The sequence below is a fragment of the Haemaphysalis longicornis genome, unplaced genomic scaffold, assembly GCF_048455015.1.
Source record: "Haemaphysalis longicornis isolate Haplotype H1 unplaced genomic scaffold, Haemaphysalis longicornis Haplotype H1 scaffold_5, whole genome shotgun sequence".
NCBI classification, from domain to species: Eukaryota; Metazoa; Arthropoda; class Arachnida; order Ixodida; family Ixodidae; genus Haemaphysalis; species Haemaphysalis longicornis.
This window is the reverse complement of record NW_027526385.1, coordinates 71414065-71482954: the sequence shown is the minus strand read 5'-3', so window position 1 is coordinate 71482954 and position 68890 is coordinate 71414065. Positions and strand designations below refer to the sequence as shown.

At 54.7% G+C, this 68890-nt stretch overlaps 7 protein-coding genes, 1 long non-coding RNA gene and 1 pseudogene across 9 annotated transcripts; all 9 read left to right on the top strand.

Moving 5' to 3' along the window:
* The first annotated feature begins 17884 nt into the window (after positions 1-17884).
* LOC144139285 (uncharacterized) lies at positions 17885-26120 on the top strand. Of its 2 annotated transcripts, none has more exons than XR_013316131.1 (3): positions 17885-18268; positions 18990-19092; positions 25994-26120. It is a non-coding gene; the product is annotated as an uncharacterized LOC144139285 (long non-coding RNA). The 2 variants fall into 2 exon arrangements; XR_013316130.1 differs by having other exon boundaries at positions 17889-18234.
* Positions 26121-29145: 3025 nt separating this feature from the next.
* Positions 29146-30798, top strand: LOC144139759 (uncharacterized). Its single transcript, XM_077672021.1, has 2 exons — positions 29146-30744; positions 30788-30798. Exons 1-2 carry the CDS (start codon positions 29523-29525, stop codon positions 30796-30798), a joined length of 1233 nt encoding a protein of 410 aa, XP_077528147.1. The 5' UTR covers positions 29146-29522.
* Positions 30799-30842: 44 nt separating this feature from the next.
* On the top strand, positions 30843-35701 carry LOC144139758 (uncharacterized). Its single transcript, XM_077672020.1, has 2 exons — positions 30843-35146; positions 35632-35701. Exons 1-2 carry the CDS (start codon positions 30843-30845, stop codon positions 35699-35701), a joined length of 4374 nt encoding a protein of 1457 aa, XP_077528146.1.
* Positions 35702-37527: 1826 nt separating this feature from the next.
* On the top strand, positions 37528-38806 carry LOC144139756 (uncharacterized; the record flags this gene model as incomplete). The annotated part of the gene is made up of 4 exons (XM_077672019.1): positions 37528-37546; positions 37626-37891; positions 37991-38266; positions 38366-38806. Coding segments are annotated over exons 1-4 (1002 nt in total), but the record flags the coding sequence as incomplete, so codon positions are not given.
* A 2-nt stretch (positions 38807-38808) lies between these two features.
* On the top strand, positions 38809-44182 carry LOC144139755 (uncharacterized). Its single transcript, XM_077672018.1, has 2 exons — positions 38809-43629; positions 44113-44182. Exons 1-2 carry the CDS (start codon positions 38954-38956, stop codon positions 44180-44182), a joined length of 4746 nt encoding a protein of 1581 aa, XP_077528144.1. The 5' UTR covers positions 38809-38953.
* A 1725-nt stretch (positions 44183-45907) lies between these two features.
* Positions 45908-48335, top strand: LOC144139754 (uncharacterized). Its single transcript, XM_077672017.1, has 3 exons — positions 45908-46361; positions 46461-46736; positions 46836-48335. Exons 1-3 carry the CDS (start codon positions 46002-46004, stop codon positions 48333-48335), a joined length of 2136 nt encoding a protein of 711 aa, XP_077528143.1. The 5' UTR covers positions 45908-46001.
* A 9655-nt stretch (positions 48336-57990) lies between these two features.
* Positions 57991-59757, top strand: LOC144139753 (uncharacterized; annotated as a pseudogene).
* Positions 59758-59801: 44 nt separating this feature from the next.
* On the top strand, positions 59802-60887 carry LOC144139752 (uncharacterized). The gene has a single exon (XM_077672016.1). The coding sequence runs from the start codon at positions 59802-59804 to the stop codon at positions 60885-60887; it is 1086 nt and encodes a 361-aa protein (XP_077528142.1).
* A 5496-nt stretch (positions 60888-66383) lies between these two features.
* Positions 66384-68811, top strand: LOC144139751 (uncharacterized). Its single transcript, XM_077672015.1, has 3 exons — positions 66384-66837; positions 66937-67212; positions 67312-68811. The coding sequence occupies exons 1-3, from the start codon at positions 66478-66480 to the stop codon at positions 68809-68811; spliced, it is 2136 nt and encodes a 711-aa protein (XP_077528141.1). The 5' UTR covers positions 66384-66477.
* Positions 68812-68890: the final 79 nt, after the last annotated feature.

Below are 68890 nucleotides of genomic sequence, written 5' to 3'. Positions count from 1 at the left end.
GCTAAATGCACTCGTCACTTCTCTTGAGAACACTTTTACCCACTGCTTCAGTGTAAGAGAAGTCAAAAGTGACAGCATCGTGGATTTGGTTTCATTCCTGCAGTTAACAAAGCTCACCCTTGTTGGCTGCCCTGACCACAGCATGTCCCTGACAAACAAGATTATCAAGTTTTATGTGCTGACTAGGCTCCACTTTCATGTCAAGTCCCAGAACTGCAAGCGAAGTGCGAAGAAAGAAAAAATGAAGATGTTGAAACTTCGACGGCTGCTCTAAGCTGCATATTGCACTGTGAGTTTGAGGTGGAACATTTTAGATTTTTTATTTAGTTCAAAGTTATACAATTACTTAGTGCAAGGCAACTCACTGTGGGTGCGAAATGTTTTTTAATGTGCATTTACTGTCGGTGTGCAATGTTTTGATACTATTTTTAATTTGACAGAAGCATGTGTGAACTTGATATATTTCTACTTTACTGAATTACCATGATATTTGTGCAATAAATATTTCCTGTACTTTCCTGTGCTTGTTCAGAATCCGAGTCGCATTTTTTTAGGAGTGGGTGTACACCCCGTACTCCCGGAACTGCACGCATCCATGAATAAAGGATTTTATTAACGCTGAGATTGTACGCAGCAGAAGTATTGGACCAGCAAAAAATAACTTGGCTGTTAAAATTGTTTCTGTCAATCATCGTCACGCTCAATTATAATTCATTGATTTAACGCGCTTACGTGAGCTGCACATTCGGACAAGGACGAACAGTGGAAAACAACCAAACTTGATGGTGCGCAACATCGTTTTTCACTGTCTCTGTGCTCGTTCAAATGTGCGGCGCACGTTAATATTGAATTCTAGGCTATGTCAACTAGCCCCTAAAGCTTATTCACGTTATGTCAACTAGCCCATAAAGCTTATTCACGTTACTTGCAAAAAATTACTCGGACGCCCGCGCGCATCGCGCACGGCTAATCGAAAGCCCGCTGCGCGCAGCGAGCATCGCATTACGGTCAGCAGCGCCACCTACGCCCGGCTTGAAATGGAGGAGCGGCCTCCGCCTCTCGTTGGCGTCACCTCCCCCTTCTAGCCACCATAGTTTGGTGGCTGGCTTCACCAATTCAAGGAACAACGTGAAGTGTCATACAGAACCAACGTTACTAGATTGGTTCAGTTGTAAAACTCTCCCCATGCGCCGTGCATCGCCGGTGTCTCCGTTTCTCGGCGTGCCGCGAGAGGGCGGGACCGCCGCATTTTGCTCTACCCGGCCGCCGCTCGTCGCGTGCAACGGCGCCTCTCCCAATGCCTCTTCGGCCTTTTCATGACGTTAGCGCGCGATACTACCCGCTACCCGCCAAGTTATCTGCGTCCAGACTACATCTAGGCCAGAGTACTTTCCAGTAGCTGCTCAGGATCGCTTAATGTGGGGCGTAAAAGCCGTTAGTTATGGCTTTTACGAAAGCAGCAAAGCAATTGCTTTGCTTTCTTCAACAGGTCAGCCGAAGCGCATCGTAGTTTGCGCGCGCTTGCGTCGGCTGCTCGCTGGCAGTCAACCACGAGCGTGAACGGTCTGCAGCGAGCTGGTAGCGCAGAATAAGCCTCCGTTCAAGCTTATTTTGATTGACTCTTCCGAATTCTATAAAAAAATCATGAAACCGCTCATTTTATTTCCAGCCAATTAGAAGCAAGGTCACCATCAATTGGAGCTACGTCACTTTGTGGCTCTAGTAATTAGGCAGCGTCTTCTGCCACGCGCGTGGCACCAGCCACGCCCCCCTGGCAACGGCTGCTGCCACGCGTGACGTCATAACATTAATAATTGTCATTATTTTGTGTAGTGTAGTCCGAAATACACAGTTTTTTATTTGCAGTACAAAATAACGCACCATTGAACTGCTAAAACTTTCCTAAACAAACAATTTTTTTTTCTTGCGGGAGCAGCCGGCGATGCTGCTGCTGCTGCCAGCTGCCGTATCGCGTACATGGAGTCGCGTATCCGAAAGCGTGACGAAGCTCCGATTTTCTCGGGCCGACAACGTAGGTAAACCGGAGTTCATATTGTTCGAAGCACTATCTGAAAACGTGAGAAAGTTGCTTGTGATTATGTATTGCGTGGGGACCCAGCCAGCCTTTCCAGACCGCAGCAAAATAGCCGCTCTCGAGTAATGTTGACCTGTGACCGCTTGGTTATGCTTGGTGCACGCCGATGGTACCTGCGTACAGTTTCAGCGTACGTGAGACGACATCGCACAGCCGACTGGCCCCGTTCGAGCAAGCTACGTTCCACACAAGAAAAGACACCGTCCGAGCGTAATTCTGTGAACCTTCCGACGCATGTCGGCGCGGCGGTATCTGCTATCAACAGTTTGCACCACGGCAAGTCCAGAATGCTTAAATGGGCGACCTGAAATCGCGGTGTGTGTTCTCGAAATGAAGACAACTTGGCAGCGCCAAAAGATAATCAGAATGTACAGTGCCGAGGACGAAGGGTAGTGGCGGCAACCGTTTTTTACTAGGCACATGTGCGCATTACAATTACACACAATTGCGCCAAGAATAGGAAAGGTAATCTTTGATGTCCCCACACATGTACCACGTACGTACCACTACAGTAGATCTCCTCTTCTGAAATATTAGCAAGGAAAACTTCCGAAAATCGGGAAGTTCTTATTTTCTAGTGGGCGAAATTGTAGCTTAAAATTTGTTTTACACCCACGATACGTTTTATGAGCAGAAAAATCTTGTGAGCATGCGCCACAAGGATCATAATTGCGTGATATTCAGCGCTTAAAAAAATTTCCTAGTGGAAACCAAAGATTTCGTAGTAGAATACATGATTCTACGACAGTTTAGGACCTGCGACCTTCAAAAGGTAGACTAGCTAGACGCTTCATCTCATAGCCACTGCACTGGTATAACTTTCACGTCTCACTGTACCGTGGTGTACGTTATGTTGGCCAGACTTGACTGAATCCCTCATGCAAAGGAAGTTAATTCAGGACACACACCCAGATGATAGGGTCAAAGAAGAGGCTGTACAGACGGTAATAGGAAGGGTGTACGCTTGGCCGGCCATCATGTCTAATATACCTACATGCACTCCAGCATATGAAAACCTATGGGTTCTGCACAGGCTCAATAAGCAACGTCAAAGAGAATCTTAAGATGTGCCTGGAACGTGAAAGCATCTACGGATTGTTTGTGTAAACAGGTATCAGCAGCGAGCATGCTGCAAATGTAATTGATACGCAAACGTCAAGGCTTTCATGGGGCGAATTTAACAAAAAGAAATGGTGAAAAAGATCCCAATTTCAAACTACATTGATGTTATATGGGCATGCACTATAAACACAGTCATCAGTATGTTAACTGTACGTAAACACTCAAGTGATATGATCAAGCAGAACTAAAGGCCCCACTACAATCGCCCAGTTATGTTTCTTTGCAGTGGAATAGGTCGGTATCTGTTAGTCGCACAAACAAGATTCTCTGATGGCATGGAGAAATAGCTGGAAAGTGGCTATGGAGCTCCAGCTGCTTTACACATTTTCTGTAATACCAGTTATTTGTTTGAAGTTTGCAATAAAATTGATGTCATTTGTTAGTCTTTTTAATTAATGAACGAAACTTTTCGTGGCCACAAAACAGTGCTCACTTTCTTTGGTGGCTTGTAACGATTCACTAGAATTTCACATGGCCAACCCAAGGAATTCATGGCTCGTACACTGCAGGGTAGTGCTAGTCTCCAAAAACATTTGACAGGACGACTGGAAACTAGCGCAGCCCACACGCTCCATAGGTGGAAACGAGTAGCCCACCCACAGTGCCATAAAACAGCTAATGAATGGAGTGAGTCTCTGCTAAATATAAAGCAGGTTCAAAGGGTAGGTTCGCATTGATAGATTTTATGCCATCGTTCACTGTGTGTAGATTAAATATTTAACGGGCACAATAGTCATTTTTGTTATTTCGGACAGTTCTTGAATGGTTGCCTAAATGTTCTTTAACAAAACAAAAAGTGAAAGCTCTCAGTTAGGGATTTTAAAAACATTGTTTAGCCTCTCCAGCAATTGTTCCTGCCTGAAGGAACTCGGCTGATAGTTGGTGCCGACTGTCGTCCTCGCTTGCTAGCTCCCTGACCAAGTACATGAATGCAGTGACTAAGAAAGATGGTGACCAAAGTGAGAAGAGAAGGTGGATCCCGTACAACAGCCCTTGATCATCTAAACACCAGAAAAAACCGCCGATGACTCACAGGCCACGACTAGGGCGTTAAAATACCTTTTGACATACATTTACAGGGCATTTACAACCTTTTATAAAAAAAAATCTTATGATTACACACAGTCCCTCCATAGAAGGGGTTTGTTTCAGACAAGGTCATTTAAATTTGTTATTTAACAACATAAACTCATCATTGGTCCCTTTCATTCAGCACACTTACGGGCTTCGTTTTAAAAACCCTGCTGTTTCTATTTCACGTATAAATGAACTGCTTATGCAATATTCCCTTATTTACCTGTGTTCGAAGTAAACTGTGTTATACCGTAAAATGTGATGTGCCGAGTGCATGCAGGTGTAACATTCTTCAATGGGACATGCAGAACATGAAGCTCAGTGCTGATAAACTTAAATCAGGGAAAATAAAGCTTCCCATGTTGCTTCTTTATTTTTGTAACTATTCTCTCTACCAAATACCTTGGTGGTAACTCAACTAAGCTCACCTTTACCCTAGGCCTTTATCATTATTTTGCTCTGCAATTATACATTCTCAGCTGGAGCATGCCTGCTGAATTCAGGCCCCAACCACGCTTTGCTATTTCACATTTGCAGCTGTATGAAATGTTGCTCTTTAGGTTTTGCCAATGATTTCCAACAGGCCACTTAACTAGTGTCAAAACCATTTTATAACTTTAATTGCTATTTATAGCAAACAGTATTATATAATTTTTCATAACACCTTTTGTTGTAACCTCATTCAATGATTTTGTTACACCGCCAGCCTGGTTCATAAATCTTTGCGTGAACATGCTTGTCTTGCAGCTAATCTGCAGTAACAGACACCACACATTTTGGCTTTCCAGCGTAGCTTTGGTGTCCGCAAAAAGGAATCTTTTTCTTGGCTCGTCTGCAGCGCTTTGTAGAAAAAGATCACTTGCTGGTTTGGCTTTCCCACAGGACTCTAGTGTAGTGCAAGAAAGTATCGCTTGCTTTTTCCTTTTTTGTTGAGGTTTTAATGCTGTGCATCTTCCAGGAGAACCCTGGCATTTTGTTTATAAACGGAGCTTCACACCACAAATAGCGCACAGAAAGTAGAGCTACTCACTTTCTGCATAGACACGGATGTTTGGCAGATCACTTGTCATTGACAAGCAAGTGTTTGATTTCTGGCTTAAGGTGCAACGCTGGGATAGTTTACTAGTTGGGGGGAAAAAACGCAGTGCTGATAAACGGTACTGAAGTACTAGGAAAGGTGCCATGATCAACATGGTTTCCATGTGTTGGCAGCTTTTTGGTCCAGTGTTTTTCATGAATATTTGCCAGGGGGCCTTAACATGGCCTGCTTTTGTGTAACAAAAATGTCAACAGTGAAGCACTTATCAATGCTCACTTGCTGCTCATTGATACCAGAGCAAAAGTACGTTCAGCAGTCATTTTATTGTTAAAGCCACCCATGATCCATACACCTTCCACCAGCTGTACTGCAACTTTCACAACCACCGACAGACATTCACATCCACGCACGTGGCCTTGGCTCCAGTTCTTGCACAAGGTATTAAGTACTCTCGGTAGTGGGCAATGTCACGCTCGACACCAACCATTACGCCGAAGTTGTACTTGAACTATTTTTTAAGCCTGTTGGCTTAAAGTATTGTTTAAGTGCCCGTTTTGTGGAAGAAAAAGAAACAGCTAATGGGCACACAACACACAACCCGTGAATGTGTTTTCTAGCAGCTGGCTTCTGACGAGACTTGCATCATTGTGAACGAAATGTGGGACATTTTATAATGCCCCTTACCACTAAGTAAATTCACTTGAGCAATTTTCCAAAACAGTTTACACAGTGCGGAGTTAAAAAGCAATAGAATGTGAAACGTCCCCTCACAATTGGAAACTCTTCCTGTTCACTACCCCAAAGGCTTTGACAGTAGACGCTTAAGCACGCTTCACCAGTTGCGAATACAAGCATTAGTGTCAAGTTGAACTCCGCAGAGTGCGTGGGATGGGCATATAGATGTCAAAGCCACTTCGAATTTGTGCATAGACTGCAAGCCTCCGAGATAAGCTCTCATCATCATTAGCCCATCCTGCTGAGAGTCAATGAAAGTATTGTGGCTGGTTATGTTCAATTCCAACCAAGCCAAACACAAGAGTAAAGACGGAACGAGCCTATCAAAATACATACTCAAAGCAGATGCAGGAGGAAGTTCTGTTGCCTAACCAGGTTAGAGGAGGCGAAAGGTACTGGAGCGAAGGAAAGGGAAATAAAAGCCAAGCAGTAATTTTAAGCATTGCCTATCATTTCATTAAGACTTCCTAAGTTGAAAGCACAATGGTACTCTAAGCAACAAATCTGAGCATAGATGAACAATAACTGAATTGTCACTTGTTAATCTTATGCACACCAGACTTTTAAAGGACTATTAGCAGAAGTTCCAAACTTGGCTCACACGGCGATCTTATCGGCTGCACTTCTCCCATGCTTGCACAGTTGGAGCTTGAGCCTCCTTGTACAAGAAGCCAGCCAGTCAGCGAATGGTTTCAGTGGTATCTTGAATAGATATATCTTTGGACGGGCAGTTGGGCTCCACCCACGGAAGTGAAACTGCGCTCCCTGCACGGATTCTGCAGCGCCACGTGCACAGATCGTTTCTGCGGAATAGTCAGGATACATTTCTCGGCGACAGTACTACTGGGGCCCGGGGGAAAAATTGCCGAAGCTTACATGCGAGGTCGGATTGCATTCGATGATGCCGTGCGCTACCTGACGACACTCGATTCGTGCACACGCTGACACTACGTCTCTCGCCACGGCGCGACGCGATGGAAAATACTGATCCCCACGTTTTATAATTGAGCCACCACTCCAGAATCAGAACACAAGGCTTGGCATGGAAGAAGCCAGGCACCAGTAGACAACAAATGCAGGCGCGTAAAGCCGATAGCACGCGAACTGCATAACAGCGTGAAGCTTACAAAATATTAAACGACAACAGTACAGTTCTAGGAGCATGTAAAAAGCGGGGCGAAGCAGCGTGCAGAAAACAATGCGTTAGGCTTACCAAGACGTGCAACAGCAAGTTCACAAAAAATACCCAATCTAAATAATTACAAGCACACCTCCCAACAAGAAAAAAGCGCCGCGATGCATAATACCCAATCTAAATAATTACAAGCACACCTCCCAACAAGAAAAAAGCGCCGCGATGCAGCCGCTGTACAGGGAGATAAGGACGTAACGATGCGTCAGGCCTGCCATTCGAACCACGGGCGGAGAACATCGGGACACAAGACGGGAACACCCGGCTGCCGTCGTCGTTAACAAAAAACTGGCATGATCAAATGACGTAAATATGACGTTTGTTTTGTGACGTCACAGGAAGTCACGTAATTACTTTAGCTTGACGTCACTTCTGCGTGGCAGCAGCTGTTGCCAGGGGGGCGCAGCTCGTGCCACGCGCGTGGCAGGAGACTCAACCTAGTAATTAAGGCCACTCGAAGACGAAACTTCCTAATTTCCTCGACGTCCTTTTTAGAATAGTATCTTTTCCATGTTTTGCCCTGACAACAGTTAGCTTTACCAAACGTACGTCACTAAGAAGCGACGTTTCTGCAAATGCGAAATATCTCTAATTGAAAGAATTATTGAGTCATTTAACTGACGAAGTTAAACCAGCTTACATGTCAATATGCATAAAGTTCTCTGCAGCAATTTATTGGTTTTTACAGTACACACTTTACGGCAGACACAAAGTAGAAAAATATATGCAACGTTTTTTTTTAGGCTGCGTCTGCTGCAACCCGGGGCTTCCGAGCCGATTCCCCCCGAACTGGCTGCTGCGCCCCACGGAAGTGACGTACGTCAACAAAAAAAATTGCATAATTGCATTACATTGCAATTACTTCAATAGTATTGCGTATATTTTTGGCAGTGACACACTAATATTACAGTATCAAGATTTATTTTTAGCCTGAGTTTATTGTCTTTTAATATGACGTCACCTAGTCACCGTGACGTCATGGACATGCTTTGTAGATGTTTGCATTATATTTCTCTCTGCGAAACTCGAGTTTGTTACTGTGTTTGACACTCGCGTAGAAGAAGTTGTGTAAACAAATCACTTTTTATAGATTTACCACGGGTTTTACGGATGACCTACGGACGAGCGGCATGGAGAAGAGGCCGAATTCCATCGAAGAGCGAATTTTGGCCCCGTATTGGCATACGTACGGGTAGAGTTCACTCTAGTACGGGCTTGTCTGTTCCGAGTTTGTTCCGTTGGCCTATTTCAAATATTCCGGCTTCGCGCGGTGCCGAGGCAAGCAAGAATGTTACGAGCGTCGGCGTTGTGTGGAGTCGCTCACGAGTGGTGCGGTACTGCGCTGTGTTTTCGTTTCATGTGAGGTGTTCAGCTCCAAGCCTATGTCACCGCGCTTGTATCTTCTGCAGTAATTCACAGTCTTCAAAGTCCGATGACTATTCGTGGCAGCAACGCGAAGTGCTGGTCAGCGCTTGCGGAATGTTTTCATATCAAATACGTACGTATCAAAACCAAATGTTGCCCCAAAATGTGCAGTAAAGTACGAAGCACCGTGTTGCCTTCAAAACGTGACCGATGTGTGTGGTGCGTCATAGTTTTCCAGAGGTTTGTTTGTGTGAAGCTGCTGGCGCCGCAGTCATCGATGCTATCATCACACTCATTGTTATACACGGTGTTGTGTCGGTATCACAACGCGAGGCAAATACTTTGATACTGCTCCGTACTCGACTTGCAAGTGTCCAGATTCGTATCGCTGCAGGAGTGTATACGTGAATAATCTAGAGCCCCATCAGCTAGCAATGGTGCGTCGCAGTGACAGCGAGTTCTCGTTCGTGCGCTTCAACTTGCCGTGATCTCTGTCGTTACAAGCGTGGCCAAAAAATGCGCCGGATATCTGTCGTGAGTTACTGTGGCATTTTCCGTGTGTGCTGTGTTCGTGTGCCCCAAAATTTACGATGTCGCCAAACGTACGTGATCGTGCCCATTTATGACAGGCTAGGTGATGCGTCAGTGGCTTCAGCAATAACAGATGCTACGTGCTGTGTTGAACTGTTATATCTACATTCTAAGCATACCATCTAGGTGACTCTGCGCAGTTGTTTCTATTTGCTCTAACCTCAGACGCCTTGTTCATCTTTTTTGCAGGGTATTTTTATTTACGTGTGCACGCAGCATATTAGCACTAAATCAACCTTACACACTTACCTGTACATGCCATAGCCCTCTTCGTAATCACGTGTGCATGTGCTACTGTTACCCTGCAGTATTTCGTCAGCTACTGTGCATGCTAGCAAAGATTGTTTGCATGTCGTTCTGAACCATTGCTAATAGCCTGAATTTCCTTTAGTATTACTAGCATACCTTTTTCTTTCTCACCTGCTGGCTTCGTGTTGCTTTTAAAAGGAATTGACGATTTAACGCTTATGTCGGACAAACTTGTAAAAAACAATACACGGGATATACCTGCTAAATTTCTCAATGGCACAAAGCACGTACACTGATCACACAGGCTAAAAGTATGTCTGACGTGCTCCACACTCTTCGTCTGCCCCTCAACGCAGTCATGCTTGATTTTTACCCAACCGGCAAAACCACTTTGCAGAGCCAGGGTCACTGTCACGCCCACTTCACAACATATAGTGAAAGCAGTCTGTTCTGATTTTTACCCAACAAACCAAACCACTTCCACTCACTGACTAGCCATGTAGAGTCACTGTTAATAATTAATCGTTACTAATAATTCAAAAAATCCAGATGTAACTGTAGCGATGGTGAAGGCGGTAGTGAAAGTCCGGGGTGGGCGACTTTGACGGCGCTTGTGGGTTTCAGTGCATTTGGACTAAGAACGGCTCTCACGGGGTGGAAGCCCTAACATCCTTCTGCTCGCAAATCCATAAAATATTTCTCTGTCTCGTTGTTTAATGCAATGCAAAGTTGAGGCCATTGAAAAGCACCATCAGAGAAACATGAGAAAGCGTTGCTTTTGCCTCCACGGACTGAACCAAGGTGGACCCACTAGGTATATCTGCATCTAAGCATACATTGGGTGCTACTGCGCAGCCGACTGGTACCCGTTGGCAAACCTGCTTCCCACACAACAACACAAACACATGCCTGTTGCATGCGGCCTGTGCGCATTTTGTTTGTCTGCGTGGAATGGAATGGCTGTGCCAGCAGGAAATAATTCATGAAGCACTGCAGGGCAGTGCAACAGTCGCCAGAAAAAATTTCCATCGGCAGACTCGCATACTCGAATGGCAACTGGCAGGCTCCATGGTTCAACACAGTGGTAATTCCAGTGTGCCACCAATGCAACAAGTCTCTCCATAGTATCAGGAGATTCGAATATAGGTTAACAAGGGCGGTGTGACAACTGTCGCCGTTCTGAAAAATGCCACAACAGGGCTGTATTGTGCACAGATTTTTGTTGCCACTCCCATCCCACCTAGTTGTGCCAGCTTCCAAGTTTACCCCGTATCATTTCAAATTAACTGACGTTTGCTGGTGTTTGATTGATAGATGCAAGCACCAGTAAAGTGTGTCTGTCATCTTTAGCACTAAAATCATGTTCTCAAGGGGAAACCGAGTTTAACGAGGTTGCGGACATGAAAGCTGGCAGTGCTCATGGGGGTCGTAGCAGAAAAGTTGCAGCATGGCGTCGTGCTGTTTTTGCTATGTTGATGTTATAAAGCGCATGGTATTTATATGGGTCATACGTTTCAAACAAGGCACTAGCTGGAAGTCGTTGCTGTCCCTTCCCTTTGTTACACTTTGTAGTCGTGCTCTTTGTTTGAAAAAATTATTAGAAACTAGCTAGTGTTATTACAATGATAGAACTTATTTTCTGTGAAGGAAATGCTGCCTTGTGCCGGCTAAAGGATACACACTGTTTTGGCTACACACATCATAAGACAAGATAGCAATGCAATACTCCACAGAGCCCGTGCACAAGCTGCTGCCTTGCATTGGTCTGACCCACAGAATTGACAGGAACAGCTCCCCAGGACTGATCCCGAGCAAAGGTTCTGGCTCGCTCATGCCCCTCAACTTCACAGAAGTCAATGAAACCTTGTTACACAGGCTGCGGCTTAAAGTAGCATTGACCTGAAAGTATCTGCACACAATCGGACGCGAGGACAGCCCAGACTGCCTTCTGTGTAAGGCTGTACAGAGACAATTGATCATTTGCATAGTTTTTGACCAAGGTATACTAGTGGGTGAAAAGACCTTGAAGCAGCCTTACTACGCTTGAATGCTTACCCTCTGTCTGAACGAAAGATTTTTGGCACGTGGGCTGACACGAAGAAGCAAGATCGAGCTGTCAAATCGCTGCTTGTCCTGTCAGGACTCTTGGGTCTATGTGGTGAAATTTCAGAAACTGCGGAACTTTTTTTTATGGTCGGTAAATAAGTTATGCGAATTATGCAGTGATTAGTCTGTTTCTGCGCCCCATACATGCTTTAAGTGTACAAAGTTCATTGGTTGATTTCACTGTCATTTCTCATACTCTCAGTATTCAGTACCTTCCTTGCCCCAGTGGGATTTAAGTAGCAGGCCCAAGTTCAGTTTCTCAGGCTGGCCTCTTCTCCTTTAAAAAATCTTTTACTATCTCTACCTCTCTCTTGCCAGCATGCCAGGTGCTTGTAACGGTTTACTAGGATTCGCAACGGTCACCATACGATAAAAATTTCTTATGACTACTTTCATTGCTGAAGTTCACTGCACTCAGTGTACTAGGGTGTTTGGCACACAATAGTAATTATGACTGCAGACAGCCTACAGTTCTTAAAGCCCACATCGAAATCTTGCCACGGACTCGTTCTTGCCTTCACTTCGATAAGGCTGTCACAAATGGGTTGATCAGCCGAACATGCTGGAAGGGATGTTTTTCTACACTCTGAATTAATGTTTGATCATTGTGCATACATTAAATACATTAAAGCATTTTTGCTGGTTATTCCTTTTTATCTCTTGACACCCAGTGCAACCAATGGGCTGGTAAAAGCTGTGGCTTGTCATATGTGTTTCCAGTTCATAATGGTGCATTCTGCTTGTTGCCAAAGCCAACTGCAGAAAAGTTCTTCAGCCATAATGCAGTGCTGGCGATGGTCTTTTGTGGGCTATAAAAGCAAAATGTACTGGTTGTTGGTCAAATAAAGTGAGCCAATTTTAAATGTTTCTTCCCAATGCCGGATGTGTTTTCTTGGAGGTTGTGTGTTTGCTTAGTCCTTTTGGGAACAGTTGAACATGTATGGCTCATGTGTTGGCCATGAGACTAATCATCATTTGAAGGTTCATGGGGCAGGTACAACTTGTACAGCTGGTGAGCGAAGGGATATAACTATTACATTTCCGATTTTCTTGCAACATGTCACTAGCATACAGCAATTAGGATTTATAATTTAGCTGCAGTTCTTTTTTACGACAATACTGGTATTGTGGCCATTATAAAATGAATAATAATTACGACCAGCCGCCATACGTTGCTGGCCGTAATGTATGCGGCGTCATCAGAAAACATCATGTCATAGTTACTCCCACCGTTTACCGCGCACGTGTGCACGCGTTTTGCGATGAGCGTGCGGCATCAACCTGGCTTGCCCGTGGAGCTCGGAAAAATACCAGGAAAACAGTCACGTACGTCTGCGCCACAAGGATGAGCACAAGACACCTCGCAGACGCCCAGCTCGCGAAGCCTGTTCTACCGCGTGCCGACGCATTTCACTTTAGGAGGAATGGGAAAGCCTGCGGACAAAGCAATCCGGGTCAGCCAGTCATGCATGCGGAAGATGGATATGACGATAATTTTAGGGACCTTATATGACGATGACTACTACTGCCACAGTGAGAAGCGACGACGGAACACGTAAATAAACAAATTTCGCAATACGTGGTGGTGTGTCATTCGGTGCTTCAGGAGGATCTAAAAAGAAAGCCTCCAGCTCGCCTTGCGTCACTTAGTGTAAGTTTCGCCAGTTTTAAAGACGAAGGTGTAACATCAAACGCGAAAACTGACCGTACGTATACGTGGCGTCGGCGGGGCCACCGCTGTATGGACTGGTGTACTTGAACTCATTTCGCCAGAGCAGCAGCCAAATCCTCTCACCACGGCGCTAAACCGGCACCTTGGCAGAATGGAACCTTGCTGCCACGTGCTGCCAGCTGCAGGTGCACGTGGCAGCACGTATACGCGTAAACGGATGCGCACACACATCTCTGACTGCTGGGGAACTTCAGCGTGATGAGTATCCAGTCTGCTTGTCAGAAAACGAAGGCCTGTATGCTTCTTTCTTTTTGGACAACAAACGTCACATCCGGTTCTTCATCACTTGCAGTGGTAGGCTGTTGGACAGCTGCAGCTATGACCAGAAGCAACATGCGCTCTACTTACATGACGTTTGTATACAAATTATGTGCAACAACGCTTTTATCAATTTGATGTTCACAGTAGCTGTGGGCACAGTTTATGTGGGAGACTATATTGGCGCTACATTTGCTGCCCTTACCAGCGTGTGATACAGCGCTGTGCTCTCGCTGTTTATTAGTTACCAGCACAATTTTTACAACGGTGTGTGAAGTTGGTGAAATGAAGTACAGTGTATCTCCTGGATTGGTCGGTGCTTCCTGCTTCGGCGTGATTCTTTCCAGGCCATCACTAACAAGGGTGGCGAAGTTGTGCTTGTGCCAGAAGCCAAATTTTTTGACGCTTTAATTGTGATCAGTACTTGTAGCACTGCAGTGTACCTTGTAACTTTGGAAGCTCGGAAAAGTTGGTACAACATGACCAAATATACAGAGTTGTAGGCACGACGAAAAGAGGCATATTAACACGCGTTTACTCCAAAGATCTTTTTGTCACATCTAATATAATTCAGGCCTCTTTTGTCCCAGCTGTGCTGATTTCACTCCCCAAAATAAGGCACCTGCTGGTCTTTTTATGCACAGAAAGTATGGTGAGGTTTCAAAACATTTCAGGCTGCTGCGCCAAAACTATACGGACAAAAACGCTGGTGTTCAGCGGCGCGTACTACAGTGCACCAGAGTGGAAGATCAAGTGCACTGGGCACCAATAATCTAGACCCAAGAGAACTCTTGTCAAATGAGGGCCTTCAAAGGTATTCCTTCGGCCTATTCTTCTCCCCACAAAAGCCACAGATTCTATGATCTAAATGGGAGCGCAAGCAGCCTTCGTGCAACACTATTTAGACCTTTGCCAGCAGAGTCTTCAGCCAGTGCCCACGTTTGAGGACAGCAGATCAAACCTGATGGCGTGATATGGGGCGCACACACACCTTCCAAAATAAAAAGAAAGAAAGAAGTGCGGTTACAAAAGCCGGCGAATTTAAACGTGCAACACAATCCTCTGAATCCTCCACTCGGAGTGGTTTTGCCTTGCCCGCAGTTGCGCCGTAGATAATACAACACCGAACGACAGGCGATGTACCAAGGAGGAGAGTTATCAGCCTGCGCTTACGGCGCGTACAAAAAGTGCGTGCTTTTCATCGTAAACAATGAAAAGCACAGCCGACCTAAACGCGAGTGCCGGCACGACCGCTTTGCACGGCTCTGGTACTAGTTTCGGCGATCAACAACGACGACCAAATCCAAGAAATAATAACAAAAAACAGGTGACGTCACTTCCGTGGGGCGCTCCAGCCAGCCCCGATCGGGCGAGGCTGGAGCACCCCGGGGGAAAGGATCCCCGGGGTGCAGCAGCCTTTGCCTTTTTTTTATTTACAATCAACTGCACATCGTTTTTGCTTAAGGTGATTATGGCTCGTTAAGAGAAACAAAGTAATTAATAGAAACATGCAAGCATTTTTATTTAGAAATCAACTCATATTTTTTGCTTACGGTGAATATGGCTACAAAATACCAAAGCATGTTGCCAGAAAAAAAGTAATAAACAGATACATGTATTTGCCAGGTTTTTTTTTTTCATTTAAATCGAACTCTACAACTTTAATTGCCAGCGTGCTTGCAGTAGCTTAGCGCGTTGTGCGCCGACTTAACCTGCACACTCAAGGCACATTCTCGCTGAAGGAATCTGGAATAGAAATGCACGTCACCAAATACGATTTGATGACGCGCGCAGAGAATTCCTCAGAGAGAACGTCATTGCATGTACGAACCATTTGTCGATGTCCTGTTCGTGAAAATGGCAGTCGCACACTTTGGACTTTGTCGAAAGCTTCTTATCCGCTACAAAAGAATTTGAACAGCGCACATTTTAACGAAGGACGGACAGAGTTACACACCACAATGCTTCTTCGTTAAAATGTGCGCTGTTCCTTCCTTTGTATCTGACCACCAACTAGCCCAACATGGTATCCTTTTCCTTACCCGCACGCGGGATGGCCTTAATCCATAGCGAGCGAAGCGTCGCATCTTTGGAAGCCGAGAAGAAGTGTCTGTCCATGTTGCTCTTAATTGTTGCTGCTGTAGCCACTGGTACACCCGGGAATAAAGCAGGTCGGCATTGTCTGCATCAGCCTCACATGCAGAGGCCCACATCAATGGAATACAGTCGCTGGCAAATCACTAAACGTGCCACTCGAACGGCATCGCGCATTCAACACTACTGAGAAAGACCGCGCGAACAAGAACCGCCGGAGACCGCGGCACTGAATGCGCCGGCTACTGCGAGTACTGCTCTTCGGCAAAAAAAGGACCCCGAAGAACCACACAAGGGGCGAAAAAAATGTCAATGTGTCTGCTGTTCATTGTAGCTATTTGCTTCCGAGAATGTAATAATTACCAGATGTGTGCGCCCACCCAAGCGCCCGCGCACGCACAAGAAACGTACGCGCCGAGCGCTGAACTAGGAACGCGAAGGGAGAGCGAAACTAGAGTTCCTGTATATGCTCCCTACGGGAGCAGAGTTGCGCATAGGTCCGCCATCTTGACCGCCGAGCATCCAAAGCAGCGTGGGAAAGCCAACCGTCGGGCTTGAAGGAGTCGTGCGCACCGCGCGAGGCAGTATATTATCTCTATGGCGCGAGGGGAGCGTGAGCGCGCCCCGACGTCGCTGCTTTTTTTTTTTTTTTTGTAACGCGCGCTTTGTTTTATTATTAGGGGTGTTTTCCTATAACGCATATCCTAATATCGGGAAGATATGGCTGTGCAAAATGTTCCGAAATGATATGTGTTACTATAAATTTAACGAAGACGTGACTCGTTTTGCTCAATAAACCTCCATACTGGTTAGATGCCTGGTATAGAATCAGCACGCGCGTATATACACACTGGGTTATTTGGAACTCAACCTACAGTTTTTGCAGTCTATAGTGCATGTCGGCAAACTTTCATGCCTTGACAACGTAAAGTGATGTGACCAGGCATCTAACCAGTATGGAGGTTTATTGAGCAAAACGAGTCACGTCTTCGTTAAATTTATAGTAACACATATATGTTTGTTAAGACCTGGAGGGATATTTCGGAACATTTTGCATAGCCATCCGATATTCGGATATGCGTTATAGGAAAACTGCACTCAAGAGGAGGAGGAGGAGTAAGGGGAGGAAGGGAAAACTTTGTTTAACAATTAAATCGATCTGGTTAGCCTGGGGAGGGGCGAACCATGCAGTGTATAAGGGTATTCAAAAATTGCAGGTCTCTCTCTTGCCACACGGCGTGTTTCAACCCTTCCAGGCGCGAAGAACAAATCCTATTCTACTCGGGATGGCGTTCTATGATTTTAAGAAAATTACTTTTACTCTCTTGTCCTGGACTGAGGACCCGGCCCACTAACCAGATCGATTTAATTGTTAAACAAAGTTTTCCCCTCCTCCCCTTACTCCTCCTCCTCCTCTTGAGTGCAGTTTTCTTATAACGCATATCCGAATATGGCTGTGCAAAATAGAGCTAGGCGTCAGCTTCTCATATAAGCATTCGAACAAAAGGAACAGTCAGCTGCTAATAACCGACAACAGCGAAAATGGAAGACCAAAACAAATTCTAGGCCTTCAGGTCTGTCGGCTTGACCGCGTACTGAAGTTGTGCAAAAAAGATACTCTTCATGTACTAGCGTGTTGCGGCTTGTCGCTCTCGCGCTACGAACTACGAATGCGGCATGGCAGCTGCGCAAAATGTACGAAAGACGCCGACAGCAGAGGGCAGCAGCGGCGTTGCAGCCGCATCGCCGGCTTCTCTGCGGTGCGTGGATGCTTTATGTGCACGTGACGGCGATCAGCGAATAGGGTCGTGAGCGGCGAATGGAAATCAAAGGCGCAACTCTGCTCCCGTAGGGAGCATATACAGGAACTCTAAGCGAAACCGCCTGCGAGCGCCCCGGCTGCCGAGCCGGTTGCGACTGCAGCGCCACAGAGAGAAGGATCGGTGGCGGTTCCGGGCAGCGCCGCCCAGTTTTACAACTGAAAATAATCTAGTAACGTTGTACAGAACAGCATCCGTGCAAGTGAAAAATACCAGCAGCTTTTTTTTTTATTTTTACATTTCCGGAGAATTTTCTCCCAGACTTCGAAAAGAAAGTGCAGCACAAATTTACCAGCTACTCCACTGTTGCTCAATAAAATTGAGTTGCTGACGGAGAATGCAGATTTTTCTCCTTTTTTTTTAACAAACTCTTTGGATAATACGATTTTCACATAATGCTTTTTATTTCCCGGTTCCCCTGAAAAACGTATCAACGAGATTTCACTGTACATCATACATAGACAAGATGTGGCTGGCAACTTGTGAAGGGAGGTAACTTCGTGCAATCAAAGCCTGATTAGTCATGCTAATTCCTCCTATATTTCAATATGGTCTAACACCAGCTACCCCACTTTGGCAGAGCCAGTGGGGAACATTTCAACACTACTGTCACTGTGTACTGCAGAACGAACATCCATCGCGCATTTAAAAACCCTGCATACGAAGCTGCATCCCGAAAAGTTGTTCTATGGCCACTGAATGTCCTCGCTGAATGTCAAGGAAGCGTCCTCACCGACGCGCTTTGGCGTCGTCTATCAGCGGGTTCGTATGTATACAAGCGTTTACAGCAAGAACGGTAAATATATTACTACGCCCTTCAAGCACATGTCGGCAAAATGCGATTACTTCGCCGCGTTCGCAGGATTGAGCCGCACAGTAGAGAACACAGTCGTAGCATACTAGCAGGAATGAACGCATCGTACGGCTTCTTCCACGTTTCGTCACCCCGTGACTGCAGTGCGCCCACGCGCGGCAGCAGTGTTCTTGTCGCAGAACCGGCGCAGCCATGCAGGTCATGTGTTGTTGACATGGGGTTTGAGCTAGTATACCGGAGCATAAATGTAAGGTTTCTAAAAATGGTCAAGGTTCAATTTCGTGGTCGTATTATCCAATTTCTGGCAAAAATGTGATCTTATAAAATGCACGAAAATGCATTATTTCTAAGGGATTTTGGCTTGGAATGAAAAGAAAAACGTATTATGCAGAATTGTATCAATGAAATCCCACTGTATAATGCCTTCCTTCATAATAGTTAAGTTTGCATAATCCATCTAGAAGCGCTACGTCCCATCTTTTTCTCTGACCAACACGACTGGAGACACCCACAGACTGGAAGATGGTTTGACTGTATCCTTACTGAGCATTTTTTTTTTAACTTTTGGATGACGAGTCGTTCAGCAAGTGATACGCAATAGGGCCACCTGTACACTAGTGAAGCATCGTTGGTGTTGATATGATGGGTGACTGCAGAAGTTTGGGTTGGTGGATGGTTGACTAAGTCGAAGATGTCCTTGCAGGAATCCAGAAGACGAAGGAGATTGGCGGTATGATCCGGTGGGAGGTCTGAAGCAGCCACTGCCTTGATTGATGGTGCTTGATAGGACGCCTGCACTGCAGGAGGTAAATCTGCAGGGGTGCTAGCATTCATGGCAGAAAGGGCACAGCATTGCAAGCGAAATTCCCTTGGGAAGGACTTGACGTGTGAAACTGAAGTTGAAAAACTGAAAGGGAAGGCAGGTTTGGTTCTCTATAATGATGATGTGTGGCAGAGTGACGTTTCACAGAAGCAGCGCATCTGTTATAGGGAAGACCATATAATAACTTGCAAAAGAAAAGCGAACACTGACCAACAATAAAAATATATTGACGTTTCAGAACCACGTACGGGTTCCTTGTTCACTACGTAAGACAAGCCATCGTCGTCAATTATATAGGCAGCACATGACGTAGAGAGCATGCGTAGACGGGAGGCAAAGTCCCATCCGTCCGGTTCATTGTGGCTGGCGTTGATGGGATAAAAAGTGACTCTAGCAGACGCCGAGATGATGTGTTGTTTTCCTTAGCTAAAATTGCGGTGTTCTCCCAGTCAATCTTGTGGGAATGTTTGTGCGCGTGCTCCGCAATGGCATTCGTCATGTGATTATGATTTCTTACATCACGTTGGTGCTCTTTCAGTCGTCGCGGAGCTCGCTGGTCGGTACATGGGCAATGCGCATGTCGTATTTTGAAAAGACGCGCGACAATGCTTCGCTTATTCCAGGGATGTAGGGGATGGCTGCACGTGCTCGTAATGTCCTGTTGTTGACCATTCTTGGCTGTAGTATCTTATTCTTGGTTTGGCAAATAAGTCGCTTAGGGTAGCCATTGGCGATTAGTTCGCGGCGAATCGTTCCTAATTCACGCTTCAGTGCACTGTCATCTCGGCAGATGCGTACGGCGCGCTTTATCAAGGACGACACAACGGATGTCTTGTGGCCGAGAGGGTGGCAAGATTCAAAACTGGAGTAACGACCCGTGTGTGTGCGCTTCCTGTACACTGAGAAGGAGTGAGCGCCCGCATCGCGGCGAACAAGAACATCCAAAAAAGGGAAGCATGTTGCCTTGCTCGAACTCCACGGTGAACTGTATATGCACATTCTGGGCGTTGAGGCTGCCCAGAAGACATGGGACATCTTGCTTGTTTAAAATACAAAAACAATCGTCGACATAGCGGCAAAAAAACCTCGGTGCCGGTGTGAAGGTTGCCACTACCTTCCCCTCTAAAGCCTCCATAACTAGATTGGCCGTAGTAACTGATATTGATGCACCCATTGCCGTGCCATGGGTCTGCTGATAGGGGCTTCCCCCGTAAGAAAAATAGGTGTTGCTCAGACAAAACATAAGCAACTCACAGAGCTCGGGGACGTGAAAGGGAGTGCGATCGGGAAGACTAATGTCCGCGTTTAGTGCTTCTTCGCACGTGGCTACTGCCAGATCCACTGGGACACTAGTGAAAAGAGACTTGACGTCGAACGAAACCATGACGTTGTCTTCAGTTAGAGTTACGTCCTTCAGCTTCGAAACAAAAGAGGACGAGTTTCCGACGTGCGTGGGCGTCTTACCGGCTAGAGGGCTCAACACTTGGTGAAGGTAGCCTGATAGTCGGTAGAGCGGTGACCTCAATAAGTCGACGATAGGCCGAAGAGGAACGCCAGGATTGTGATTTTAGGCAGACCGTAGATTGCCGGGGCTGAACCGTTCATGCACAGTAACCTGTAGTAGGGGCCCTTGTGGTGCGGAGGGACTAGCTTGAAAAGCCTGGTTAGCAGTTCTTGAAGCTTGGACTGTAACCTGCTAGTTGGGTCACGGGCTAGAGGAGCGTATGTCTGCTGGTCTTCGAGTAGGGCCAACATCTTCGTGTGGTAGTCACTGCTATCTAGCAAGACCGTGGCATTGCCTTTGTCAGCAGGAAGGATTGCGATACTGCTGTTATTCCGCAGGCTCCTGATGGCTTGCCTCTCCGCTACCGATAAATGCAGTCTTGCACAATGTCTTCGCAAACCAGAGAGCACACCAATAGCACGGGTGCGCGCTTCTTGCCGTACTTCAGAGGGAAGCTGGCCGACCGCGCGTTCGACTGCACAAATCACCTTTCCTGGCTCTGGGGGTGCTTCCGTGTTAAAATTCACACCACGGGACAAAACCTTAGCCTCTTTTCGTCCGGTGTGTACGGAGATAGGTTGATGACCTCTTGGGTGCATTGTGGCACGTCCGGCCAGAGTGCTTGCAGTTTCCTCTCTTGCGACGTTCTATGAAGGCCTTCTCCCATGCTAGCGGTGAAGTTTGCGTGCAGCTGCACATCTGGGAAGTCCTCAGGAATAAGATACTCAAGTTGCCGGCGTGCAAAGAAGGTTTGCTTCTCCAAAGCTCGTAGCTTCTGGCGGCACTCAAGGATACGTGCTTGTAGTAGCTTCCGCTCGGCTTGTCGAACAATCTGGTGAGAAATAACTGTGAGAAACGGGTGGGCTTGATCACAGGGGCATGTATGTTACAGCATTTGACAGCAAATGGACATAATCTGTAGAACGAGAACGGTGCTTTTGAGCATTTTTGGCAGAAGGAAATTCAAAAGAGAGAAGTCCCGCAGAACAGTCAATGAGAGCGGTTCGAGAAAAAATCGACGCCGAGGCTAATGTCATGGGGGCATTTTTCAAGGATGGTGAAGAGAGCAACACCATCGTGGTCGGCAATCCATATTCAGGCGGTACGCATTCCGGCAATTGAAGGTGTGCTCTCATTGGCAACTCGAACAAATGTTTGCATGGGTGGCGTCAGAACTTTGCGGAGATGCCAGCGGAGGGTTAAGCTGATTACAGAGATGAGCATTTGTGTCAGTGAGAGCCTGGGCTGCAACACCATCAACAGTAACGTCTAGTAAATTGGGCTTAGACTCCTTGGTTAATAGAAGATCTGTCGTCCAGGTCACAGATGCAGTATTACCTCCTTGAGCTGCATTGATTAGTCTTGTGGTGAGGTGAAGGCTTAGCGTGGCAATGTCGAAAGCTGTAGCGGGCCACATGCCCACCATGACAGCAGTGGAAGCATATTGGCTTGTTTTCAGGAGTACTACACTCTTCGAAATTTTGTGTCTGAAAATGGCGTGGGGCATATTGGTGGGGACCAGTTAAGACACGAGGAACAGTGAAAGCGTTTTTTGGGTGAGCTACAGAGCAAATGCGTGGAATGGTGTGGCTTGCGAGCTCTTGCTGTATATCAAGTGACGTTCATTCACGTGTCGGGGCTAGTAGGGCAGCCGTAGCCGTAGCCTGCAGCTCACGGCGTACTATTTTCATTACGTCGTCGAACAAAGAAGTGCACATTCCAGTAAAGTGGTATACTCGTAATAGGATGTGGGAGCCGTGTTAGGCAGTCGAGTGAACTGTGGGGCAATACAGTGAGCTTTCACTTGTTTCTTTCTTTCTTTATTTGGTACCCACAGCGCCTTTTGGCATTACAGTGGGGGGGAATGACAAAAGGAAATGCATCAACTAGTTACGTTGATAACCAAAGAAACATTTTCCAGAGGCTGCGAGGCCCTTTTCAAAATGTTTAAATGGTCTGCACTCTGTAATGATGCCGTCTGTGCTGGTGCAGTCCTTATAAACAAGCAGGTTGAAAGCGCCATCAGCAATTCCTTTCTGCACATGGCCTACTTTACCAGTTTCTGATGTGTCGGCATCTATCTTGTGACACAGAGCAACACCATCCTGAATATAGGTGACGGATGACTCCATCGAGGTTTTGGCATGTGAAGAAAGTTCCTTCGCGGCTAGTTGGTGGCCAACAAGCTTTCCGAACAGCTCACGTAATGTCAATTTGCAGGTTTCCCAGCTTGTCAGGTCTGCTTCGTGTGTCTCAAACCAACAATAGTCTGGCTGGGCCCTTGAGGTAAAATATTACGTTGGCCAGCACCAAGGTTGTGTCCCATCTGTTATGAGCGCTCGCACTCTCGTAGATGCTTATCCAGTCATCAATGTCAGTGCCGCAGAAGGTGCTGCGGTCGCAGGGATGGGAGACGACCATAAGCGGCATGGTCGGCCAGAGGGCTCCATCGAGTGCCAAAATTTCTGTGCCGACCTGGTGTCCACTGTGCAGCTCCGTGTTTGAGATAGCAGATGTTGCAATGCAAGAGGACCAGGATAGGGCACGCTGCGCAAGCTGCTTCATCTTCACAGCACACAAATGAGGTTACTGTGCGCGCAGTAATCCAGGCTGGGGCTCTGCTTTCAGCATTGACGCTGGAAACCTTTTCTACTCCCTTCCGCATGAACAAGTTTTGGTCTCTGTGAAAGAGTGTATCACCGTCTACAACGGCGAGGTTAAGTTTTTGCAAAGTTGCGGGATTTCCTTGGAATCCTTTTTGGAGCTTCTGCGTTTCTACTTAGCATCAAGTATTGTAGGATGGTGTGGCAGTGTCTTTGTGCAGAGATCTGGAATCTGTAGACGTTCTAAAGTTCCTCACCTTGTTAGTGACATTTTCTTGGCTCATGTTGACCGTGTATTGGAACGTGACTTGGAGGGTTTGGCAATTAAAATTTTCATGTATGTTGACGATTACCTAGTACTTTGTGGAAACTATGACCCTACAAGAAAAGTGGTAGACATTTTAAAAGCATTCAAACGTCACGCATTTAGGCTGACCTTTATGTCCAAGGCGCTGAACGAAAGAACAATCTAGTTTTTGGACCTGTTAAAATTCCAGCAGAATCATGTATGTTGGCTCTATAGCCCGCTATTGAAGAAGCCTTTACTGAACTCTTCATCAGCACGTTCTAGGATTGCAAAATTTGGGATTGTTGTCAACTGCCTCAGGTCAGCCATCTTGTTTTGTTTTCAGTCTTGTTTTCACCTAATTGAGTCTAGCTTTGGTGAACAGTTAGTTGGACCCAAAAATGCTGGCTACGGTGACGGAGTCATTGGGTTGGCCTGTCTTCAGTGGTTGGATTTGGTGAAGAAAACTTGTCTCCTGCTTGTGATGTTGTGAAGGAAAAGATAGTTGTAATCTTGTACCTGCACGATGTATCTCACCGCTTGAAAGAAATGGGGAGCAGATATAACATCAATGTGGTGTTTTCAGCCAAAATTAAGTTAAACTGCAGCTGTCCCGCCATCGAAAAGAATATTAGTAATAAGGGCCGAGCAAACAGGTGTGGTGTGAAACATGAGAAACAGGTTGTTCCTTATAGATTAAACGTGTTTTATTGCATTCCTTTCAAGTGTGGTCGCTTTGATGTTGGCCAGTTCACTGAGTGCCTTCTGGCCCTCTTCCCACCTATTGCAAAGATTGTGGTTGTACGCTTTTCCTTCATGATACAACGGTACTGTTCTCGCACGATGAACAAAAGGTGAGGGAAGTATAGTGAAAGCACATAAAATTCGAAAAATGTCTGACTCGTGTGTTAGCGCTCGTCTTTAGCACTTTTAGATGCAGAATTGGCGTATCTTGAAGAGAGCAGTACTTGAGAGCGTTTGTCTGTACAGTTGCTTATAGTGGGTTCATGTGTCATGTTTTTATCTTTGTATTATACCTTCGATGGCTTTATATTTGTCTCTTCAATAAAAATTCGGTTTTGGTTCAGTGGTTGTCCAGTGTTATCCTCCTTTTTGTCCCGTTATTTGTGCGCTGCGAAGATGAATCTACACCAACTAGCCCGGTTTTCTACGCTACTTCAGTCCGCAACCACTATCAATGATGTTACGTGGCGCGGAGAAATTACAGGTTGTTTACAAAAAAGTCCACAGCATTGGCTCAATGGTAAAGCGGTGCCAGAGTAGCGAACTGATCAACTTTGGTAACGTCATTTTTCGCTCGTGAGTCATTTAATTTGCATTCGTTCTCGTCGTCCAATGAGGATTACTGCACGGCAACACCTACATGGCACGTTCAAAGCATCAAACAGATGGGTATTTCAGATACATGGCTCCTAACTTATGGTAATACTAAGTCGAAGCAGCAAGTACAAGGCGTGCAAGGCAGCAGCCTGACTTCCTCTGGCCATCGTTGTTGGTCTAAAGGAGCAACTAAGTATACTTGTGCATGAAGGATATGCTATCCAGGCATTGACGATTTACAAAGTGACACTGTTTATTCAAAGAGGTCGTTCTTTAGCGAGTGTTGTTATAAGGTCTTTCCCACTTCTCTTGTTTTTAATAAAGTGCTGTTTTGCCGCTTTGCGCTGAAAAGTTTTCAACTCTTGAGGATTTGTGCCTAGTCAAGTAATGGCTCCAACTTGTGCCTGAGCAGCAGCCACAGTTCCTAAAGCATTGTGCAGCTGAGCCCAAGGACTTTTCTCTTTTTTTAGTGAAGGCAAAAAGAAAAAAATCGAAAACGCCCGTGTGTAGAGATTTCAGTGCGTGGTAAGATACCCAAAGGATTAACATGTATCGAACCTAGCACTGTGTCACGCTTCATAGCCCAAGAGTGGCCTCGGCAACTACAACCGCCGAAATAGAATCTTTTTCAACTTTGTTTTTGCAGCAGTGGTGCGATGAGCGGGGCTCAGCCTAGTGCCCCCTCATATAATTCCTGACTGATAAACCGACCCAGTTGTCCTGTATGGCCATTGCGTGACAGCTGTTCTGTCAGATACACTGTAAGCACCTGCTTAGCTATTGGGAAAGGTTGTTAACGAGATCAGAGATCAAAGCAGTCTAGCTCAGAACTTTAATCCTACTAGTGTAAGCCATTATTTGGCCTTGTACAAATTCTCAAAAAAGTCAAAAATACCGTTTGGTGTGAAGGGACTAAAGCAGGTTTTAGACACAAGACTGCATCAGCAAAGGATCTCTGGTGTCACGTAGAAAAAAAATTCAGAATAAGCAGTTAGAATAGTTCAAAAGCAGGCTAAACTAACTTTTGTGTACATATTAATGTAGCCATATAAAGGGACAAAATACACCATCAATTGTGAATTTAGATTCACTTGACGTTTGCGGTGTGGTTGTAAAAGGAAGTGTTTATTTGTTTCTTTTGGTGTTGCAGGTGCTGACTGAGAAATTGTGGAAAGTTTTGAGCCAAGATGTTCCTGGCCTAAACCGTGATGGGCACGTAAAATGTTGTATGTATATTTGAGGTTATAAAGCATTTAATAAAAAATTTTCGAGCTTTGGGACTTCGTTTCTGCTGTTATGCCCATACATTGCAACATGTAATCTATATTCAAATCTGTAGTTTTATTAAAAAATTGTTTTCAGCAGACAGATGTACTATTCACTACGTCACTTTTTCATGATCAGGTGTGGACAAAGTAATCAGTGGAGGCTTCATAGTCCAACTCGCAAATAAATGTGGGTGGTAGCACCATTGGGGCTTGCAAGCAAAAAAGAAAAAGACCCGTGAACACACGATCGCGAAGAGGAGCCGGTGCAAAGGTAGTCCTGCGTGTCAGAGGCGAAGATCAGAGCAGGAGTATTTGACAGTTCTAATTCTGCCTGGGCAAAACTTTAGTGCCAACTGCCGTTTCGTCTGGGCGGAGCGCTAGATACGATAAAGAAAAAAACAAAACAAGCAACCCGGTTGTTTGTGCGATCGCATAAGAAGCAGCAGGGCACAAAGTGCAACCATCGTGACAAGGTTGAAAGCAATCGTCAGAAAATCTGAGTACCAACATGTTCAAGGTGGGCTACAAGTGATTCTACTTATCGCGTATTCCCAGCGTGACTTAGGCCCAACTTTATGAGGCATTAGGCTAAATTTCTATTTGTCAAACTCCAGGAATTCATTCATAATAAAGGTTGACTTTCACAGCGGCGGCCGATCACAGGGTGAACTGTGGATGCACGCTTGCGTAGCAACCGTTCACGCGACGATTTGCGAATGCTACACTGCGATTGCAAAACAGCACGGATTACAAAGTATTTATTACCTAGAACACTGTTGCAGCGTAAAACTTAATCAAACGACCCGGTTGAAGCACTTCGAAATGCACAGCGGCGGTCATCACAAGGGGACGCGAAATCCAACACAGGCGCAGTTGAAGCACTTTTAACTTCGTTAAAATATCCAGACCTAGGAGTGTGGTTGAATCAGCGCAGCCGTCCCGGAAGGCGAAATCCAACGCGCAACTGAAACACTTGCCGGTTGGCGCAAGCGAAAAGGGTGCACGCTTCGGTATTCACTGCCGGCCGGGCGCCGGGCCAAGAGCGGGGAGTGTGTGCGCCGGCAGCACAGCCCCGCAACCTTCGCCTTTCCCTCTCGCACTCCTCCTTTTCTCCCTTTCGTGGGTGATGCATCGCCGAAACCGGAGAGAGAGAGAACAAGACTTTATTATCACTATCCGGCGTGTGAGGGAGTGGGTCATGCCGCGCAGGGCTTCGCCACCCCTTTGTCTCGCTAGACCTCTATGTCGCCTGACTCATCATTGGCTACTAGGAGGAGTCTCCGTTCGCCTCTGCCGGGCCAGCGCAGCATCGAGCCGCTGGATAGCTTGGAGTTGCATCGCCTGATGGGGCGACGTGACGCACTGTTCAATGTCCGGTGGAAACGAGTCCCAGGTATTCCCCTGCACGGGAACACCACACCCCCACATCAAGTGGGCTAAGGTAGCCGGTCCGTCCCCGCACGCACTGCACATTACACTCGCAAACAATCCGGGGTTCACATGTCGAGCGAGTGCCGGTGTGAGGACAGTCCTGGTTTGTAGTTGTCGTAGAAGGACACCTTCTCTTCTGCTTAAACCTGGATGAGGCGTGGGTAGTTGTCGGCGGGTCTCCCGGTACCAGCCGAGTATCTCTCCGAATTCCATGAGTGGTTCGAAGTTAGCTGTGGTCGTTTCTTCCGCTTCCGAGGGGCGGGGGGGCGTCGTGCGGCACGCGAGCTCACGCGCGACGGCGTCCGCTTCCTCGTTACGGTTGGCGAAGCGTCCAGAGACGGTCCCCGTGTGGGCTGGAAACCATCTTAGGTGTGTGGTGGTGGTTTTGACATTGGGTAGTATCTTGGCAGCCGGGGCTCCAGTGTACCCTCTGCTGTAGTGGGTGATGGCTGAGCGAGAATCGCTGAGTATCGTGGTTACTTCCGGTCGGCATCTGAGAGCCAAGGCGATGGCGGCTTCCTCCGCCTGCTCCGCCGACGTGGCACGTATGCTGCACGCGTTGATCGTCTGGCCGTCCGTTGCCCGGATAATTGCCAGTACAAATATATCCGGTTTGCAGTGGTGTTTGGCTGCGTCGACATAGACTGCTTGCGAGTCGTCTGCGTGAGTTTCGATCAGGACCTTGGCTCTGGCCCGTCTGCGTTCCTCGTTGCGTTCTGGGTGTACGTTGCGTGGTAGCGGTAGTATGACCAGCTTACGTACTACCTCTTTGTTGATTCGTTCGTGCGCGGGAGTTTCTAGTCCGTAGGATTCGGCTTGTGGCGGTCGTAGACCGATCTTTCGGAGGATCTCCCTGCCAGCATTTGTAGGAATACGCCCGCGGCGGCGGGGAGCGAGGGGCCAGGGAAGAGGAGGAGCGCACCGCACCGCAGCGCACCGCAGCTGCGAAGCGCCGACCGGAGTGAAGGGAGAGAAGGCGCAGTCACGTGAGAGAATGCAGAACTAGCGGGTTTGTAGTATCACGAGTACACCACGCAGTTATCAAGCCGCTATAACGCCGCTGAGTCGCCAACGCACGCCGCTGACGACGTAGTTTGAATGCGTTAAAGATATAAGGCGCGTCAGCGTCGCGTACGTGGCTTAGTCGGTAGAGCGTCGCGCTGCGGCCGCAAAGTGCTCGGATCGAAACCTGGCGCCGGATGCTGTTTTTTTTTTATATATAGTGTAGTGGCCTGGCTGCCGCGCCGAGCTAGGCTGCGGACGGAGGACGGCGGTGGAAGAAGGAGTAGGCCCGACTAAGAAGTGCTTCGCACTTAAATTATTAAGTGCGAATGCACTTCTTAGTCGACCTTTGTCAGACTTGCGGCGCGCCGTCCGCGATCCGCTCCGGCAGCGGGTGTTATCGCTCCGCGCTCTCCTCCTCTCCCCTAGCAACGGAGCGCGCCTAGCAACGCTCTCCCGGTTCGTTTTCGCTCGCGCGCTCGCTAAATAAAGGCATTTCAGCTCGCGCCTCGCTCCCGACCGGTCGCTGGTCGGGGTGTTCTCGAGACGATGGCAGAAGTCGGTGAAGGCGATTGTCCGACGGCAGCGGTACCTACAACAAGTGTAATACGATCCAACACGAGCATTACACCTGTCGCTGGAGGTGACGTCACCGCGGTAGCTTCAACTTCGGCGTCGTTGGCCGCGGAAGACAAGGCTGCGAAGCGAAGAGCGCGTGACGCCGAACGCAAGCGAGCAAAGCGAGCTGCCGACGCCGAACTCCGAGCTCGAGAAGCCGCTGCGAGACGTCAACGGCGAGCTGCCGACGCCGAACTCCGCGCTCGAGAAGACGATGCGAAACGCCAACGTCGATCCGAGAGAGAAGCCGAAGTTCGCGCTCGACAAGCTGCTGCGAAACGCCAACGTCGAGTCGAGAACGGCGACGAAGTTCGCGGTAAAGAAGCGGCTCAGAAGCGTAGACGCCGAGCGGCCGAGCCTATGGTGAAGCGGCGCGAGGCCGAGGCCAAGAGGCAACGGCGAGCGGCCGATCCCGATGCCGTCCGCGCTCGCGAGCGCGCCGCGCAAGCGAGGGCGCGCGCTCGTCAGTTTGCTCAGCCGGACGCCCGATTCAAGCGAGATTTCGAGGACCGCAGCTTCGGGCACAGCTGCGACGTCTGCGACAGGCTGTGGTTCGACAACAACCTGACCGTGGTCGGCAAAGTTCGCAACAAATCCACTCGGTTGAACGCGCTTCGGGTTCTTTGGAACGAGTTCGGAAGGAAGAAGGGCGAGAGCAAGTGCGTGGCGGGCGAAGTCGACGCCTCCGATCCTCGTCTTGCTCCGTTCGGTGCGTACAAGGCGTGTGCCTCGTGTCGCGACTCTCTGGTCTGCGGGCGCGTCCCGGCCATGAGCAAGAGCCACGGATACGTCTACCCGCCTCGACCTGCGCACCTTCCCGACCTCAACCCGGTGGAGGAGCGGCTGATCTCGCCTCGACTCCCGTTCATGAGCATCAGACGTCTGACTCGAGGCAACGGGCAGTTCGGGATCAAGGGACAGGTCGTGAACGTTCCGATCGACGTTCCCAGCGTGGTGGAGTGTCTTCCCCGCACGGTACCCGAGGACGTGGCGATCGACGTCCACGTCAAGCGGAGGCTGGTGAGTCCGGCGACGTACAAGCGCGGGCTGGTCAAGCGCGGCAACGTCCTGGCGTGGCTCAAGCACCTGCAACACACGCCTCTGTATCGGGCCGTCGGAGTTCGCATTGACTGGAGCCGGCTGGAAGCCTTCGACGACGACGAAGAAAAGGAGAAGAAGAAGAGTGGGGGAGAAGAAGAAGAAGACGGACGTAAAGAAGACGACGGCGACATCGAGACCGTCCCGACCGACTTCGACTTGAACGACCCCCTGCAGCTGGCGATCGCCCTCAACGCCGTGTCCAAGACCATGTTCTTCAACGATGAGGGCGACTGCGGGCCGAGGCGAGTCGAGCTGGGAGACGAGGAAGGAGAAGGATCGAAGCGACCGCGCACGCTCCTCGTGAGCGACGACGGACGGGAGCGGAGAAGCGACTTGGACGAGGCGGACGCCGCGCTCAAGCTGGTCGACCAGTCTCACAGCCTGCACGTGGCTCCGGGCGAGAATCGCGTTCCCATCGCGCTCTTCATGGACGAGTACGCCGAGGAGCTCGCCTTCCCCACCATATACCTGGGCGTGCCTCGCACGATCACCGGACCGCGTCCCACGCCGTTCGTCAAGGCCAGCAGCGAGATAAGGCGTACCGACCGGCGAGGGGCAACTCCGGAGCACGTACTGTACATGGCCGCGAAGGTGATGCGGTTCAACGTCGCCAAGAGCAACATGATGTTCCGGACCAACGAGGCCACGGGCGCCATCACGCGCGAGCAGCTCGAGAAGGGCGGCAAGAAGTTCCTCGACGACGTGCTGGACCGCGACCTGGGTTTCATGCGGGGCGTGCCCAACACGGTCCAGTACTGGCAGGAGCGGCGCAAGGACCTCTTCGCCATGATCCGGCAGCTGGGCAAGCCGCACGCGTTCCTCACCATGTCCGCCTCCGAGGTGCACTGGGAGCGCCTGCTCAAGACTCTGGAGCGCCTGCGGGTCGGACCCGGCGGCGTTCCGCGCGCGGTGGCCGAGATGATGTCGTGGGAGCGGGTGGAACTCGTCAACGACGACCCAGTGACGTGCGCCATCTACACCAACCGCATCTTCGAGGTGATCATGAACGTGCTCGGGGACCCACGCTGCTCTCCGTTCCGGCCGTACGTGGTCAAGGACTACTTCAAGAGGGTCGAGTTTCAGCAGCGTGGCAGCGCGCACGTTCACGTCATCCTGTGGCTGGAAGACGCGCCCGAGGACGAGGAGCTCAGCGGAGTCGAGGGCGCCATGCCCAAGACGCTCAAGATGGTGGACGCGCTGCTGACGCTGGACACGACGCTGATCAGGCGGCCGCACATGCAGACCCACCAGCACACGCACACGTGCTACAAGCGGGGCCGCACAAAGTGCCGCTTCGGCGCGCCCTTCATGCCCAGCGACTCGACCAAGATCGTGGTGCCGTTTCCGCCGGTCTCGGACGCGGAAGACGCCGAGACCGCGCGGGAGCGCGAGCGCAGAAAAGCCCTCAAGGCAAAGTACGACGAGATGCACGAGGCGCTGGAGCGGGGAGACTTCGAAGACCTGGCCTCGTTCCTGAGCACCTTCGGCGTGCGCTCGGAGGCCGAGTACCTGGACGTTCTGCGCGCGGGAGTCTCGCGTCCGTGCGTCCTCCACCGCAGGACTCCGGCCGAGAAGTTCGTCAACGCCTTCAACCCCTGGATAGGCCGGGTCCTCGACTCCAACATGGACCTGCAGATCATACTGGACCACTACGCGTGTGCCTCGTACGTGGTGGACCACGTCAACAAGGCCGACCACGGAATGTCCAACCTCAAGCGGACCGTCGCCGAGATCCTCAAGGAGAACCCCAACGACGACTACGAGGCCGTGATCCGCAGGCTCCGCGTGGACATGCTCAAGGGAGTCGAGATGTCCGCGCAGGAGGCGGCCTGGTTCCTGCTCAGGCAGGACATGTCTCGCAAGAGCAGGGACGTCGTGTACATCCCCACCTGCTTTCCCGAAGAGAGGGTGCGCGTGCGCAAGACGCGCGAGGAACTCGACGGGCTCCCCGCCGGCTCGACCGACGTGTGGAAGCTCAACGTCGTGCAAAAGTACGAGGCCAGGCCGCCCGACCTCGAGGACGTGTGTCTCGCCGACTTTGCCAGCAAGTACAGGCCGGTGCAGGGCGGCGGTCAGTACGCGCTCCGAGACAGGCAGGTAGTCATACGCTACCGCAACTACAGCCCCGGCAACGACGTGGAGTCGTACATGCGAGAGCAGGTGCTGCTGTACGTGCCGTTTCGGACCGAGGCGGTCGAGGTGCTGGACGGCGACAAGTACGTCAAGCTCTACGAAGACCACAGGGACGCGATCGAGCGCAAGCGCGGCGAGTACGTCGTGGTCCAGGAACTGGTGGAGCAACACTACGCCGAAATGCTGCGCATGCGGCGGGAGCGAGAAGAAGAGGCCGAAGAAGAACGGCGACGGAGAGAAGAGGCGGAGGCGGACGACGACAAACCGCGGGTGACTGCCGTTTCCTCCGCCTCCTCCGCCGAGCAGACGGGGGCGGGGACCGACTCCGACGTACTTCCGAACGACCGCCTACTCCGCTTGATAAGGGAGACGGCCACGCCGTGCGCCGCAGTTCGCAAGCGACGCGGAGTCATGGACCGAGAAGAGTACCTCTCGATGATGCGCGGCACCAACCCCGAGCAGTACGAGTTGCTGCGCGAGATCCTGCATCGCCAGACCACTCCCGGCCAGCCTCCGCTGCGAGTCTTCTTCACGGGCCCCGCCGGCTGCGGCAAGACGTTCGTGCTCAAGCTCGCCATGGACGTGTACAACCGGTGCACGGGCGGCGGCGCCTGCGGCGGCACCGGGGCCGGCTGCGAGACCGACGACTCCTCGACCTCGGCCTACAACGCCTACGTGATCTGCGCAAGCACGGGCAAGGCCGCCGTCGCGGTCGGCGGAACCACCGTCCACGCCGCCTTCAAGCTCGTGCGCGCGGCCAACGTCGCCGGCAGGCAGGACGCCCGCATCGGCGTCATGGGAGACGGCGGCCTCCGGCCCAGCGACCTCAACACGTTCCGAGTCGCCTTCCGCCGAGTCAAGTGCGTCATCGTAGACGAGGTCAGCATGATGTCCGCCGACCAACTCAGGGCCGTCGACTGCCGCCTGCGCCAGATCACGCAGCGCCTCAACGACCCCTTCGGCGGCTTGGACGTCATTCTCTGCGGAGACCTGCGGCAGCTGCCGCCCGTGCGCGCCAGCGAGATCTTCAAGCGGTGCCGCAGCGCGGACGGACTCATCGGACTCACCGTCGTGAATTGGCACCACCTCGATTACTTTCGCCTCGTCAGGGTCGTGCGCCAGTCCGACGTCGCATTCTCCAACGTCCTCACCAAGATCGGGGACGGCCGCGCGCTCGAACCCGAAGAGGTGCGGATGCTCGAGTCGAGGTTCGTCACCGCGCGGGAGGCCATGGAACTCGCGCCCTCGGCCGTGCGCATCTTCTATTCGAACGCCGACGTGACTCGCTTCAACGAGACCGTGGCCCAGGCGCAGGGAGAGGGCGGCTTCCTGGCGCTGCGCGCGCGCGACGAGTTTCTCGGGTGCAAGACGCCGCACCTGCTCGAGAACGTCAAACGCAAGGTGGAGAAGATGCTCACCAGCGAGTTTGCCAACCTCCCGAGGGAAGTGCTGGTCGTGATCGGCAAGCCCTACATGATCACCTCCAACATCGACGTGGTCGACGGCCTGGTCAACGGCGCCATCGGAGTCTTGCGCATGTGCGAGTTCTCCCCGCTGGTGGAAGGAGACGAAGAGAGGCGCGCGAAGCGACTGTGGCTGGAGTTCGACGTGCCAGGCACCGGCAAGCTGACTCGCGCGCGCGCCGCTCGGGCCGTCCACGAGGCGCGGAGCAGCGGACACGACGTGCCGAGCGGCGCCTGGGTGCCCGTCGAGATGCAGTCCGTCACGCTCACCGTAGACCGCAAGGCCGGCATCGCCTGCAAGCGAACGCAGTTTCCCCTCGTCCAGGCCAGCGCCATCACCGTGCACAAGTCCCAGGGGGGAACCTACGCCTCGGTCGTCTACGACTACGCAAAGACGCACCCGCAGAAACTCGTGTACGTCGCGCTCTCCCGGTGCACCAGTCTCAACGGGCTGTACATCACGAACGCAGAAGGGGACCACACCTTCTACCACCGAGAAGATAACCCCGACAAAGCCATGGCCGACGAGCTTAGAAGGCTCGAAAATCACAGACTCTGCACCGTCACGCAGCGGTACCTCTCGGCCCTCAAGGAGCAGGAGATCCACCGGGTGCGCGAAGGCGGCAGCAGGGAGTTTACGCTCGCGCTACTCAACGTCCGCTCTCTCGCGGCACACGCCCTGGACGTTGCCAAGGACCCAGTGCTCGCCAAAGTCGACGTCCTCTGTCTCACCGAAACGTGGAACAACGACGCCCGCGAAGAAGTCGCCCTGCGCGGTTACGACTTCGCGGCCAGGGCCAAGGCCGTCGCCGAGAGGAGAGCCGGCGGCGTGGACGTCTTCCTCAAGCGCTACCTCCCCTTCAGCGAAGAGCTCAGGCAGCAGCGACGCTCCCCGCTCCTCGTCCTCGAGCGGCGTGGACGTCTTCCTCGAGCGCTACCTCCCCTTCAGCGAAGAGCTCAGGCAGCAGCGACGCTCCTCGTCCTCGAGCGCGCCGTCATGCCAGCCGTGCCGCCAGGCGGCCGCCCCGAGGCCGCCGGAGAGGCGCTCCGCCGCGACGACGCCGTCGACGAATACTGCTTCGCCCGGAGCGGAAGCCAAGGGGAGTACTGCGGCGTCTACCTCGTGGGCAACGTCTACGCCGACCTCGTCTCACACGCCGTTGCCACCTCGCCCGTCAGGGACGAGTCGCCCTACACCATGGTCTACACCAACGCCTACTCCGGCGACGGAATCTTCGTGCTAGCCGCCTACCTCGCCCCCAACCTCTCGCGCGAAGCGGTCCTCGAGTACGTGGACGCGGCCATGGAGAGCGTGAGTGCGCGCGCGAGAGACTCGGAACCGGTCGTCTTGGTCGGCGACTTCAACGTCGACGTCCGCAAGGGTGGAGAGTGGCTGACGGAACACATGCTCGCCAAGCACTCCATGTCGTGCGTACCCCTCGACTCGCCCACCACCGTCAACGGCGGATTCATCGACCTGGCATTTCACAGAAACTGTAGAGTCCGCACCGTCTTGAGAGACCCTCTGACTGTCCATTTCACGGACCACAAAGCGCTCATACTAGCTATCAATTACAACGACAATACAAACAGGTGTCTGTGAATAAATGTATCTTTCTTTCCGTATACTTTGCGTGTGTGTGATCTCTCTCTCTCTCGACTAATCATTTACATTACCGCCCCGCGCAATCAACTCGTGCATTCGCACTTTCACATGCTCCCCCTCGGGGAAATGCGGGGGAATTTTTTGGTCTCTGGAGGGTGAGTGGCAGGGGAAACTTGAACGCACTTGCGCGCATCGCCGCCTACGCCAGCAGTGCCCAGCACACGCGTTACCGCTGAGCGCTCGAGGAGGGCTCGTCGCTGCTTTGTTGGAAGCGCTCAACCACACTAAAAATGTCTTTATGCGGACCTGCCGGAGAGCTCCCAGCGGTCGCCTCATTTTATTGTCGCTGTACGCGCTGCAATTATTGTGTAACACGCCCTGAGAACCCCAGAAAATGGGGTTGCTTAGTGAAACCCTGCGCTCGAACCTCTTTTCTAAGATTTGTATTAATACACACTAAGGGTATCGAAACAGATAGTCTGGATTTTCGGCACCACCGACATTGCTGCAGAGGCGCACTGCGCTATGTTTCGGCAGACACTGATATTATGGAAACGGCGCGACGCACAAGAAAACGTACGAGGGCACTCCTTTAGCAGTTGGGGGAGGGCTTAAGAGAAAACTGCCCGTTCGTGTAAAGCATACAAACGTGTAAACTTGGTGCAAGCACGCTTATATGTGGTGCGAGCGGCTCTCGGACACGAGTGAATACATATTCACTTGTTCGATAAACCTAGCTGTTGCGAGCTACATAGACAAATCGAACGGACGTCGCACACTGGCGGTAAACGACTGTTATGTCTGTCGGGAGGGTAAATATGCATGTCACCCTACAGGTTCAATAAATGCTCACATGATAAAAAAAACGAAAGAAATGTTGACCGAAAGAATTCTCAAGGTCCCTCCTGTTTCTGATGGCGTTGCGCTTGGGAAGGAAACAAAAAAATTACTGAATTTCCGCAACATCAAAATGCATTGTCCTCAGGGAGAGTTTCTGCTCCTGATCGTAATGCTGCAGCGCTCTATTCTTCGCCTCCCGGAGCAGTAGGCGCTCAAAGTGTGGAACTGTGGGCTCCTTGGACGCTTCTGATAAAAAGGAGCAAGAGAATTCATTGGTAGGGCGCCCACCCGAAAAGCCGTTAACCCTAAGTTAGAAGAAAGCGAGAATATGTTTCGTTGCTTGGGCGCCACTTAGAACTGTACATGGTGTCAGCTCGTATCCGCATTTCTGCTACGCCTGACTTATTCTCGACGTGGAGCACACAAATCAACCTGTCTTTGGATACGAACCCCAAACTTCTAGTATTTCACAAAATATGAAATAAAATTTAAATTTAATTTAATTGTTTCGCCTCAATCGTCGGCTTTGTTCCCATACATATATTTATTACAAGCCTTCTTTTAGCCAAGCTCGGCCAGCGCAGCTTACTCTAATATTTTTACTGCCTGTTTTCTCCTTCCGCAAGCTTGAGGAAATGACAAGCTCGTTGCTTTTCTTTTTGATTTTATTGAGCGTATTCCTGCAAAAACACAAAGGCGGGATTCCGCGGTCACCGCATATGCCTCAGTGTGCACCTCGTCCCTAGCAGAGATGGGTAAATAATACTTGTCAGAAGCGCTGCCAGGGTAAAGACTCGTCAGCTTTAGAATCTCTCGGCTCATCTCTCGGCATGCAAAGTAAACCAGCAGCAGCGTAGTTGTCAACGGCGCAGCCTAAACATCACATCAAAAACTTTGTACTTGATCTCCATCCTGTTCCTGTGGCGTAATCGGCTCAGCGTCCGTCTCCTGACGCTGAGGGCCGGAGCTCGAATCCCACAGGAAACGTTGTTTTAAGTGCGAATGCACTTCTTAGTCGACCTTTGTCAGACTTGCGGCGCGCCGTCCGCGATCCGCTCCGGCAGCAGGTGTTATCGCTCCGCGCTCTCCTCCTCTCCCCTAGCAACGGGGCGCGCCTAGCAACGCTCTCCCGGTTCGTTTTCGCAAGCGCGCTCGCTAAATAAAGGCATTTCAGCTCGCGCCTCGCTCTCGACCGGTCGCTGGTCGGGGTGTTCTCGAGACGATGGCAGAAGTCGGTGAAGGCGAGTGTCCGACGGCAGCGGTACCTACAACAAGTGTAATACGATCCAACACGAGCATTACACGTACCTGTCGCTGGAGGTGACGTCACCGCGGTAGCTTCAACTTCGGCGTCGTTGGCCGCGGAAGACAAGGCTGCGAAGCTTAGAGCGCGTGACGCCGAACGCAAGCGAGCAAAGCGAGCTGCCGACGCCGAACTCCGAGCTCGAGAAGCCGCTGCGAGACGTCAACGGCGAGCTGCCGACGCCGAACTCCGCGCTCGAGAAGACGATGCGAAACGCCAACGTCGATCCGAGAGAGAAGCCGAAGTTCGCGCTCGACAAGCTGCTGCGAAACGCCAACGTCGAGTCGAGAACGGCGACGAAGTTCGCGGTAAAGAAGCGGCTCAGAAGCGTAGACGCCGAGCGGCCGAGCCTATGGTGAAGCAGCGCGAGGCCGAGGCCAAGAGGCAACGGCGAGCGGCCGATCCCGATGCCGTCCGCGCTCGCGAGCGCGCCGCGCAAGCGAGGGCGCGCGCTCGTCAGTTTGCTCAGCCGGACGCCCGATTCAAGCGAGATTTCGAGGACCGCAGCTTCGGGCACAGCTGCGACGTCTGCGACAGGCTGTGGTTCGACAACAACCTGACCGTGGTCGGCAAAGTTCGCAACAAATCCACTCGGTTGAACGCGCTTCGGGTTCTTTGGAACGAGTTCGGAAAGAAGAAGGGCGAGAGCAAGTGCGTGGTGGGCGAAGTCGACGCCTCCAATCCTCGTCTTGCTCCATTCGTGGCGGGCGAAGTCAACGCCTCCGATCCTCGTCTTGCTCCGTTCGGTGCGTACAAGGCGTGTACCTCGTGTCGCGACTCTCTGGTCTGCGGGCGCGTCCCGGCCATGAGCAAGAGCCACGGATACGTCTACCCGCCTCGACCTGCGCACCTTCCCGACCTCAACCCGGTGGAGGAGCGGCTGATCTCGCCTCGACTCCCGTTCATGAGCATCAGACGTCTTACTCGAGGCAACGGGCAGTTCGGGATCAAGGGACAGGTCGTGAACGTTCCGATCGACGTTCCCAGCGTGGTGGAGTGTCTTCCCCGCACGGTACCCGAGGACGTGGCGATCGACGTCCACGTCAAGCGGAGGCTGGTGAGTCCGGCGACGTACAAGCGCGGGCTGGTCAAGCGCGGCAACGTCCTGGCGTGGCTCAAGCACCTGCAACACACGCCTCTGTATCGGGCCGTCGGAGTTCGCATTGACTGGAGCCGGCTGGAAGCCTTCGACGACGACGAAGAAAAGGAGAAGAAGAAGAGTGGGGGAGAAGAAGAAGAAGACGGACGTAAAGAAGACGACGGCGACATCGAGACCGTCCCGACCGACTTCGACTTGAACGACCCCCTGCAGCTGGCGATCGCCCTCAACGCCGTGTCCAAGACCATGTTCTTCAACGATGAGGGCGACTGCGGGCCGAGGCGAGTCGAGCTGGGAGACGAGGAAGGAGAAGGATCGAAGCGACCGCGCACGCTCCTCGTGAGCGACGACGGACGGGAGCGGAGAAGCGACTTGGACGAGGCGGACGCCGCGCTCAAGCTGGTCGACCAGTCTCACAGCCTGCACGTGGCTCCGGGCGAGAATCGCGTTCCCATCGCGCTCTTCATGGACGAGTACGCCGAGGAGCTCGCCTTCCCCACCATATACCTGGGCGTGCCTCGCACGATCACCGGACCGCGTCCCACGCCGTTCGTCAAGGCCAGCAGCGAGATAAGGCGTACCGACCGGCGAGGGGCGACTCCGGAGCACGTACTGTACATGGCCGCGAAGGTGATGCGGTTCAACGTCGCCAAGAGCAACATGATGTTCCGGACCAACGAGGCCACGGGCGCCATCACGCGCGAGCAGCTCGAGAAGGGCGGCAAGAAGTTCCTCGACGACGTGCTGGACCGCGACCTGGGTTTCATGCGGGGCGTGCCCAACACGGTCCAGTACTGGCAGGAGCGGCGCAAGGACCTCTTCGCCATGATCCGGCAGCTGGGCAAGCCGCACGCGTTCCTCACCATGTCCGCCTCCGAGGTGCACTGGGAGCGCCTGCTCAAGACTCTGGAGCGCCTGCGGGTCGGACCCGGCGGCGTTCCGCGCGCGGTGGCCGAGATGATGTCGTGGGAGCGGGTGGAACTCATCAACGACGACCCAGTGACGTGCGCCATCTACACCAACCACATCTTCGAGGTGATCATGAACGTGCTCGGGGACCCACGCTGCTCTCCGTTCCGGCCGTACGTGGTCAAGGACTACTTCAAGAGGGTCGAGTTTCAGCAGCGCGGCAGCGCGCACGTTCACGTCATCCTGTGGCTGGAAGACGCGCCCGAGGACGAGGAGCTCAGCGGAGTCGAGGGCGCCATGCCCAAGACGCTCAAGATGGTGGACGCGCTCCTGACGCTGGACACGACGCTGATCAGGCGGCCGCACATGCAGACCCACCAGCACACGCACACGTGCTACAAGCGGGGCCGCACAAAGTGCCGCTTCGGCGCGCCCTTCATGCCCAGCGACTCGACCAAGATCGTGGTGCCGTTTCCGCCGGTCTCGGACGCGGAAGACGCCGAGACCGCGCGGGAGCGCGAGCGCAGAAAAGCCCTCAAGGCAAAGTACGACGAGATGCACGAGGCGCTGGAGCGGGGAGACTTCGAAGACCTGGCCTCGTTCCTGAGCACCTTCGGCGTGCGCTCGGAGGCCGAGTACCTGGACGTTCTGCGCGCGGGAGTCTCGCGTCCGTGCGTCCTCCACCGCAGGACTCCGGCCGAGAAGTTCGTCAACGCCTTCAACCCCTGGATAGGCCGGGTCCTCGACTCCAACATGGACCTGCAGATCATACTGGACCACTACGCGTGTGCCTCGTACGTGGTGGACCACGTCAACAAGGCCGACCACGGAATGTCCAACCTCAAGCGGACCGTCGCCGAGATCCTCAAGGAGAACCCCAACGACGACTACGAGGCCGTGATCCGCAGGCTCCGCGTGGACATGCTCAAGGGAGTCGAGATGTCCGCGCAGGAGGCGGCCTGGTTCCTGCTCAGGCAGGACATGTCTCGCAAGAGCAGGGACGTCGTGTACATCCCCACCTGCTTTCCCGAAGAGAGGGTGCGCGTGCGCAAGACGCGCGAGGAACTCGACGGGCTCCCCGCCGGCTCGACCGACGTGTGGAAGCTCAACGTCGTGCAAAAGTACGAGGCCAGGCCGCCCGACCTCGAGGACGTGTGTCTCGCCGACTTTGCCAGCAAGTACAGGCCGGTGCAGGGCGGCGGTCAGTACGCGCTCCGAGACAGGCAGGTAGTCATACGCTACCGCAACTACAGCCCCGGCAACGACGTGGAGTCGTACATGCGAGAGCAGGTGCTGCTGTACGTGCCGTTTCGGACCGAGGCGGTCGAGGTGCTGGACGGCGACAAGTACGTCAAGCTCTACGAAGACCACAGGGACGCGATCGAGCGCAAGCGCGGCGAGTACGTCGTGGTCCAGGAACTGGTGGAGCAACACTACGCCGAAATGCTGCGCATGCGGCGGGAGCGAGAAGAAGAGGCCGAAGAAGAACGGCGACGGAGAGAAGAGGCGGAGGCGGACGACTACAAACCGCGGGTGACTGCCGTTTCCTCCGCCTCCTCCGCCGAGCAGACGGGGGCGGGGACCGACTCCGACGTACTTCCGAACGACCGCCTACTCCGCTTGATGAGGGAGACGGCCACGCCGTGCGCCGCAGTTCGCAAGCGACGCGGAGTCATGGACCGAGAAGAGTACCTCTCGATGATGCGCGGCGCCAACCCCGAGCAGTACGAGTTGCTGCGCGAGATCCTGCATCGCCAGACCACTCCCGGCCAGCCTCCGCTGCGAGTCTTCTTCACGGGCCCCGCCGGCTGCGGCAAGACGTTCGTGCTCAAGCTCGCCATGGACGTGTACAACCGGTGCACGGGCGGCGGCGCCTGCGGCGGCACCGGGGCCGGCTGCGAGACCGACGACTCCTCGACCTCGGCCTACAACGCCTACGTGATCTGCGCAAGCACGGGCAAGGCCGCCGTCGCGGTCGGCGGAACCACCGTCCACGCCGCCTTCAAGCTCGTGCGCGCGGCCAACGTCGCCGGCAGGCAGGACGCCCGCATCGGCGTCATGGGAGACGGCGGCCTCCGGCCCAGCGACCTCAACACGTTCCGAGTCGCCTTCCGCCGAGTCAAGTGCGTCATCGTAGACGAGGTCAGCATGATGTCCGCCGACCAACTCAGGGCCGTCGACTGCCGCCTGCGCCAGATCACGCAGCGCCTCAACGACCCCTTCGGCGGCTTGGACGTCATTCTCTGCGGAGACCTGCGGCAGCTGCCGCCCGTGCGCGCCAGCGAGATCTTCAAGCGGTGCCGCAGCGCGGACGGACTCATCGGACTCACCGTCGTGAATTGGCACCACCTCGATTACTTTCCCCTCGTCAGGGTCGTGCGCCAGTCCGACGTCGCATTCTCCAACGTCCTCACCAAGATCGGGGACGGCCGCGCGCTCGAACCCGAAGAGGTGCGGATGCTCGAGTCGAGGTTCGTCACCGCGCGGGAGGCCATAGAACTCGCGCCCTCGGCCGTGCGCATCTTCTATTCGAACGCCGACGTGACTCGCTTCAACGAGACCGTGGCCCAGGCGCAGGGACAGGGCGGCTTCCTGGCGCTGCGCGCGCGCGACGAGTTTCTCGGGTGCAAGACGCCGCACCTGCTCGAGAACGCCAAACGCAAGGTCGAGCGGATGCTCACCAGCGAGTTTGCCAACCTCCCGAGGGAAGTGCTGGTCGTGATCGGCAAGCCCTACATGATCACCTCCAACATCGACGTGGTCGACGGCCTGGTAAACGGCGCCATCGGAGTCTTGCTCATGTGCGAGTTCTCCCCGCTGGTGGAAGGAGACGGAGAGAGGCGCGCGAAGCGACTGTGGCTGGAGTTCGACGTGCCAGGCACCGGCAAGCTGAATCGCGCGCGCGCCGCTCGGGCCGTCCACGAGGCGCGGAGCAGCGGACACGACGTGCCGAGCGGCGCCTGGGTGCCCGTCGAGATGCAGTCCGTCACGCTCACCGTGGACCGCAAGGCCGGCATCGCCTGCAAGCGAACGCAGTTTCCCTTCGTCCAGGCCAGCGCCATCACCGTGCACAAGTCCCAGGGGGGAACCTACGCCTCGGTCGTCTACGACTACGCAAAGACGCACCCGCAGAAACTCGTGTACGTCGCGCTCTCCCGGTGCACCAGTCTCAACGGGCTGTACATCACGAACGCAGAAGGGGACCACACCTTCTACCACCGAGAAGATAACCCCGACAAAGCCATGGCCGACGAGCTTAGAAGGCTCGAAAATCACAGACTCTGCACCGTCACGCAGCGGTACCTCTCGGCCCTCAAGGAGCAGGAGATCCACCGGGTGCGCGAAGGCGGCAGCAGGGAGTTTACGCTCGCGCTACTCAACGTCCGCTCTCTCGCGGCACACGCCCTGGACGTTGCCAAGGACCCGGTGCTCGCCAAAGTCGACGTCCTCTGTCTCACCGAAACGTGGAACAACGACGCCTGCGAAGAAGTCGCCCTGCGCGGTTACGACTTCGCGGCCAGGGCCAAGGCCGTCGCCGAGAGGAGAACCGGCGGCGTGGACGTCTTCCTCGAGCGCTACCTCCCCTTCAGCGAAGAGCTCAGGCAGCAGCGACGCTCCCCGCTCCTCGTCCTCGAGCGGCGTGGACGTCTTCCTCGAGCGCTACCTCCCCTTCAGCGAAGAGCTCAGGCAGCAGCGACGCTCCTCGTCCTCGAGCGCGCCGTCATGCCAGCCGTGGCGCCAGGCGGCCGCCCCGAGGCCGCCGGAGAGGCGCTCCGCCGCGACGACGCCGTCGACGAATACTGCTTCGCCCGGAGCGGAAGCCAAGGGGAGTACTGCGGCGTCTACCTCGTGGGCAACGTCTACGCCGACCTCGTCTCTCACGCCGTTGCCACCTCGCCCGTCAGGGACGAGTCGCCCTACACCATGGTCTACACCAACGCCTACTCCGGCGACGGAATCTTCGTGCTAGCCGCCTACCTCGCCCCCAACCTCTCGCGCGAAGCGGTCCTCGAGTACGTGGACGCGGCCATGGAGAGCGTGAGTGCGCGCGCGAGAGACTCGGAACCGGTCGTCTTGGTCGGCGACTTCAACGTCGACGTCCGCAAGGGTGGAGAGTGGCTGACGGAACACATGCTCGCCAAGCACTCCATGTCGTGCGTACCCCTCGACTCGCCCACCACCATCAACGGCGGATTCATCGACCTGGCATTTCACAGAAACTGTAGAGTCCGCACCGTCTTGAGAGAACCTCTGACTGTCCATTTCACGGACCACAAAGCGCTCATACTAGCTATCAATTACAACGACAATACAAACAGGTGTCTGTGAATAAATGTATCTTTCTTTCCGTATACTTTGCGTGTGTGTGATCTCTCTCTCTCGACTAATCATTTACATTACCGCCCCGCGCAATCAACTCGTGCATTCGCACTTTCACATGCTCCCCCTCGGGGAAATGCGGGGGAATTTTTTGGTCTCTGGAGGGTGAGTGGCAGGGGAAACTTGAACGCACTTGCGCGCATCGCCGCCTACGCCAGCAGTGCCCAGCACACGCGTTACCGCTGAGCGCTCGAGGAGGGCTCGTCGCTGCTTTGTTGGAAGCGCTCAACCACACTAAAAATGTCTTTATGCGGACCTGCCGGAGAGCTCCCAGCGGTCGCCTCATTTTATTGTCGCCGTACGCGCTGCAATTATTGTGTAACACGCCCTGAGAACCCCAGAAAATGGGGTTGCTTAGTGAAACCCTGCGCTCGAACCTCTTTTCTAAGATTTGTATTAATACACACTAAGGGTATCGAAACAGATAGTCTGGATTTTCGGCACCACCGACATTGCTGCAGAGGCGCACTGCGCTATGTTTCGGCAGACACTGACATTATGGAAACGGCGCGACGCACAAGAAAACGTACGAGGGCACTCCTTTAGCAGTTGGGGGAGGGCTTAAGAGAAAACTGCCCGTTCGTGTAAAGCATACAAACGTGTAAACTTGGTGCAAGCACGCTTATATGTGGTGCGAGCGGCTCTCGGACACGAGTGAATACATATTCACTTGTTCGATAAACCTAGCTGTTGCGAGCTACATAGACAAATCGAACGGACGTCGCACACTGGCGGTAAACGACTGTTATGTCTGTCGGGAGGGTAAATATGCATGTCACCCTACAGGTTCAATAAATGCTCACATGATAAAAAAAACGAAAGAAATGTTGACCGAAAGAATTCTCAAGGTCCCTCCTGTTTCTGATGGCGTTGCGCTTGGGAAGGAAACAAAAAAAATTACTGAATTTCCGCAACATCAAAATGCATTGTCCTCAGGGAGAGTTTCTGCTCCTGATCGTAATGCTGCAGCGCTCTATTCTTCGCCTCCCGGAGCAGTAGGCGCTCAATGTGTGGAACTGTGGGCTCCTTGGACGCTTCTGATAAAAAGGAGCAAGAGAATTCATTGGTAGGGCGCCCACCCGAAAAGCCGTTAACCCTAAGTTAGAAGAAAGCGAGAAAGAACTGTACATGGTGTCAGCTCGTATCCGCATTTCTGCTACGCCTGACTTATTCTCGACGTGGAGCACACAAATCAACCTGTCTTCGGATACGAACCCCAAACTTCTAGTATTTCACAAAATATGAAATAAAATTTAAATTTAATTTAATTGTTTCACCTCAATCGTTGGCTTTGTTCCCATACATATATTTATTACAAGCCTTCTTTTAGCCAAGCTCGGCCAGCGCAGCTTACTCTAATATTTTTACTGCCTGTTTTCTCCTTCCGCAAGCTTGAGGAAATGACAAGCTCGTTGCTTTTCTTTTTGATTTTATTGAGCGTATTCCTGCAAAAACACAAAGGCGGGATTCCGCGGTCACCGCATATGCCTCAGTGTGCACCTCGTCCCTAGCAGAGATGGGTAAATAATACTTGTCAGAAGCGCTGCCACGGTAAAGACTCGTCAGCTTTAGAATCTCTCGGCTCATCTCTCGGCATGCAAAGTAAACCAGCAGCAGCGTAGTTGTCAACGGCGCAGCCTAAACATCACATCAAAAACTTTGTACTTGATCTCCATCCTGTTCCTGTGGCGTAATCGGCTCAGCGTCCGTCTCCTGACGCTGAGGGCCGGAGCTCGAATCCCACAGGAAACGCCGTTTTAAGTGCGAATGCACTTTTAAGTGCGAATGCACTTCTTAGTCGACCTTTGTCAGACTTGCGGCGCGCCGTCCGCGATCCGCTCCGGCAGCAGGTGTTATCGCTCCGCGCTCTCCTCCTCTCCCCTAGCAACGGAGCGCGCCTAGCAACGCTCTCCCGGTTCGTTTTCGCAAGCGCGCTCGCTAAATAAAGGCATTTCAGCTCGCGCCTCGCTCTCGACCGGTCGCTGGTCGGGGTGTTCTCGAGACGATGGCAGAAGTCGGTGAAGGCGAGTGTCCGACGGCAGCGGTACCTACAACAAGTGTAATACGATCCAACACGAGCATTACACCTGTCGCTGGAGGTGACGTCACCGCGGTAGCTTCAACTTCGGCGTCGTTGGCCGCGGAAGACAAGGCTGCGAAGCGAAGAGCGCGTGACGCCGAACGCAAGCGAGCAAAGCGAGCTGCCGACGCCGAACTCCGAGCTCGAGAAGCCGCTGCGAGACGTCAACGGCGAGCTGCCGACGCCGAACTCCGCGCTCGAGAAGACGATGCGAAACGCCAACGTCGATCCGAGAGAGAAGCCGAAGTTCGCGCTCGACAAGCTGCTGCGAAACGCCAACGTCGAGTCGAGAACGGCGACGAAGTTCGCGGTAAAGAAGCGGCTCAGAAGCGTAGACGCCGAGCGGCCGAGCCTATGGTGAAGCGGCGCGAGGCCGAGGCCAAGAGGCAACGGCGAGCGGCCGATCCCGATGCCGTCCGCGCTCGCGAGCGCGCCGCGCAAGCGAGGGCGCGCGCTCGTCAGTTTGCTCAGCCGGACGCCCGATTCAAGCGAGATTTCGAGGACCGCAGCTTCGGGCACAGCTGCGACGTCTGCGACAGGCTGTGGTTCGACAACAACCTGACCGTGGTCGGCAAAGTTCGCAACAAATCCACTCGGTTGAACGCGCTTCGGGTTCTTTGGAACGAGTTCGGAAGGAAGAAGGGCGAGAGCAAGTGCGTGGCGGGCGAAGTCGACGCCTCCAATCCTCGTCTTGCTCCGTTCGCGGCGGGCGAAGTCGACGCCTCCGATCCTCGTCTTGCTCCGTTCGGTGCGTACAAGGCGTGTGCCTCGTGTCGCGACTCTCTGGTCTGCGGCCGCGTCCCGGCCATGAGCAAGAGCCACGGATACGTCTACCCGCCTCGACCTGCGCACCTTCCCGACCTCAACCCGGTGGAGGAGCGGCTGATCTCGCCTCGACTACCGTTCATGAGCATCAGACGTCTGACTCGAGGCAACGGGCAGTTCGGGATCAAGGGACAGGTCGTGAACGTTCCGATCGACGTTCCCAGCGTGGTGGAGTGTCTTCCCCGCACGGTACCCGAGGACGTGGCGATCGACGTCCACGTCAAGCGGAGGCTGGTGAGTCCGGCGACGTACAAGCGCGGGCTGGTCAAGCGCGGCAACGTCCTGGCGTGGCTCAAGCACCTGCAACACACGCCTCTGTATCGGGCCGTCGGAGTTCGCATTGACTGGAGCCGGCTGGAAGCCTTCGACGACGACGAAGAAAAGGAGAAGAAGAAGAGTGGGGGAGAAGAAGAAGAAGACGGACGTAAAGAAGACGACGGCGACATCGAGACCGTCCCGACCGACTTCGACTTGAACGACCCCCTGCAGCTGGCGATCGCCCTCAACGCCGTGTCCAAGACCATGTTCTTCAACGATGAGGGCGACTGCGGGCCGAGGCGAGTCGAGCTGGGAGACGAGGAAGGAGAAGGATCGAAGCGACCGCGCACGCTCCTCGTGAGCGACGACGGACGGGAGCGGAGAAGCGACTTGGACGAGGCGGACGCCGCGCTCAAGCTGGTCGACCAGTCTCACAGCCTGCACGTGGCTCCGGGCGAGAATCGCGTTCCCATCGCGCTCTTCATGGACGAGTACGCCGAGGAGCTCGCCTTCCCCACCATATACCTGGGCGTGCCTCGCACGATCACCGGACCGCGTCCCACGCCGTTCGTCAAGGCCAGCAGCGAGATAAGGCGTACCGACCGGCGAGGGGCAACTCCGGAGCACGTACTGTACATGGCCACGAAGGTGATGCGGTTCAACGTCGCCAAGAGCAACATGATGTTCCGGACCAACGAGGCCACGGGCGCCATCACGCGCGAGCAGCTCGAGAAGGGCGGCAAGAAGTTCCTCGACGACGTGCTGGACCGCGACCTGGGTTTCATGCGGGGCGTGCCCAACACGGTCCAGTACTGGCAGGAGCGGCGCAAGGACCTCTTCGCCATGATCCGGCAGCTGGGCAAGCCGCACGCGTTCCTCACCATGTCCGCCTCCGAGGTGCACTGGGAGCGCCTGCTCAAGACTCTGGAGCGCCTGCGAGTCGGACCCGGCGGCGTTCCGCGCGCGGTGGCCGAGATGATGTCCTGGGAGCGGGTGGAACTCGTCAACGACGACCCAGTGACGTGCGCCATCTACACCAACCGCATCTTCGAGGTGATCATGAACGTGCTCGGGGACCCACGCTGCTCTCCGTTCCGGCCGTACGTGGTCAAGGACTACTTCAAGAGGGTCGAGTTTCAGCAGCGCGGCAGCGCGCACGTTCACGTCATCCTGTGACTGGAAGACGCGCCCGAGGGCGAGGAGCTCAGCGGAGTCGAGGGCGCCATGCCCAAGACGCTCAAGATGGTGGACGCGCTCCTGACGCTGGACACGACGCTGATCAGGCGGCCGCACATGCAGACCCACCAGCACACGCACACGTGCTACAAGCGGGGCCGCACAAAGTGCCGCTTCGGCGCGCCCTTCATGCCCAGCGACTCGACCAAGATCGTGGTGCCGTTTCCGCCGGTCTCGGACGCGGAAGACGCCGAGACCGCGCGGGAGCGCGAGCGTAGAAAAACCCTCAAGGCAAAGTACGACGAGATGCACGAGTCGCTGGAGCGGGGAGACTTCGAAGACCTGGCCTCTTTCCTGAGCACCTTCGGCGTGCGCTCGGAGGCCGAGTACCTGGACGTTCTGCGCGCGGGAGTCTCGCGTCCGTGCGTCCTCTACCGCAGGACTCCGGCCGAGAAGTTCGTCAATGCCTTCAACCCCTGGATAGGCCGGGTCCTCGACTCCAACATGGACCTGCAGATCATACTGGACCACTACGCGTGTGCCTCGTACGTGGTGGACCACGTCAACAAGGCCGACCACGGAATGTCCAACCTCAAGCGGACCGTCGCCGAGATCCTCAAGAACCCCAACGACGACTACGAGGCCGTGATCCGCAGGCTCCGCGTGGACATGCTCAAGGGAGTCGAGATGTCCGCGCAGGAGGCGGCCTGGTTCCTGCTCAGGCAGGACATGTCTCGCAAGAGCAGGGACGTCGTGTACATCCCCACCTGCTTTCCCGAAGAGAGGGTGCGCGTGCGCAAGACGCGCGAGGAACTCGACGGGCTCCCCGCCGGCTCGACCGACGTGTGGAAGCTCAACGTCGTGCAAAAGTACGAGGCCAGGCCGCCCGACCTCGAGGACGTGTGTCTCGCCGACTTTGCCAGCAAGTACAGGCCGGTGCAGGGCGGCGGTCAGTACGCGCTCCGAGACAGGCAGGTAGTCATACGCTACCGCAACTACAGCCCCGGCAACGACGTGGAGTCGTACATGCGAGAGCAGGTGCTGCTGTACGTGCCGTTTCGGACCGAGGCGGTCGAGGTGCTGGACGGCGACAAGTACGTCAAGCTCTACGAAGACCACAGGGACGCGATCAAGCGCAAGCGCGGCGAGTACGTCGTGGTCCAGGAACTGGTGGAGCAACACTACGCCGAAATGCTGCGCATGCGGCGGGAGCGAGAAGAAGAGGCCGAAGAAGAACGGCGACGGAGAGAAGAGGCGGAGGCGGACGACGACAAACCGCGGGTGACTGCCGTTTCCTCCGCCTCCTCCGCCGAGCAGACGGGGGCGGGGACCGACTCCGACGTACTTCCGAACGACCGCCTACTCCGCTTGATAAGGGAGACGGCCACGCCGTGCGCCGCAGTTCGCAAGCGACGCGGAGTCATGGACCGAGAAGAGTACCTCTCGATGATGCGCGGCACCAACCCCGAGCAGTACGAGTTGCTGCGCGAGATCCTGCATCGCCAGACCACTCCCGGCCAGCCTCCGCTGCGAGTCTTCTTCACGGGCCCCGCCGGCTGCGGCAAGACGTTCGTGCTCAAGCTCGCCATGGACGTGTACAACCGGTGCACGGGCGGCGGCGCCTGCGGCGGCACCGGGGCCGGCTGCGAGACCGACGACTCCTCGACCTCGGCCTACAACGCCTACGTGATCTGCGCAAGCACGGGCAAGGCCGCCGTCGCGGTCGGCGGAACCACCGTCCACGCCGCCTTCAAGCTCGTGCGCGCGGCCAACGTCGCCGGCAGGCAGGACGCCCGCATCGGCGTCATGGGAGACGGCGGCCTCCGGCCCAGCGACCTCAACACGTTCCGAGTCGCCTTCCGCCGAGTCAAGTGCGTCATCGTAGACGAGGTCAGCATGATGTCCGCCGACCAACTCAGGGCCGTCGACTGCCGCCTGCGCCAGATCACGCAGCGCCTCAACGACCCCTTCGGCGGCTTGGACGTCATTCTCTGCGGAGACCTGCGGCAGCTGCCGCCCGTGCGCGCCAGCGAGATCTTCAAGCGGTGCCGCAGCGCGGACGGACTCATCGGACTCACCGTCGTGACTTGGCACCACCTCGATTACTTTCGCCTCGTCAGGGTCGTGCGCCAGTCCGACGTCGCATTCTCCAACGTCCTCACCAAGATCGGGGACGGCCGCGCGCTCGAACCCGAAGAGGTGCGGATGCTCGAGTCGAGGTTCGTGACCGCGCGGAAGGCCATGGAACTCGCGCCCTCGGCCGTGCGCATCTTCTATTCGAACGCCGACGTGACTCGCTTCAACGAGACCGTGGCCCAGGCGCAGGGAGAGGGCGGCTTCCTGGCGCTGCGCGCGCGCGACGAGTTTCTCGGGTGCAAGACGCCGCACCTGCTCGAGAACGCCAAACGCAAGGTCGAGCGGATGCTCACCAGCGAGTTTGCCAACCTCCCGAGGGAAGTGCTGGTCGTGATCGGCAAGCCCTACATGATCACCTCCAACATCGACGTGGTCGACGGCCTGGTAAACGGCGCCATCGGAGTCTTGCACATGTGCGAGTTCTCCCCGCTGGTGGAAGTAGACGGAGAGAGGCGCGCGAAGCGACTGTGGCTGGAGTTCGACGTGCCAGGCACCGGCAAGCTGACTCGCGCGCGCGCCGCTCGGGCCGTCCACGAGGCGCGGAGCAGCGGACACGACGTGCCGAGCGGCGCCTGGGTGCCCGTCGAGATGCAGTCCGTCACGCTCACCGTGGACCGCAAGGCCGGCATCGCCTGCAAGCGAACGCAGTTTCCCCTCGTCCAGGCCAGCGCCATCACCGTGCACAAGTCCCAGGGGGGAACCTACGCCTCGGTCGTCTACGACTACGCAAAGACGCACCCGCAGAAACTCGTGTACGTCGCGCTCTCCCGGTGCACCAGTCTCAACGGGATGTACATCACGAACGCAGAAGGGGACCACACCTTCTACCACCGAGAAGATAACCCCGACAAAGCCATGGCCGACGAGCTTAGAAGGCTCGAAAATCACAGACTCTGCACCGTCACGCAGCGGTACCTCTCGGCCCTCAAGGAGCAGGAGATCCACCGGGTGCGCGAAGGCGGCAGCAGGGAGTTTACGCTCGCGCTACTCAACGTCCGCTCTCTCGCGGCACACGCCCTGGACGTTGCCAAGGACCCGGTGCTCGCCAAAGTCGACCTCCTCTGTCTCACCGAAACGTGGAACAACGACGCCCGCGAAGAAGTCGCCCTGCGCGGCTACGACTTCGCGGCCAGGGCCAAGGCCGTCGCCGAGAGGAGAGCCGGCGGCGTGGACGTCTTCCTCAAGCGCTACCTCCCCTTCAGCGAAGAGCTCAGGCAGCAGCGACGCTCCCCGCTCCTCGTCCTCGAGCGGCGTGGACGTCTTCCTCGAGCGCTACCTCCCCTTCAGCGAAGAGCTCAGGCAGTAGCGACGCTCTTCGTCCTCGAGCGCGCCGTCATGCCAGCCGTGCCGCCAGGCGGCCGCCCCGAGGCCGCCGGAGAGGCGCTCCGCCGCGACGACGCCGTCGACGAATACTGCTTCCCCGGAGCGGAAGCCAAGGGGAGTACTGCGGCGTCTACCTCGTGGGCAACGTCTACGCCGACCTCGTCTCTCACGCCGTTGCCACCTCGCCCGTCAGGGACGAGTCGCCCTACACCATGGTCTACACCAACGCCTACTCCGGCGACGGAATCTTCGTGCTAGCCGCCTACCTCGCCCCCAACCTCTCGCGCGAAGCGGTCCTCGAGTACGTGGACGCGGCCATGGAGAGCGTGAGTGCGCGCGCGAGAGACTCGGAACCGGTCGTCTTGGTCGGCGACTTCAACGTCGACGTCCGCAAGGGTGGAGAGTGGCTGACGGAACACATGCTCGCCAAGCACTCCATGTCGTGCGTACCCCTCGACTCGCCCACCACCGTCAACGGCGGATTCATCGACCTGGCATTTCACAGAAACTGTAGAGTCCGCACCGTCTTGAGAGACCCTCTGACTGTCCATTTCACGGACCACAAAGCGCTCATACTAGCTATCAATTACAACGACAATACAAATAGGTGTCTGTGAATAAATGTATCTTTCTTTCCGTATACTTTGCGTGTGTGTGATCTCTCTCTCTCTCGACTAATCATTTACATTACCGCCCCGCGCAATCAACTCGTGCATTCGCACTTTCACATGCTCCCCCTCGGGGAAATGCGGGGGAATTTTTTCTTTTCACAGCTGCTGCAGAAGCTGACCCTTGCAGTCCGCTTAGGTCATTCGTGACGTTGTCCGGCACATTATCAGACATTTACCCTCAGGAAAGGGATGTTCATTCACTGAAGTGCCTTGCCACCACTTCAGCAGATGGAGCTAGCCGCCACGTGAACTCGAGGCGAAAGTACCACTGAAAAAGGGCGCACACTTTGCCCAGCTTTTCGCACTCGTTCATAGCTGGTGCCTGTGAATACCGATGATGGTGTGTGGCAGCCGAGTGCTTACCCACTCTGAGAAATTTCCCATGAAACGTCGGCGTGCAGGGCGGCAGGTTTACGATGCATTCTGCGGTCTCCACAATATTGACAATGTCGTCGTTCATCCCGGGCTAACACCGGCTGTAGCATGGGGAGATTCGCTGTACCACGGCCTGCTCCGCGTCCGACAGTTTGTCCGCCGTTGTTATGGCACTTGAGCCCGGAGATTCCGAAATGGCTGGTTTACGTTCTCTCTATACGCTACATGAAGCCAGCATTAAAGGCAACGGAGGGTCGGAGAAATGTATTTTCTCCGTCGAGAAAGGAAAAAAAAACCTACTTGAATCTTCTAATGATGAAGACAGATGACAAGAATATTTCGTATGTTATACAATTCCACAGCGATGTTTCCCGCTTTGCGCCGATTTACTGCAGCGATTGTCAAGAAGTCTCGCTCGACACACAAAGTAGACGAAAATATACGAAATGTCCGGAAACACATCAAAAATACAAAAACGACCCGCAACCAGTGCAGCCAATGTGGCTGCAACACCAGCCCCTGTCATGGAACAGTCGTGGAAAAACTCAGGCGTGGAAAGACCGCCCAAGACTTAGTCGAAATCGTCGGCGAAATTCTGACAGGGATCTTCCCGGGTGAAGACATAGATCATGTTGGTCTATTTACAAAAAGTGACGATGGCTACCCGCACTGCATAACGGCTAAAAATACTGCCACTGGTGAAGTCGATGATCACGGCCACTTCACGAGCCACACGGCAGAACTATGGCGCCAGTTTCTGAGCCTGAGCGGCCCCATTGCAATGATTGATAATGATAATCCCACCGTTCACAAGTACAACGAGACACCAGTTGGATCCGGATCATCACATTGGTACCGCGTCAGTGATTACGCGGCTATGATAATAGTCGTTTCTTCGATTCCGGCCTTTAGTCACCAGCAAGAAAAAAGCGTGCACGATGTTATAAAGGAATTCGCCCATCGGCTCCGCCAGCTAGAAGTGGAGAAATGGGCGCGCATCGGAGTTGTGAACTCCAAAAGCATGCTGCTCACAAGCAGTGCCTATGAAGTTCAAAGCGCTTCTGTCTGCATCACAGCTCTAACGTCAAGCTCTCCAGTTTGCGTTGCCTTTATGGACATTGATTACTTTAAGGATCTCAACAGCAAACTGACACACCTGGAAGCAGATAAGGTTCTTCGTGCTGTTGGACAGATGATCAAAGAAACTGTTTCAAATTGTACGAGGCCGGAGAGTGTAGTTGTGGGCCATATCGGAGGGGACGAGTTTATGTTTACCATAATTGGAAACAGAAAATTTACCAAAAATCTCATGTTGGACGTTTTGAGCCGCTTTGCGAACCTCCTTCCCGAATTAAGCAAACCAGAAGTTCAGGAAGAGTTCATTAAAATTAAGAATGCGCGCCGTTTTAGCGCATCTGTTGGCATTGCCATGTGGGAAGGGGATGCTGATGCAACTGCAGCAGAAGAATTTACTCTTGTGGAAGAAATGAAACAACTTAAGGATGCAATTGAAGAGATCCGCTTTAGAGCGAATAAAACCCTCCTAAAAGCCAAGGAGTACAGGCAAGAGAGATCGGGAAGAAATGTGATGTTCTACGATGAAATTGAAGAATAAACAGGTAATATAGATGCGTATGCGCATGCGAATACCACATGCGAGTATTCTTGCACACACTAAAGGAGACATTAGAATTTTCTGGGTGTCTGGTAATGCGGGCCTGCAGGGCTATCAAAAGGACAACTAGGTATCCCGTGAAGCCAATTTCCGGCATTCCTGCAAGAGGTGCGAACCCATTGTGGAAACCCACCATTTTGACTCGGTAAGCGAGAACAGCCGTGGCACATGGGGCGCTTCCAGGCAGTGGCGCTGTGGTGCTTCCGTTCGAAGACTCGACTACAATGGTGACAACGACTGGAATTGGGTTGGGCCTCGTGAGAAGGCAGTGCCGCTTCGGCGCGCGCAACTGGAGAGATCGAGATTTGCGCGGGCGAGGAAATGACTGCGCTGCGGACGATAGGACTACCGGCCCTGCCTGTTGGTTGTGGGCCTGCTCACTACGGCATGCCAAGGAATGAGGCACACTGCGGTTGCATGAAAGAACTCTTTACTTACATCCTCCGCCTCGCAGTCACACACACCAAAACTCCCTACAGTCCCGAACCCGAGCCCCGCCAGCAGCGCGCCTCTCCCCACACCGCTGCCCGCTGATGATGATGATGATGATATTGCGGTTGTACCCTTTGCAGCGGGCGGGTGAGAGGTCTCGACCCTAACCAAAAAAAAAAGTTTAACACTACGCACGCACTCTATATACAAGAGCTCAGGACCCGTGAAGGCCCAGTGGCCGAAGAACCCGAACCCACCGTCCTAGTCCCACGCCACACTACGACCCATACTACTGTGTGCCAAGGGTCGCCCTCTTCCACATTTCAAGGCGGCACTTTGTCCGCGCCACAGAGCTCAGGCAGCAGCGACGCTCCTCGTCCTCGAGCGCGCCGCCATGCCAGCCGTGCCGCCAGGCGGCCGCCCCGAGGCCGCCGGAGAGGCGCTCCGCCGCGACGACGCCGTCGACGAATACTGCTTCGCCCGGAGCGGAAGCCAAGGGGAGTACTGCGGCGTCTACCTCGTGGGCAACGTCTACGCCGACCTCGTCTCTCACGCCGTTGCCACCTCGCCCGTCAGGGACGAGTCGCCCTACACCATGGTCTACACCAACGCCTACTCCGGCGACGGAATCTTCGTGCTAGCCGCCTACCTCGCCCCCAACCTCTCGCGCGAAGCGGTCCTCGAGTACGTGGACGCGGCCATGGAGAGCGTGAGTGCGCGCGCGAGAGACTCGGAACCGGTCGTCTTGGTCGGCGACTTCAACGTCGACGTCCGCAAGGGTGGAGAGTGGCTGACGGAACACATGCTCGCCAAGCACTCCATGTCGTGCGTACCCCTCGACTCGCCCACCACCGTCAACGGCGGATTCATCGACCTGGCATTTCACAGAAACTGTAGAGTCCGCACCGTCTTGAGAGACCCTCTGACTGTCCATTTCACGGACCACAAAGCGCTCATACTAGCTATCAATTACAACGACAATACAAACAGGTGTCTGTGAATAAATGTATCTTTCTTTCCGTATACTTTGCGTGTGTGTGATCTCTCTCTCTCTCGACTAATCATTTACATTACCGCCCCGCGCAATCAACTCGTGCATTCGCACTTTCACATGCTCCCCCTCGGGGAAATGCGGGGGAATTTTTTGGTCTCTGGAGGGTGAGTGGCAGGGGAAACTTGAACGCACTTGCGCGCATCGCCGCCTACGCCAGCAGTGCCCAGCACACGCGTTACCGCTGAGCGCTCGAGGAGGGCTCGTCGCTGCTTTGTTGGAAGCGCTCAACCACACTAAAAATGTCTTTATGCGGACCTGCCGGAGAGCTCCCAGCGGTCGCCTCATTTTATTGTCGCTGTACGCGCTGCAATTATTGTGTAACACGCCCTGAGAACCCCAGAAAATGGGGTTGCTTAGTGAAACCCTGCGCTCGAACCTCTTTTCTAAGATTTGTATTAATACACACTAAGGGTATCGAAACAGATAGTCTGGATTTTCGGCACCACCGACATTGCTGCAGAGGCGCACTGCGCTATGTTTCGGCAGACACTGACATTATGGAAACGGCGCGACGCACAAGAAAACGTACGAGGGCACTCCTTTAGCAGTTGGGGGAGGGCTTAAGAGAAAACTGCCCGTTCGTGTAAAGCATACAAACGTGTAAACTTGGTGCAAGCACGCTTATATGTGGTGCGAGCGGCTCTCGGACACGAGTGAATACATATTCACTTGTTCGATAAACCTAGCTGTTGCGAGCTACATAGACAAATCGAACGGACGTCGCACACTGGCGGTAAACGACTGTTATGTCTGTCGGGAGGGTAAATATGCATGTCACCCTACAGGTTCAATAAATGCTCACATGATAAAAAAAACGAAAGAAATGTTGACCGAAAGAATTCTCAAGGTCCCTCCTGTTTCTGATGGCGTTGCGCTTGGGAAGGAAACAAAAAAATTACTGAATTTCCGCAACATCAAAATGCATTGTCCTCAGGGAGAGTTTCTGCTCCTGATCGTAATGCTGCAGCGCTCTATTCTTCGCCTCCCGGAGCAGTAGGCGCTCAATGTGTGGAACTGTGGGCTCCTTGGACGCTTCTGATAAAAAGGAGCAAGAGAATTCATTGGTAGGGCGCCCACCCGAAAAGCCGTTAACCCTAAGTTAGAAGAAAGCGAGAATATGTTTCGTTGCTTGGGCGCCACTTAGAACTGTACATGGTGTCAGCTCGTATCCGCATTTCTGCTACGCCTGACTTATTCTCGACGTGGAGCACACAAATCAACCTGTCTTTGGATACGAACCCCAAACTTCTAGTATTTCACAAATTATGAAATAAAATTTAAATTTAATTTAATTGTTTCGCCTCAATCGTCGGCTTTGTTCCCATACATATATTTATTACAAGCCTTCTTTTAGCCAAGCTCGGCCAGCGCAGCTTACTCTAATATTTTTACTGCCTGTTTTCTCCTTCCGCAAGCTTGAGGAAATGACAAGCTCGTTGCTTTTCTTTTTGATTTTATTGAGCGTATTCCTGCAAAAACACAAAGGCGGGATTCCGCGGTCACCGCATATGCCTCAGTGTGCACCTCGTCCCTAGCAGAGATGGGTAAATAATACTTGTCAGAAGCGCTGCCAGGGTAAAGACTCGTCAGCTTTAGAATCTCTCGGCTCATCTCTCGGCATGCAAAGTAAACCAGCAGCAGCGTAGTTGTCAACGGCGCAGCCTAAACATCACATCAAAAACTTTGTACTTGATCTCCATCCTGTTCCTGTGGCGTAATCGGCTCAGCGTCCGTCTCCTGACGCTGAGGGCCGGAGCTCGAATCCCACAGGAAACGTTGTTTTAAGTGCGAATGCACTTCTTAGTCGACCTTTGTCAGACTTGCGGCGCGCCGTCCGCGATCCGCTCCGGCAGCAGGTGTTATCGCTCCGCGCTCTCCTCCTCTCCCCTAGCAACGGAGCGCGCCTAGCAACGCTCTCCCGGTTCGTTTTCGCAAGCGCGCTCGCTAAATAAAGGCATTTCAGCTCGCGCCTCGCTCTCGACCGGTCGCTGGTCGGGGTGTTCTCGAGACGATGGCAGAAGTCGGTGAAGGCGAGTGTCCGACGGCAGCGGTACCTACAACAAGTGTAATACGATCCAACACGAGCATTACACCTGTCGCTGGAGGTGACGTCACCGCGGTAGCTTCAACTTCGGCGTCGTTGGCCGCGGAAGACAAGGCTGCGAAGCGAAGAGCGCGTGACGCCGAACGCAAGCGAGCAAAGCGAGCTGCCGACGCCGAACTCCGAGCTCGAGAAGCCGCTGCGAGACGTCAACGGCGAGCTGCCGACGCCGAACTCCGCGCTCGAGAAGACGATGCGAAACGCCAACGTCGATCCGAGAGAGAAGCCGAAGTTCGCGCTCGACAAGCTGCTGCGAAACGCCAACGTCGAGTCGAGAACGTCGACGAAGTTCGCGGTAAAGAAGCGGCTCAGAAGCGTAGACGCCGAGCGGCCGAGCCTATGGTGAAGCGGCGCGAGGCCAAGAGGCAACGGCGAGCGGCCGATCCCGATGCCGTCCGCGCTCGCGAGCGCGCCGCGCAAGCGAGGGCACGCGCTCGTCAGTTTGCTCAGCCGGACGCCCGATTCAAGCGAGATTTCGAGGACCGCAGCTTCGGGCACAGCTGCGACGTCTGCGACAGGCTGTGGTTCGACAACAACCTGACCGTGGTCGGCAAAGTTCGCAACAAATCCACTCGGTTGAACGCGCTTCGGGTTCTTTGGAACGAGTTCGGAAGGAAGAAGGGCGAGAGCAAGTGCGTGGCGGGCGAAGTCGACGCCTCCAATCCTCGTCTTGCTCCGTTCGTGGCGGGCGAAGTCGACGCCTCCGATCCTCGTCTTGCTCCGTTCGGTGCGTACAAGGTGTGTGCCTCGTGTCGCGACTCTCTGGTCTGCGGGCGCGTCCCGGCCATGAGCAAGAGCCACGGATACGTCTACCCGCCTCGACCTGCGCACCTTCCCGACCTCAACCCGGTGGAGGAGCGGCTGATCTCGCCTCGACTCCCGTTCATGAGCATCAGACGTCTGACTCGAGGCAACGGGCAGTTCGGGATCAAGGGACAGGTCGTGAACGTTCCGATCGACGTTCCCAGCGTGGTGGAGTGTCTTCCCCGCACGGTACCCGAGGACGTGGCGATCGACGTCCACGTCAAGCGGAGGCTGGTGAGTCCGGCGACGTACAAGCGCGGGCTGGTCAAGCGCGGCAACGTCCTGGCCGTGGCTCAAGCACCTGCAACACACGCCTCTGTATCGGGCCGTCGGAGTTCACATTGACTGGAGCCGGCTGGAAGCCTTCGACGACGACGAAGAAAAGGAGAAGAAGAAGAGTGGGGGAGAAGAAGAAGAAGACGGACGTAAAGAAGACGACGGCGACATCGAGACCGTCCCGACCGACTTCGACTTGAACGACCCCCTGCAGCTGGCGATCGCCCTCAACGCCGTGTCCAAGACTATGTTCTTCAACGATGAGGGCGACTGCGGGCCGAGGCGAGTCGAGCTGGGAGACGAGGAAGGAGAAGGATCGAAGCGACCGCGCACGCTCCTCGTGAGCGACGACGGACGGGAGCGGAGAAGCGACTTGGACGAGGCGGACGCCGCGCTCAAGCTGGTCGACCAGTCTCACAGCCTGCACGTGGCTCCGGGCGAGAATCGCGTTCCCATCGCGCTCTTCATGGACGAGTACGCCGAGGAGCTCGCCTTCCCCACCATATACCTGGGCGTGCCTCGCACGATCACCGGACCGCGTCCCACGCCGTTCGTCAAGGCCAGCAGCGAGATAAAGCGTACCGACCGGCGAGGGGCGACTCCGGAGCACGTACTGTACATGGCCGCGAAGGTGATGCGGTTCAACGTCGCCAAGAGCAACATGATGTTCCGGACCAACGAGGCCACGGGCGCCATCACGCGCGAGCAGCTCGAGAAGGGCGGCAAGAAGTTCCTCGACGACGTGCTGGACCGCGACCTGGGTTTCATGCGGGGCGTGCCCAACACGGTCCAGTACTGGCAGGAGCGGCGCAAGGACCTCTTCGCCATGATCCGGCAGCTGGGCAAGCCGCACGCGTTCCTCACCATGTCCGCCTCCGAGGTGCACTGGGAGCGCCTGCTCAAGACTCTGGAGCGCCTGCGGGTCGGACCCGGCGGCGTTCCGCGTGCGGTGGCCGAGATGATGTCGTGGGAGCGGGTGGAACTCGTCAACGACGACCCAGTGACGTGCGCCATCTACACCAACCGCATCTTCGAGGTGATCATGAACGTGCTCGGGGACCCACGCTGCTCTCCGTTCCGGCCGTACGTGGTCAAGGACTACTTCAAGAGGGTCGAGTTTCAGCAGCGCGGCAGCGCGCACGTTCACGTCATCCTGTGGCTGGAAGACGCGCCCGAGGACGAGGAGCTCAGCGGAGTCGAGGGCGCCATGCCCAAGACGCTCAAGATGGTGGACGCGCTCCTGACGCTGGACACGACGCTGATCAGGCGGCCGCACATGCAGACCCACCAGCACACGCACACGTGCTACAAGCGGGGCCGCACAAAGTGCCGCTTCGGCGCGCCCTTCATGCCCAGCGACTCGACCAAGATCGTGGTGCCGTTTCCGCCGGTCTCGGACGCGGAAGACGCCGAGACCGCGCGGGAGCGCGAGCGCAGAAAAGCCCTCAAGGCAAAGTACGACGAGATGCACGAGGCGCTGGAGCGGGGAGACCTCGAAGACCTGGCCTCGTTCCTGAGCACCTTCGGCGTGCGCTCGGAGGCCGAGTACCTGGACGTTCTGCGCGCGGGAGTCTCGCGTCCGTGCGTCCTCCACCGCAGGACTCCGGCCGAGAAGTTCGTCAACGCCTTCAACCCCTGGATAGGCCGGGTCCTCGACTCCAACATGGACCTGCAGATCATACTGGACCACTACGCGTGTGCCTAGTACGTGGTGGACCACGTCAACAAGGCCGACCACGGAATGTCCAACCTCAAGCGGACCGTCGCCGAGATCCTCAAGGAGAACCCCAACGACGACTACGAGGCCGTGATCCGCAGGCTCCGCGTGGACATGCTCAAGGGAGTCGAGATGTCCGCGCAGGAGGCGGCCTGGTTCCTGCTCAGGCAGGACATGTCTCGCAAGAGCAGGGACGTCGTGTACATCCCCACCTGCTTTCCCGAAGAGAGGGTGCGCGTGCGCAAGACGCGCGAGGAACTCGACGGGCTCCCCGCCGGCTCGACCGACGTGTGGAAGCTCAACGTCGTGCAAAAGTACGAGGCCAGGCCGCCCGACCTCGAGGACGTGTGTCTCGCCGACTTTGCCAGCAAGTACAGGCCGGTGCAGGGCGGCGGTCAGTACGCGCTCCGAGACAGGCAGGTAGTCATACGCTACCGCAACTACAGCCCCGGCAACGACGTGGAGTCGTACATGCGAGAGCAGGTGCTGCTGTACGTGCCGTTTCGGACCGAGGCGGTCGAGGTGCTGGACGGCGACAAGTACGTCAAGCTCTACGAAGACCACAGGGACGCGATCGAGCGCAAGCGCGGCGAGTACGTCGTGGTCCAGGAACTGGTGGAGCAACACTACGCCGAAATGCTGCGCATGCGGCGGGAGCGAGAAGAAGAGGCCGAAGAAGAACGGCGACGGAGAGAAGAGGCGGAGGCGGACGACGACAAACCGCGGGTGACTGCCGTTTCCTCCGCCTCCTCCGCCGAGCAGACGGGGGCGGGGACCGACTCCGACGTACTTCCGAACGACCGCCTACTCCGCTTGATAAAGGAGACGGCCACGCCGTGCGCCGCAGTTCGCAAGCGACGCGGAGTCATGGACCGAGAAGAGTACCTCTCGATGATGCGCGGCACCAACCCCGAGCAGTACGAGTTGCTGCGCGAGATCCTGCATCGCCAGACCACTCCCGGCCAGCCTCCGCTGCGAGTCTTCTTCACGGGCCCCGCCGGCTGCGGCAAGACGTTCGTGCTCAAGCTCGCCATGGACGTGTACAACCGGTGCACGGGCGGCGGCGCCTGCGGCGGCACCGGGGCCGGCTGCGAGACCGACGACTCCTCGACCTCGGCCTACAACGCCTACGTGATCTGCGCAAGCACGGGCAAGGCCGCCGTCGCGGTCGGCGGAACCACTGTCCACGCCGCCTTCAAGCTCGTGCGCGCGGCCAACTTCGCCGGCAGGCAGGACGCCCGCATCGGTGTCATGGGAGACGGCGGCCTCCGGCCCAGCGACCTCAACACGTTCCGAGTCGCCTTCCGCCGAGTCAAGTGCGTCATCGTAGACGAGGTCAGCATGATGTCCGCCGACCAACTCAGGGCCGTCGACTGCCGCCTGCGCCAGATCACGCAGCGCCTCAACGACCCCTTCGGCGGCTTGGACGTCATTCTCTGCGGAGACCTGCGGCAGCTGCCGCCCGTGCGCGCCAGCGAGATCTTCAAGCGGTGCCGCAGCGCGGACGGACTCATCGGACTCACCGTCTTGACTTGGCACCACCTCGATTACTTTCCCCTCGTCAGGGTCGTGCGCCAGTCCGACGTCGCATTCTCCAACGTCCTCACCAAGATCGGGGACGGCCGCGCGCTCGAACCCGAAGAGGTGCGGATGCTCGAGTCGAGGTTCGTCACCGCGCGGGAGGCCATAGAACTCGCGCCCTCGGCCGTGCGCATCTTCTATTCGAACGCCGACGTGACTCGCTTCAACGAGACCGTGGCCCAGGCGCAGGGACAGGGCGGCTTCCTGGCGCTGCGCGCGCGCGACGAGTTTCTCGGGTGCAAGACGCCGCACCTGCTCGAGAACGCCAAACGCAAGGTCGAGCGGATGCTCACCAGCGAGTTTGCCAACCTCCCGAGGGAAGTGCTGGTCGTGATCGGCAAGCCCTACATGATCACCTCCAACATCGACGTGGTCGACGGCCTGGTAAACGGCGCCATCGGAGTCTTGCTCATGTGCGAGTTCTCCCCGCTGGTGGAAGGAGACGGAGAGAGGCGCGCGAAGCGACTGTGGCTGGAGTTCGACGTGCCAGGCACCGGCAAGCTGAATCGCGCGCGCGCCGCTCGGGCCGTCCACGAGGCGCGGAGCAGCGGACACGACGTGCCGAGCGGCGCCTGGGTGCCCGTCGAGATGCAGTCCGTCACGCTCACCGTGGACCGCAAGGCCGGCATCGCCTGCAAGCGAACGCAGTTTCCCCTCGTCCAGGCCAGCGCCATCACCGTGCACAAGTCCCAGGGGGGAACCTACGCCTCGGTCGTCTACGACTACGCAAAGACGCACCCGCAGAAACTCGTGTACGTCGCGCTCTCCCGGTGCACCAGTCTCAACGGGCTGTACATCACGAACGCAGAAGGGGACCACACCTTCTACCACCGAGAAGATAACCCCGACAAAGCCATGGCCGACGAGCTTAGAAGGCTCGAAAATCACAGACTCTGCACCGTCACGCAGCGGTACCTCTCGGCCCTCAAGGAGCAGGAGATCCACCGGGTGCGCGAAGGCGGCAGCAGGGAGTTTACGCTCGCGCTACTCAACGTCCGCTCTCTCGCGGCACACGCCCTGGACGTTGCCAAGGACCCGGTGCTCGCCAAAGTCGACGTCCTCTGTCTCACCGAAACGTGGAACAACGACGCCTGCGAAGAAGTCGCCCTGCGCGGTTACGACTTCGCGGCCAGGGCCAAGGCCGTCGCCGAGAGGAGAACCGGCGGCGTGGACGTCTTCCTCGAGCGCTACCTCCCCTTCAGCGAAGAGCTCAGGCAGCAGCGACGCTCCCCGCTCCTCGTCCTCGAGCGGCGTGGACGTCTTCCTCGAGCGCTACCTCCCCTTCAGCGAAGAGCTCAGGCAGCAGCGACGCTCCTCGTCCTCGAGCGCGCCGTCATGCCAGCCGTGGCGCCAGGCGGCCGCCCCGAGGCCGCCGGAGAGGCGCTCCGCCGCGACGACGCCGTCGACGAATACTGCTTCGCCCGGAGCGGAAGCCAAGGGGAGTACTGCGGCGTCTACCTCGTGGGCAACGTCTACGCCGACCTCGTCTCTCACGCCGTTGCCACCTCGCCCGTCAGGGACGAGTCGCCCTACACCATGGTCTACACCAACGCCTACTCCGGCGACGGAATCTTCGTGCTAGCCGCCTACCTCGCCCCCAACCTCTCGCGCGAAGCGGTCCTCGAGTACGTGGACGCGGCCATGGAGAGCGTGAGTGCGCGCGCGAGAGACTCGGAACCGGTCGTCTTGGTCGGCGACTTCAACGTCGACGTCCGCAAGGGTGGAGAGTGGCTGACGGAACACATGCTCGCCAAGCACTCCATGTCGTGCGTACCCCTCGACTCGCCCACCACCATCAACGGCGGATTCATCGACCTGGCATTTCACAGAAACTGTAGAGTCCGCACCGTCTTGAGAGAACCTCTGACTGTCCATTTCACGGACCACAAAGCGCTCATACTAGCTATCAATTACAACGACAATACAAACAGGTGTCTGTGAATAAATGTATCTTTCTTTCCGTATACTTTGCGTGTGTGTGATCTCTCTCTCTCGACTAATCATTTACATTACCGCCCCGCGCAATCAACTCGTGCATTCGCACTTTCACATGCTCCCCCTCGGGGAAATGCGGGGGAATTTTTTGGTCTCTGGAGGGTGAGTGGCAGGGGAAACTTGAACGCACTTGCGCGCATCGCCGCCTACGCCAGCAGTGCCCAGCACACGCGTTACCGCTGAGCGCTCGAGGAGGGCTCGTCGCTGCTTTGTTGGAAGCGCTCAACCACACTAAAAATGTCTTTATGCGGACCTGCCGGAGAGCTCCCAGCGGTCGCCTCATTTTATTGTCGCCGTACGCGCTGCAATTATTGTGTAACACGCCCTGAGAACCCCAGAAAATGGGGTTGCTTAGTGAAACCCTGCGCTCGAACCTCTTTTCTAAGATTTGTATTAATACACACTAAGGGTATCGAAACAGATAGTCTGGATTTTCGGCACCACCGACATTGCTGCAGAGGCGCACTGCGCTATGTTTCGGCAGACACTGACATTATGGAAACGGCGCGACGCACAAGAAAACGTACGAGGGCACTCCTTTAGCAGTTGGGGGAGGGCTTAAGAGAAAACTGCCCGTTCGTGTAAAGCATACAAACGTGTAAACTTGGTGCAAGCACGCTTATATGTGGTGCGAGCGGCTCTCGGACACGAGTGAATACATATTCACTTGTTCGATAAACCTAGCTGTTGCGAGCTACATAGACAAATCGAACGGACGTCGCACACTGGCGGTAAACGACTGTTATGTCTGTCGGGAGGGTAAATATGCATGTCACCCTACAGGTTCAATAAATGCTCACATGATAAAAAAAACGAAAGAAATGTTGACCGAAAGAATTCTCAAGGTCCCTCCTGTTTCTGATGGCGTTGCGCTTGGGAAGGAAACAAAAAAAATTACTGAATTTCCGCAACATCAAAATGCATTGTCCTCAGGGAGAGTTTCTGCTCCTGATCGTAATGCTGCAGCGCTCTATTCTTCGCCTCCCGGAGCAGTAGGCGCTCAATGTGTGGAACTGTGGGCTCCTTGGACGCTTCTGATAAAAAGGAGCAAGAGAATTCATTGGTAGGGCGCCCACCCGAAAAGCCGTTAACCCTAAGTTAGAAGAAAGCGAGAAAGAACTGTACATGGTGTCAGCTCGTATCCGCATTTCTGCTACGCCTGACTTATTCTCGACGTGGAGCACACAAATCAACCTGTCTTCGGATACGAACCCCAAACTTCTAGTATTTCACAAAATATGAAATAAAATTTAAATTTAATTTAATTGTTTCACCTCAATCGTTGGCTTTGTTCCCATACATATATTTATTACAAGCCTTCTTTTAGCCAAGCTCGGCCAGCGCAGCTTACTCTAATATTTTTACTGCCTGTTTTCTCCTTCCGCAAGCTTGAGGAAATGACAAGCTCGTTGCTTTTCTTTTTGATTTTATTGAGCGTATTCCTGCAAAAACACAAAGGCGGGATTCCGCGGTCACCGCATATGCCTCAGTGTGCACCTCGTCCCTAGCAGAGATGGGTAAATAATACTTGTCAGAAGCGCTGCCACGGTAAAGACTCGTCAGCTTTAGAATCTCTCGGCTCATCTCTCGGCATGCAAAGTAAACCAGCAGCAGCGTAGTTGTCAACGGCGCAGCCTAAACATCACATCAAAAACTTTGTACTTGATCTCCATCCTGTTCCTGTGGCGTAATCGGCTCAGCGTCCGTCTCCTGACGCTGAGGGCCGGAGCTCGAATCCCACAGGAAACGCCGTTTTAAGTGCGAATGCACTTTTAAGTGCGAATGCACTTCTTAGTCGACCTTTGTCAGACTTGCGGCGCGCCGTCCGCGATCCGCTCCGGCAGCAGGTGTTATCGCTCCGCGCTCTCCTCCTCTCCCCTAGCAACGGAGCGCGCCTAGCAACGCTCTCCCGGTTCGTTTTCGCAAGCGCGCTCGCTAAATAAAGGCATTTCAGCTCGCGCCTCGCTCTCGACCGGTCGCTGGTCGGGGTGTTCTCGAGACGATGGCAGAAGTCGGTGAAGGCGAGTGTCCGACGGCAGCGGTACCTACAACAAGTGTAATACGATCCAACACGAGCATTACACCTGTCGCTGGAGGTGACGTCACCGCGGTAGCTTCAACTTCGGCGTCGTTGGCCGCGGAAGACAAGGCTGCGAAGCGAAGAGCGCGTGACGCCGAACGCAAGCGAGCAAAGCGAGCTGCCGACGCCGAACTCCGAGCTCGAGAAGCCGCTGCGAGACGTCAACGGCGAGCTGCCGACGCCGAACTCCGCGCTCGAGAAGACGATGCGAAACGCCAACGTCGATCCGAGAGAGAAGCCGAAGTTCGCGCTCGACAAGCTGCTGCGAAACGCCAACGTCGAGTCGAGAACGGCGACGAAGTTCGCGGTAAAGAAGCGGCTCAGAAGCGTAGACGCCGAGCGGCCGAGCCTATGGTGAAGCGGCGCGAGGCCGAGGCCAAGAGGCAACGGCGAGCGGCCGATCCCGATGCCGTCCGCGCTCGCGAGCGCGCCGCGCAAGCGAGGGCGCGCGCTCGTCAGTTTGCTCAGCCGGACGCCCGATTCAAGCGAGATTTCGAGGACCGCAGCTTCGGGCACAGCTGCGACGTCTGCGACAGGCTGTGGTTCGACAACAACCTGACCGTGGTCGGCAAAGTTCGCAACAAATCCACTCGGTTGAACGCGCTTCGGGTTCTTTGGAACGAGTTCGGAAGGAAGAAGGGCGAGAGCAAGTGCGTGGCGGGCGAAGTCGACGCCTCCAATCCTCGTCTTGCTCCGTTCGCGGCGGGCGAAGTCGACGCCTCCGATCCTCGTCTTGCTCCGTTCGGTGCGTACAAGGCGTGTGCCTCGTGTCGCGACTCTCTGGTCTGCGGCCGCGTCCCGGCCATGAGCAAGAGCCACGGATACGTCTACCCGCCTCGACCTGCGCACCTTCCCGACCTCAACCCGGTGGAGGAGCGGCTGATCTCGCCTCGACTACCGTTCATGAGCATCAGACGTCTGACTCGAGGCAACGGGCAGTTCGGGATCAAGGGACAGGTCGTGAACGTTCCGATCGACGTTCCCAGCGTGGTGGAGTGTCTTCCCCGCACGGTACCCGAGGACGTGGCGATCGACGTCCACGTCAAGCGGAGGCTGGTGAGTCCGGCGACGTACAAGCGCGGGCTGGTCAAGCGCGGCAACGTCCTGGCGTGGCTCAAGCACCTGCAACACACGCCTCTGTATCGGGCCGTCGGAGTTCGCATTGACTGGAGCCGGCTGGAAGCCTTCGACGACGACGAAGAAAAGGAGAAGAAGAAGAGTGGGGGAGAAGAAGAAGAAGACGGACGTAAAGAAGACGACGGCGACATCGAGACCGTCCCGACCGACTTCGACTTGAACGACCCCCTGCAGCTGGCGATCGCCCTCAACGCCGTGTCCAAGACCATGTTCTTCAACGATGAGGGCGACTGCGGGCCGAGGCGAGTCGAGCTGGGAGACGAGGAAGGAGAAGGATCGAAGCGACCGCGCACGCTCCTCGTGAGCGACGACGGACGGGAGCGGAGAAGCGACTTGGACGAGGCGGACGCCGCGCTCAAGCTGGTCGACCAGTCTCACAGCCTGCACGTGGCTCCGGGCGAGAATCGCGTTCCCATCGCGCTCTTCATGGACGAGTACGCCGAGGAGCTCGCCTTCCCCACCATATACCTGGGCGTGCCTCGCACGATCACCGGACCGCGTCCCACGCCGTTCGTCAAGGCCAGCAGCGAGATAAGGCGTACCGACCGGCGAGGGGCAACTCCGGAGCACGTACTGTACATGGCCACGAAGGTGATGCGGTTCAACGTCGCCAAGAGCAACATGATGTTCCGGACCAACGAGGCCACGGGCGCCATCACGCGCGAGCAGCTCGAGAAGGGCGGCAAGAAGTTCCTCGACGACGTGCTGGACCGCGACCTGGGTTTCATGCGGGGCGTGCCCAACACGGTCCAGTACTGGCAGGAGCGGCGCAAGGACCTCTTCGCCATGATCCGGCAGCTGGGCAAGCCGCACGCGTTCCTCACCATGTCCGCCTCCGAGGTGCACTGGGAGCGCCTGCTCAAGACTCTGGAGCGCCTGCGAGTCGGACCCGGCGGCGTTCCGCGCGCGGTGGCCGAGATGATGTCCTGGGAGCGGGTGGAACTCGTCAACGACGACCCAGTGACGTGCGCCATCTACACCAACCGCATCTTCGAGGTGATCATGAACGTGCTCGGGGACCCACGCTGCTCTCCGTTCCGGCCGTACGTGGTCAAGGACTACTTCAAGAGGGTCGAGTTTCAGCAGCGCGGCAGCGCGCACGTTCACGTCATCCTGTGACTGGAAGACGCGCCCGAGGGCGAGGAGCTCAGCGGAGTCGAGGGCGCCATGCCCAAGACGCTCAAGATGGTGGACGCGC

Excerpts from the sequence above, each read along its gene's own strand:
- LOC144139758 (XM_077672020.1), top strand. The coding sequence starts at position 30,843 with ATGGCCGCGAAGGTGATGCGGTTCAACGTCGCCAAGAGCAACATGATG. Across the intron at positions 35,147-35,631 it reads TCGCGCGAAGCGGTCCTCGA|GGGAAACTTGAACGCACTTG; the intron begins GTACGTGGACGC and ends GGTGAGTGGCAG.
- LOC144139759 (XM_077672021.1), top strand. The coding sequence starts at position 29,523 with ATGGTGAAGCGGCGCGAGGCCGAGGCCAAGAGGCAACGGCGAGCGGCC.
- LOC144139751 (XM_077672015.1), top strand. The coding sequence starts at position 66,478 with ATGGCAGAAGTCGGTGAAGGCGAGTGTCCGACGGCAGCGGTACCTACA. Across the intron at positions 66,838-66,936 it reads CTGCGAAACGCCAACGTCGA|AGGCAACGGCGAGCGGCCGA; the intron begins GTCGAGAACGGC and ends GCCGAGGCCAAG. Across the intron at positions 67,213-67,311 it reads AGGGCGAGAGCAAGTGCGTG|GCGTGTGCCTCGTGTCGCGA; the intron begins GCGGGCGAAGTC and ends GGTGCGTACAAG.
- LOC144139752 (XM_077672016.1), top strand. The coding sequence starts at position 59,802 with ATGGCCGCGAAGGTGATGCGGTTCAACGTCGCCAAGAGCAACATGATG.
- LOC144139755 (XM_077672018.1), top strand. The coding sequence starts at position 38,954 with ATGTTCTTCAACGATGAGGGCGACTGCGGGCCGAGGCGAGTCGAGCTG. Across the intron at positions 43,630-44,112 it reads TCGCGCGAAGCGGTCCTCGA|GGGAAACTTGAACGCACTTG; the intron begins GTACGTGGACGC and ends GGTGAGTGGCAG.
- LOC144139754 (XM_077672017.1), top strand. The coding sequence starts at position 46,002 with ATGGCAGAAGTCGGTGAAGGCGAGTGTCCGACGGCAGCGGTACCTACA. Across the intron at positions 46,362-46,460 it reads CTGCGAAACGCCAACGTCGA|AGGCAACGGCGAGCGGCCGA; the intron begins GTCGAGAACGGC and ends GCCGAGGCCAAG. Across the intron at positions 46,737-46,835 it reads AGGGCGAGAGCAAGTGCGTG|GCGTGTGCCTCGTGTCGCGA; the intron begins GCGGGCGAAGTC and ends GGTGCGTACAAG.